The 72089-nt window shown below is 44.5% G+C and overlaps 2 pseudogenes; one reads left to right on the plus strand and one right to left on the minus strand.

The window, feature by feature from the left end:
* Positions 1 to 13510: 13510 nt before the first annotated feature.
* LOC125092719 (uncharacterized) lies at positions 13511 to 15437 on the plus strand (annotated as a pseudogene).
* A 7593-nt stretch (positions 15438 to 23030) lies between these two features.
* Positions 23031 to 30133, minus strand: LOC125092720 (uncharacterized; annotated as a pseudogene).
* Positions 30134 to 72089: the final 41956 nt, after the last annotated feature.

Below are 72089 nucleotides of genomic sequence, written 5' to 3' on the forward strand. Positions count from 1 at the left end.
TATGCCAGGGCCCCAAACACAGATGAGTGAGGACTGAGTCTGTTCTCAGGGCACAGACATCTCCTGCAGGGCACTTGCTCTCCCCTACAGAAACACTGGCACAATGGGATTTGAGATTTTAAGGGCAGCTCTTGGTTCAGGGGTTCAGGACATTTTTTGAGGGGCAGTGAGTTTGTGTCAGGGGCTCGGGGATCTCCATCCACAGGGAAACAATGACATTTCTGTCCCAGATCCATCACACATCAGGGTGGCAACTCTGGATGCTTCCTCCACCCTACATTTCAGTGCCCACCACTGGCAAATGGGGCTTCCAGCCTGTTTCCACTCCCATCGTTACTGCTGTCGGTAGGACAGGAGAAACGGGCAAGGATTCTATGCTGGCTGTAATGTGTTGTTCTCATATGAAGGATAAAAAGGGTGCTTCCATCCTCCCATGCAGTGGAGCCATCCCAAGTCCCATGTCCGGATTCAAACACAGCCAGCCGTCTAGCTGATTCCATAGGCAGTCCATTCCTCAACACCTACAGAGCAACTGGGAAGCATCCAGTCCTTTCCTATGTCCCAGGGGATCCTTGTATTCAATCACTTGGGACACCATGATGGCACACTAACGTCTAGGCTAGAGGGCATGGAAACGGGGCACAGAGGGTTCTCAAGAACACTCTCGGGTAGGTGTGGCTGCTCAGTGGGATGTGAACCCAGGCCATCAGACATGTTCACTGCACTCTGCTGCATTTCTGTAATGTCTCTGCTAAATACAAGCAGTTGCCCACAGAACCTGTGGGTCTGGGAGGGGGGAAGAATTCAGAGCACAAGACATGGCGACATCTTCCTAAGTCCCACCTGGAGGGAGCAATGCCTGCTGGGCAGCTGGTGAGTAGGGACAGGAGACGGTTGGACTAGAAGTAAAGAATGCCAAATCCCCCTATGTTCTTCTGACAACAAGATGCCAACACTGCTCTCTATTTCTATTTGACTCCCAGCAATCTGTGTGGAGCATCCCGCTGAGGATATGGAGCCACCCACAACCACGCCGACCCCTCCACAACCACCAAAGAAGAAAGTCCGGTTCTTCCTCCAGGATTGGGTATACCCCATCAGGGACACCAAGGAAGGTACCTTGGATATTGACTCATTACGTTAATTGGAGACGCATTCTCCCACTCAGTTACACAGACATCACCGAAGCTTTCAAAACTGCTGAGACACAATTTCCATCGATTTCACTGGTAGCAGTTTTCCTCTATGCCGTCCTTCACCATTAAGTCCGGAATTCAAGATGAAATTCTCATTCAAACTGGATCCAACAGGCACAGGAAAAAAAGTGTCTACTAGCTGAAGGCAGGGATCTTAGGTCTTTTTGGAACACAGGTCCATGTAGCTCTCTCCAGAAAACATGGTTCTTAGATGTGTAGGAAGGAAGAGACTACATTTTCCACCAGTAACGCTGAACAGAAAAATGGAACAGAATACGACAGGAGGTTTCACGATCTCCCCCCTCCAATTCCGCCCATTAGCCACATCTTACATGGGTGTGCTAGGTACCTTAAAAGGAACAAAATGAGCTCACAACATTTGGGGAACTAAAGTACCCAGTATATTCCACGTGTTTGCCATTCTACAAATTGGGCAAGTACATTCTGTGAAGTCTTCTCATTCTGGAAATAGATGGAAATCTGTGCACGAATGTCTAAGAAAGCTGGGTTCCCAATAGCCATAGACAGGCACAGCCCCCAAATCCATCATGGGAGGAAAGGACACATTAAATGGCATCCATATACATGATGGAGTGCTATTCAGGCATAAGAAGAAACAAAGGTTTCCAATACTTTAGGAAATTGATGGACCTTGGAAACCTAACACACATTTTGAGAGCAAACACACAAGGAAAAAGGTACATTACACGATCCCAGGCTTTGAGGAAATCAGGGTATGGACAACTGTAGACCCAGAAAGTGGAAAGTATGGTGCAGGGAAGAAAGGGGGAGTGCCGGTCATGTTGTCACTGGTACAGAGGTTACATGAGATAATATGGCAATGCTTTCCACATAGATGGCAGTGCTGTCTACAAAGCATCAGGAATGTGAGCAGTGTCACTGAACGTACACGTACTAACAAATACAACCGTAAATATTACTTAGATTCCATCACTGAAAAACCCACTACTCCAAGGCAATAGAGGACCGATAGGGTCACAACAGAGATGCAGGGAAGACAGCTGAACAGGCCCCATTACCAGGTGAACAAGTGACAAGCTGGCTTGGCTTCACAGTGGGCAGAAGGGCTCAGGGGACTGCGCCCTGAGACCCAGTGTGCCTTGAATATTTCCCAGATTGACGCTGATGGGTTCCCACTGATCACACTGCCCCCCGTGTTTGAAAGCCAAGCCCCCGTTTCCCTTTTCCATCCTGCTCCCCTCCTCGGTGTTTCTGTGTACACCAAGGACATTGGCCCAGCAGCAGGTCAGGCCTTGCTTGGTCACTCTTCACATCCATTCACTCTGGCCCTGCATCCACATCCAGCAGAATTAACTCCCCAAGTCATTCCTGAGTAGTGCAGCCAATGTCCTGACAGCTCCTCTGTGTTCTCCTAGACCCTGTGGAGTGCCAGTCGAATGACCTTCCAAGGCTCTGGACAGAGGAAGGCACCCCAACTCTCTCTGAGGTAAGCTCCCCTCTCTTTCTCACAGACTGAAATGTTCCTTCCTTGATTTCTTCCATCAATGGAGGATGAAAATCTGGCACTTTACCTCCCAGGGGAAGGGGGCAGCATTCTCCCCTTGTAGAGGTATGCTGGGTCCAACCTCTTATGGACAGTGGACCCAGAAAGAGTGATGATACAGGACACCCTCGGTTACAAACTCGATGCGATCAAACACCTTCTTCAGCAGAAAAGGTTTCTCCTTGAAAAAGAATGTTCTATCTGTTGATCAGAATGGACCTCTGGAGATCTGCCATGAAAAGCTCCAGCATCATTCAAAGTGTTCTCTTTAACTCGGGTCGGGGGACATGGACTCAACCATGGGACCTCATCCAATTAACTGCCTGAAGTCCTCCCCAAACCAAAGAGCTGGCCCAACAACGTACAGGATGCTGGGATCCTCACTGTGTTTTCTTTTCCCCAATCACAGGTAGACGCTGGGAGAAATTACAGCCATACGTATTTAAGAACATCAGGCTCTGGGAGGAAATCTAGAATACGAAGAAGCCTGTCCCCAATTCTGGGTTCCAACAAGGAATGGGGGTTGGGGGATACTGACTGAGACTGTCCAGGGAGGCATGGTCACCATGTTGTACAGGGCCTGGAAGAACTAGTACATATGGAAGGGGTGATTTGTGTGCATGTGGGATGAAGGCCCTGTGTGTGTGAGTGCATGGTTGTTTGTCTGTTTGACTGTGTCTATGTGTTATGCTTGTAAACATGAATGTGTGTCTTTCTCAGGAGATCTTTCTCACACTTTCATCACAATCAAAGTGTCACCCTTCCGAAACACTCTCATCACCCTAGCACACTTTACATACTTCTTCCCCTGCTCACCACAGATGTACCTGGAGGATGTTTTAGTTTGCTTTTCTGAGACGGGCATGGTGTAGAGATGAATGATCCAAACCCTTGACCACCTACTTGGAAAGTCAAAATTTGAGCTCAGGTTTTAATCTGAAAGATTCTCTGGCCCACACACCTGTGTTAGTCCCTCAGGAAGGGGGTCATGATGTACCATAGGTGCTAGCTAGCAAAGGGGCACCAGCATCTGTGCATATAGCAAAAAACCTAGGTTCCACAAAGGTCCCCAAAAAGACCCATCAAAACACAGTGGCCTCCAAGGTCACAGAAGCTGGGGCAAGGATAGAGGCCCATGTTAAAGATTACAGCCTGGTCCCTGGACTCAAGTGAAATGAGAAAAGCCACATCCTCGTGCTAAAGCCCATAATGCTGGAAAGGGTGTGAACCCATGGAGGACAGAACAGGGCAACATTGGTCATAGCCGGTTTCAATGTGTACACATGAAAAATGGCAGAAAAGCATAACAGAGGGAATTTAGTGTACTTGATAAGATTTCTGTAAGCTTCAGGAAGGTTCAAATTCTCTAAGCAAACACTCAGACACCACTGGTAAATAGGAAATCAAGGTCAAGCTTGGTTAGAAGTTTTGGACCCAACACTCCCGGGGCAAATCTCCTGCAAAGCAGGCCTACAGCATGTCATCACACATCCATGACTCCTCTGTGTAAGGAAATTCCCACTGATCACACCACCTGGCAGGGTTTTTACAGCCACTGTCTTCATGGGAAACACACACACACAGTACAGCTCAAGAATAGTGGAAGGAATCTATCAAACTAATCAACGGTGCCATCTCTTTACATAAGCTATGATGTCAGTGTTCTCAAGCATTGTACATGGGATTTTCTGAGGACAAATGAGTGAAGACAACTACTAGGCTTCTTTTCTGAGGGTTGAATTCAGCTCGGCAAGAAAGGCTGCTCTTTATGCCGTGCAAAATCTTACAGAGACATGATGCTGATAGTCATAGCATATGGGGGTCTTGGGCCCAGAACTCAGTTCCAAAGAAGCAGCATGTGACACCTTAGTGGCACGTCAGTCAGGAGAGGTTATGGGACTCAGTCCTCACACAGAAACCAGGTTAGGGTTCACAGGTATTGGATTGACTATTTGGCTTTCATCGGTCTCACTTTAGTTACAAAGACAAAAACCCTCTTCTTGTTTCCTTCCTACTCCTCCCGCATCCATTCCTCTCTACACCAAGAAAGCCCGGCAGCAGTGCGGTCCGTACTTCCTAAGCACCCACACGCACCGACTTGCCTCCTGCCGTCATCCATCCAAACTCCCTGCCTACTTCCTGCACAGCCACACCAGTGTCCTCACAGTGGTTCTGTATCCTCCTACCTCTCCACGAGGACCTGTTGGAAGAGCTACCCATTTTGAGGGCAGAGGAAGAAACTATGCCTCTCCCTCAGGTAAACTCATTTTTCTATAAGATTTTATTTATTTGAAAGAAAGAAAGACAGAGAGATAGAGAGATATACAGAGTGCACAAGCGCACAAGCAGGGGGAGTAGTTGAGGGAGAGGAAGAAGCAGGCTCCCCTTTTGAGCAGGATGCCCAAGGTGGGGCTCCATCCCAGGACCCTAGGTTCAGGTCCTGGACTGAAGGCAGAAGCTTCAATGTCAGAGCCACTCGGTACCCTTGGTAAAGTCATTTTGTGCTTCTGAGGGACAACTAGTGTTTGATTTCTCTTTCCATGAACATCTGAACATGTACATGCCAGAGGGTAGAGACAATTTCCTTGGTGCTGAGATCCTGCAGTGAGTTTATACCATTAACAACCCTATTTAGATGGGCACTGAGAAAACATCATCACCATTCCTTAGGCAATGGATGGTCATGAGCATTTTCCAGGAGATCATTCTGTCTATGAAAATAGCTTTGAAATGAGTTGCTGAAGAAAATGGACTGGGAGATTTGACATTCCAAACTGGAGCCATTTCTGGAGGTCATTTCCTCCTTCTTTGGATCATAAACTCAATGACTGCATCTCATCTAGCTTGCTTACGGCACCAAGGGCACAGAGATGTGTGCACATGGTGTGCACAGGGTGCTGAGATCCTCACTGGTTTTCCCTTTCTCCAACTACAGGAGGCGGCAACCAGAAATGGTCCATGTACATGTTGTCCCATCAGTCACTTTTGGGGGACAGATCTAGCTGAAGAACAAGATAGGGCCTTCTCTCCTCCTTTGTTCTGGGGAGCTTCGTCCATTCTGAGATCCTGCTGGGCACAATGGCTGGGGTGGACTGAACAAACAGAGTGTCTTGTAGAAAAGCAGGACCCTGGTCTACAGTGCCGTAAACCAGTAGGTCATTCACGTGGTGTGCTTGATGTGTCTGAGAGTTGGGGCTTGTTTTTGTGTGGGTCAATGTGACAGGACTAGGCATGTGGGTTTGATGAGTGCATTTGTTTCATCAGAAGACATCCCCCACTTAATGAGGTTCCGTGCACGGGTCAAAGTTTCAAAGCCAAACCTCCTTCATCCCCGCTATGCACACCCCCTAGAACACATTCCGTGCTGACCACAGCTACACCTGGTTGGTTGCTTAGGATTCCCTTTCCTCAGACAGGCATGGGGCGAAAGGAAGGGGTCCACATCTGTCCTAGCTGGGGATATTTCTAAGACAGGGTCAAAACACAAAAGAATCAGAAGCTTTTTTAGTCTACCAAAACATCATCATCTGCCTTACAAAAACGCTCACTTCTTGAATGCACAGAGGGAAGGCTCATTGGCAAATGGCAACTGCCAGGAAAGCATCATTAGCTTGGTGCCTGATAAAACTTCCTGACAACCTGCTACATGGCCAGGTTAGAGAGTGTCCTTCTCTCGCCTGGCCTCTGCTCTCTCATGAATTTGCCAGTTCCTGATTGGGGGCGGGGGGGCTCCTGGGAAACTCGGTCCTGCTGACTGGAAGGACACGCCCACATGCCATAGAAAAGGAAGACTGGGAAGACTCAGCACTTTGTGGATGGGGACTCAGTTGGAATGCACAGATGACAGTTCATAGAATTCCAGTGTCTTTGGTTCTCCAGACCATGCATGACTCAAGAACAAATAGAAACCTCTAGGATACTTGTGCTTACATTGAATGCAACCCTGCCACACCGTGTTCTTCTGAAGAAATATAATATCCTAAAAGAGGTCAGAGACAGGGAGGAGTGGCATAGGTTGGTCCTGGCAAAGAAATGATCTTGACAATGACCACAACATAGTCACTGATTGGAAGATCTTGCCTGTCAGTAAAATGTAGCGTGCATATTAGTGTTTACCCTCTTTCGGATTGAAGAGGTCACCCTGATTCAATTCCCTGTAGCTAAAGTTCAGAGTCAATGTTTCTTTCTCTGTTCCTGCTCCTTGCCCTGACCTTTCTTGATGTGGCAGCAGCTTGCTCAGTCCATACCCATTTAACCCAACATCTCCATACACTCCCGTGCATGCCTGCCCCAAGCTAAACTCCATGAGCTCTTCCTGCCGAGCCCCACCAGTGGACTGAGCATTCTGTGTCTCTCTCCCTAGCTTCACTGGATGGACAGGAGGGTGAACGTTCCACGGGAATGACAGAGGAAGACACCCCATTTTTCACCAGGGTGGTACATTGGCCTTTCTTTATGGGAAACACAAAATTCTTCTCGCATTTTTAATCAAGATCATATACAAAAATCTCAGCGTGCACAATTTACAGGGTAGGGAGAAGTTTGAGTGAGAATCCGTTACCAAATGCTACTGAATCCCAAAGACATTGCAGAGGGGCGGGACAGCCACAGAAAGATCATCTACCATCTGTAGGGCAGTGAGCTTTGGTACAGGTAGCAGCTATTCCTCCTTGCCAACTATTTTGTCTAATGGGACCTGGAATATGGGACCTGTAGGAAGACTGGGCGCATTTGGGCAGGACTCATTTTGCTCTCTTCATACTTTGGGGCTCAGGGGCCTCTAGCACATTTCCCCATCTGGTTTTCTCCCATCCCCCAGGGAACAAAAGAGCCATGCAAACAGGACAAAACTTGATTTGATGTTCATACTGTTTTCTTTTCTGAAATCACTGGTGTCCCAGCTGGAAGGGGATGGTGGTAATTATTCTGTACTCTAGAGTCATTCACTTGTTTGCAACAACGTGGGAAAGGGGAAAGGTGGGGCTTCCTCGCAGGCTCCATGATGAGAACCACCCTGATTCCTGGTCCTGCGGAACTGAGAATAGGGTCGGAGTAACAGAAAGCGATTTTCTGGGGAAAGACCTGTGGCCTCATGGCCCTGTCCCCGGAAACTACTCCGCTGCTCTTAGGTGGTGCAGGTTTGGGTGCAGGGAGTAGGTGTGCCTTGGAGATGGACTATTTCACATCTACATCAGGCCCTGTAGCTCCAATAGGAGGCAGAGATTCTCTTCACATCCCGCTCCTCTCTAGGACCTTTCAGCCTCCATCCAGAAAGGACCAACTGCAGCTCAGTCCATACTGATTAGGTCCTCACCTCCACACACTTGTCCACAAGTGCATGTCAAGCAAAGCTCCCTGAGCGATTCTCGAAGAGCCCCGTTGGTCCCGATGCTCTCTGTGTGTATCTACCTAGATCCCCTGGCTAGCCTGTGTGATGGCCTTGGCGTGGACAGCACAGAGGGAGAGGCCACATTTTTCATCAAGGTGGTAAGTTAGCTTTTCTTCAGATGACGTACAGCATCCCTTGTTCTCTTATACTCGAAATCAGATCCGAACACCTCAGTACGTACAATGTCCTTGGTGGGGAGATCATTTCGGAAGGGTCTGTTACCCATGGATACACGATTCCAAAGACTCTGCAGGAAACAGCAGGTTCGGTTACAGTCCACAGGGTAGTGAGCTTTTTCATGGGTGCTACTGACACCACGTTGCCACCTGTTTTGTCCAATGGACCCAGGGCATGCAACCTCTAGGTGGATTCCATATCACTGCCCATGACCCTGCCCATCACCAAGAGAACAAAAGAGCTGTGCACACAGGACAAGGCATGATTTGATGTCCATAATGTTTTCTTTTCTGAGATCGCAGGTGGCCCTGCTGGAAAGGGAGAATGGTAAGTATGCTGTACTCTAGAGTCACTCATTGGTTTGGAGCAACCTGGACAATCGGTAAGGTAGGGCTTCCTTACAGGCTCCATCTTGAGAGCCACCAGAATCCAGATCCTGCTACAAGGAGACTTAGGGTCATGTTCCGGAACGAGACCTGAGGCCTCAAGACCCTGCCCCCAGAAGCTACTGTGCTGGTCATAGGTGCTGTAGAGTTGGGTGTTGGGCAGGAGGTGTGTTTACATGGGAATGCATGTGCTGTGATTCTCAGGGTTGGTGTGTTTGTCCGTTGGGTGAATGGTATGTTCTCATACGTGTCTGTTCCCTTCCACGTGGCGATTAATGGTGTCCACTTTCTAAGGGAAGTTTCCCATCACCATCACGTCATGAACGTCCATGCATGTGAAAACTCTTCAACACCTACACTTTAAATAGGTGCTCTTTCCTTGCAAATACACATCAATTCCCCCTAGAAAACAGATCCTGTCGCTAACTAGGAAGGGGGAAACTGTGCCCCAAAGATCTTTTCCAATCCCTGTTTCTGTGTCTGTCAGTGTCCATGGGTCTCTCTCGTCATGGTACATCTCAGGCATGAATGGTCACAGTACCTCCCTCTTGCCACTTCACTCACATACATGTCTCTGCATCAGAAGCCCCATGATGCATCTTCCCAACCTCATTGGAAGTACTCAGTGTTGGGATACACTCCTTCCTTCTGCAGGCGGCTTTTGGGGCAGCCTCATGCAACAGCCCGTTCAGGAAGGACCCTGACAAAGGAGAAGTGGCCAGGAATAGATTTGGGCCAATCCACTCCGTGTTTCTCCGTGGAGATCTACCATTTCCCTGCAGATACTGTGTCTAAGAATTAAACTGGCCTTCTCCCAGGGGAAATCACACACCCACCACTGGTCCTAGCTGGGGCTCTCTGAGGTGGGCCCAAAAGGTGGCCTATCAAAGGAGAAATGAGGTCGTCTTCGGGGACTGAGCATCACTGTGTGGACCTGGGCACCCTCCATGCAGGAACGAAGCGTGCTCTGTGCATTGCAAAGTGGCGAAAGAGAACTCAAACCTCAACAGGCGTGACAGGCCAATCACTACACATTTCCCTGGCCATCTGTCCATGCAAGAAGGGCTTGTTTTATTCAGAAGGTTTGGGCCAAAAGACATGACAAGGGAGTTCATTGCCTGGGAAGGGAAACAGAGCCAAATCAAGGATTCAGGGTTCTTTGGCAGCAAACAAGACTTTCTCTCGTGAGAAACACATATTTGAACAGAAGCTGATTTCCATCATCTCTTTTCCTCAGTCGCATGTGTGGGATCCATGGGAGTACCTTTTGCTGCTCTCTGAGGGCACTCAAGCGGCTGTTCCTGGGTAGTTGAACCAGTCTGAATTCCACGAATTGCATACAAAGTCTCAAATCTTCTGCATCCTTCCAAAATGGGTTTTGGGCTTGAATTCCTGGTTTGGGTCCTCACTACCCTAGCAGACAATGGCACAGCTCAGCATCCTTTGGATTCACATTGCCTTCATGATGCCTTATGTTGAGCACCTTTTCATACATCCGTTTGGCCAGTCATTTGTTCCCTTTGAGCACAGTCTATTCAAGTCTTTTTCTCAATTCTTTCAATTGGTGAAATCCCATTCTTCTTTTCTTCTTCTTCTTTTTTTTTTGTTTGTTGTTTTGTTTTGTCAGTGAACACACATTTTCTGAAATATGGATTGCAATGGTGTCTTCAATCTGTGGGCTGCCTTTTTATTCTGTTCACTGCTTTAGAAGACGATGCTTTTTCTAGGCGGTCCTCTTGTCAAGCATCATGATGCCATCATGAGCGCATTTATTTGGGCACTTCTATTTCACTCCCACATGCCCCTGCCTATTTTTATCCCAGCACCATCCTGTTGACTCAGGGGAGTGATCCAAGGTATTGGAAGTTCAGCTTCTCGGGACCCACCACCTACTTCTTCATATACAGAAACGTTTTGACTCCTTGTGTTCTTTGTGGTTCCATATCTATTCTAGCAGTTTCTCTGTTTTGAGAACATGACATTGTGCTTTTGGTCAGTACGGTACTGAATCTCTTCCCCATTTATTCTAGGAACTGGGGGTTCACCTTAATCTCTTAGGGTCCAAAGTCCTCCAACAGTGCCTGGTGGGTGTGCATGAGCCCAAGAACGTCTTACATATCAACAGCCCTGTCAGGACAGCCAATAAGGCTAGAGAAATACACGGGAGAGCAGGGCTTGTCCCTCACTCCTGGTTGGTTTCTAATGCTGAGATAACCAGGAAAAAGTCTGTCCAGTATCCATTTTACAGAGTCGTTTATTATTTCAATGAACTATGGGGAAATCATCAAGGAAACGAAAACGTCCAGTTGCTCACTCTCACTAACCACATGTCAAGAGTCCCATAACGACTGGAGTTTTAGATGGTTGCACTGGGAGGGGACAGGGGTCATGGGCATGCAGAACTGACACTGAGGTGACTGCTGCAGCATCCTGGTCTCATGAGAAGGGATGAAACTCCAATCCCTGTCTCCTTGAAGGGCTTCGGCTCCACCAGCCCCGTGAACATTTGACAGCAGAGCAAAAGGGTCAGGCAGATGCTGCATGGCCCATAGACATCTCAACAGAACTGGCATGAATGGGTGAGGCAGTCTCTCTCATAACAGCATTGCTCCTGATTCAGTTCCTACAGATTTCCGTGTAGAGAACATCGATGACGCCAACAGTGAGGACAAAGTCTCTTCAGGTAGGGGACAGCACAGACGCAGGGAACAGTGGGACAGGGCTCCTGGGTACAGGAGGTTGCCACTGTCGCTCTGGAGAATGAAGATGGTGGATAAAAAAACCATCAAGGAAAGGGATGCATTGGCAACAAGCATGATTTGCTCATTTCATAGTTTCTGAATGAAAAGAACAGACATTGTGTCCATGGGCCTTTATGGTAGGCTGGGTTTGTCATCAGCCCTAGATTCCTTGGATGGCTCTTTTAAGGATCTTTCTCATCAAACCTGCTCTTGCCTCCCATTGCCACTGCCACATGTCAAAGCTTGGTCTCTTTGCTCATGGCCTCTCGGGAATGGTGCACAATAGATTCTGGGTCTTTATTGGCATGGGCCCAGACCTGGTCATACTCATGACTTGTGACCCCAACCACCCTCTCCTGTGCAAAAGAACCAGGACACTACGTTCTATTGGGATCCAGGATGTGGAAGACAGGCAAACTCTCTCCCTCATAGCATCCACTACCAAACCTTCCTGGTTCTGTCCAAGCTGATGTACCTTCAAGGTGACTCCCAGAGCTGGAGAAGGTAAAGAAAACTTCCCCTGGATTACTACACAGGCTCCCATGTCCCTTAGCTTCTCCCAGCCTTCACACCCCAGCCGAGTCTGACCTGTGGACATGTTCCCAAGGGAAGGACGCCCCCATACAGCTGCCCTGGAGATGCACTGTGGCAGGCCAGGGTCCCCTAAGCCTGTGTGAAGGGGCTTCAGGAGCTGCTTCACACATCCTGTGTCAGGTCTACTCTACATCTCACCAGCTGTCATCTAGCCATAGCACAGAGCTTCTTGGGAGATGGGCCAGGGAGTCACAGCTCCACGCACAAACCCAACTTTCCGTCACACAGTCCTGGCAATGCTCCCCACCCCCCAGTCATGCCCAAACTGCAAATGTTCCTCAGGCCTGCCCAGGGCCCTACACACATCCCTGCCCCATCCATTCACTGCCAGCCTGAGCAGGAGCTCTGGTAGGAATCCTGTGATTCAGTGACCACACCGCTGGACATTTTCCAGGGCTGCCCTGAACAGCTGAGGGTACCTGGAGAATTTCCTGTGCTCCCATCTCCATTCATCCTCTGTAACACTTATGGAAACAGAGGGTGCTGTATTAGCTTGAAACATGTCCCTAGGAAGGGCATCTCAGTCACTGGGCAGACATGGCTATGGGGAGGTGGAGAGCCATCTCTCCCTGCAATTCCCCAGCAATCCCAGAACCATGACAGCTGCTCCCAGCACAGAGGGATCAGGGGGTTGATTTCGTGGAACCAGGGTATCTCCTCTATTTCCTTGGTTGCCCCCTCTTGGACAACATTATGACTGGTGGACCTTGGCAAGAGGAAGGACATGGAGCAGCACTAGGGGAGGAGGCGGAGGAAAGGGAGCAGGGAGGGACAGGAAGAAGGACAGAGGAAGGCAAAGTCCTGCAGATGCAGTCTTAGGGACAGTGACAGCCTCGAAGGGAAAGGATCACGCAGATGGGCTTCTGGGTTTTGGAGAGAATCGGAGGTGGGAAGAGCAGGTGGGCAACCAGAGACCCACCTGCACCCTGTGGAGATCAAGTGACCAAGACCCCGGAGGACACAGAGCTGGGGCATCACCCAACTGAGGGCAGAGCCCATCATCCCCAGAGCAGCAGGCCCGAGTTCGTCAACTGCACTAACTCCCTTTTGTCCTCTCTCACAGCTACCCCAGCCTCCTTGCTGCTCTATGACCTGGAGGAGGATTCCACAGAGGAAGAGGATTCCAACAAAAGGAGCCACACCTCGCCTGTAATTCATTTCTACCTCCATCTCTTGGGCTTCCTCTCTCATCTGTCCATAAGTGCCTCCTCCCAGCTCTTCCCCTTTCCATGCTTTGATGACACCCACCTTGGAGGTCCTAATCTCCGGCAGGCACTCAGGATTTGCATCTGAACTGTCGCATGAAATCCCAGGGTATCCCTCCTCAGCCCTATCCTAACATCACCCTGACAGCTCACCACTGAGTCTGGGAAGCAGCCCTGGACAACAGAGCCAGGAGTAGGCCAGGGAGTCAACAAGGCACAGCTCACCCTGCTGGAGGGGCCTCAGGAAGGGAGGCTGGGCCTGGGTGTCCCCACTTGGTTCTGCACTGCCTGGGAGTCTGTGCTCATGCCCTGTTCTGCTCTTGCTTTCAGCTCTCAAGAAGCTTCCCTTCTGTGGACTTGGCAGAAACAACAAGGGAAGCAGAAGAAGAGAAGGACTTGGGAATAGGGTAAGTTGGGCAGGAAAAGGGGCAGGCGAACATGGACACATACTCTCCTTCATTGCCCTGACTTTGTTGTGGGCATCTTGGGAAACAACACAAAACCCAGGGTGCTGCTCTGACCTCTAGCCACAAAGAGGCGAGGAGAGGAAGGTCACAGTTCCCGCAGGCACTAGGAAGCCTGACAACATCCCATGGGGAACCTGCACCTGATCCGTGCACCTCCCTGTGGTGGTTGGGCGCTGTCGTCCAGGAGCTGCTGCTCTTGGAGGAAGGGGGTTGGCTGTCTGGAGGGACTGGACCCCAGGCAACCCATGCACTGTGCTCCTCTGGAAAAGGGCCCCACACCCCATTGACCCCTCACTCTGCACGACCCAAGCCTTTCCCTCCCACCCTGCGAAAGTCAGGAGATGGCTTGCTTCTGAACAACACTAGTCAGGAAGATAGAGTGGTGGGGTGGCCCCATCTCCCACTTCAGGCACCTGAGAAATGAGCAAACAAGACAGGCCCTGAGGTTCATAGGAGCAGGACACTTCACCCCTCCAAGCACTGCATCCTTTGGGGCACAGAGTAGGCCCCATTCTCTCGCTGAGTAATGTACATTGGCCACTCCCGTAGGACCTGACCAACACCTCCAGTCCCCTGAGCCTCCAAGACGACTCGTGGGAGGTAGCGGGTGCCCTCATGGCACCATTTAACTATGTGAGTTTGATATTCTACAGACTATCCTCAATCCCTCAATCTGCAGGGAAGATCGATCAGGGAAAGCCCTCCCTGCCTGTTTCCACCTTGCCCACCACCTGCCCACAGTGTGGGACCCATGCAAACCCACTTCCCATGAGAGTCAGGAGCACACCTTCTCTGTCACAGTACCTGCAACACTCGTGTGGGCAAAGGCTCCCCCCACAGAGAAGGACATGTTGAGGGCTCTCATAGAGCCTGGGGAAGGGACAGTCCAACAGGAGGAGGACCGGGCAGTAATGGAGCAAGAAGCTCAGTGAAGGGGCCTGAGCGACCCTGGGAGTGTAGCCTTCATTCAGCCCCAGGGGGCCCATGGGAAACTTCCCTTTCTTCATGTCATACATGGGTCCTGCAGGGAATCCTCTACCTCAACACCTCAGAAGACACGTTCCACAAAACCCCATAGGCCTCTCGTAAGACCTGCCCCGAGCCACATGCCACTCACTATCTCATACAACTCCACATGCTGTCTCCACAGCTACACCACAGGACAGTCTGCCCATGACCCCAAGAAACCAGAGTCTCCTGGGGTGCTCAGACAAAGGGAACCAGGAGGGCCCTGTGGCCCCACTTGCAGTTTCGATTTGGGCCCGGAGGAAGATTCAGCATGAAAACACAAGGAAACACACCTGCAGGAATGGCTCTCTTACAACTGACCTCTGTAGGCCAAAGAGAAGACTTCTGGGCAGCCCACCAGAAGACGACGAGGCAAGACAAGAGGACCCTCTTAGTCGGCCGCCACACCCAGAGTTGGCTGCCCAAGTCCTGCTGATGACCGACACTTGGAGCAGAAGGCAACAATCTGGGCCTACAATAGTCCATTGTTTGGTGAGACTGGGCCTTCCTGGGACTGAGGGTCACAGAAGCCTTCCAGTCTTTTCCCCTCTCTGCTTCAGGGGCTGCTCTTCCTCCCGCTGTCCCTCCAGTCCCCAGCAACAATGCAGAGCATGACCGGTGCAGAAAAAAAGCAGGACTGCCAGGGCTCCTTGGCCACCCTGGAATCGACTCGAGGGACAGCAGCCACCCCAGCTGTATTACCCGAGTGTGCCACCCATGAACCACCCCTGTCGCTCCCATGCACCTGACCATGACCAACACTGGACTCAGCACTGGTAGTGGCCCCATAGAGTGGGCCCCACTCAGTCTGTGTGTTTTGCAGTAGCAATAGGTGTAGGGAGGATAGGCTATCCCTAATCTGACCTCAACTTATGGAGAACACAGACACCATGGCAGAGGAACTAGGGCACCAAGTACACCAATGCACCTCGGGGAAAACATGGGCCTCAAGCACGGCAATTGACACCTAGGCAATTAAAAACCTAGGGCATACAGAAATGGGATCCAACATTCCTTTGGTGGGAATGCAAGTTGGTGCAGCCAATTTGGAGAACACTGTGCGGATTCCTTAAGAAATTAAAAATAGAGCTTCCTTATGACCCTACAATTGCACTACTGGGCATTTGCCCCAAAGATACAGATGTAGTGAAAATAAGGGCCATCTGTACCTCAATGTTCAGAGCAGCAATGGCCAACATTCCTTTGGAAGCACATTAAAGCATTGCACGTTTTGCATTACCTGAGCCTTCCAAGTCCAAAGCTCTCAGGAAACATTTCATCTCAAAAGGCAACCCTAATCTATCTCCCTATGTTCAAGAAGAATCTCTTCTCCTTGTAACGAGGCATAATTCCAAACCTCGGTGGTTTGACCAAGGCTCGAACGGGACTGTCCTATGGGGAGAGCTAGGCAGAGACTCAGATGGGACTAAAGGGCTTTAAGGAACTAAGGCTGACTTTCAGAAAACCTGCAGCCATCAAGTCCCTTGGGAATATTTGCCTGACCCCTTGCTTCCAGACTTCCCCACCACCTCACCAGGAGCATTAAGAATGTCACTCTCTGGCAGGTGTAGGAACCTCTGATATATCGGGCACCTCAGGAAGAGGAAGGTGCCCAAATCCATAGGTATTGCAGGCATGTCTGATGGCAAGTCCTTCCCTTGGCTTCTGGCCTAGAGAGACAACAATTAGAGATTCCTCAAAAAAGTCCCAGTGATGCAGACTCTAAGCAATCAACATGATTGATCACTAGGCTTGCGATTCTAAGCGATCACCATGATTGATCACTAGGCTTGCTGAGCTTAATTCAATAATTGGGTCACGTGGATTAAAGTGGGACTTGCTTTCCAAGGACATGAGCCCCAGATTGGCTGTCTCTGGAAAGGAGCATTCTTTTGAAGAGGAAAATTAGGGTTCAGGAAACCACCTTTGTAGACGTTCAAATCTAACACTGGTGACCTTGCCATATGTGTTGTTTACCTAAGCGAGACAACTTGAGGTTATCTTCAGAAACATTTCCATGTTAGTTCATGGATAGGCAATCTGCTTGCTTCTTTTTTTTTTTTTTTTTACCTGATATACATGTTTTATTCTATTGTTTTTAAATTTTTTTTTATTTTTTCAGCATAACAGTATTCATTATTTTTGCACCACACCCAGTGCTCCATGCAATCTGTGCCCTCTACAATACCCACCACCTGGTGCCACCAACTTCCCACCCCCCACCCCTTCAAAATTTTCAGATCGTTTTTCAGAGTCCATAGTCTCTCATGGTTCACCTCCCCTTCCAATTTCCCTCAACTCCCTTCTCCTCTCCATCTCCCCTTGTCCTCCATGCTATTTGTTATGCTCCACAAATAAGTGAAACCATATGATAATTGACTCTCTCTGCTTGACTTATTTCACTCAGCATAATCTCTTCCAGTACCCCCATGTTGCTACAAAACTTGGGTATTCATCCTTTCTTTCTTTCTTTCTTTTTTTTTTTTTTTTACAGCTTTATAAACATATATTTTTATCCCCAGGGGTACAGGTCTGCGAATCGCCAGGTTTACACACTTCACAACACTCACCATAGCACATACCCTCCCCAATATCCATAACCCCACCCCCTCTCCCAACACCCTCCCCCCATCAACCCTCAGTTTGTTTTGTGAGATTAAGAGTCACTTATGGTTTGTCTCCCTCCCAATCCCATCTTGTTTCATTTACTCTTCTCCTACCCCCTCAACCCCCCATGTTGCATCTCCTCTCCCTCATATCAGGGAGATCATATGATAGTTGTCCTTCTCCAATTGACTTATTTCGCTAAGCATGATACCCTCTAGTTCCACCCATGTCGTCGCAAATGGCAAGATTTCATTTCTTTTGATGGCTGCATAATATTCCATTGTGTATATATACCACATCTTCTTGATCCATTCGTCTGTAGATGGACATCTAGGTTCTTTCCATAGTTTGGCTATTGTAGACATTGCTGCTATAAACATTCGGGTGCATGTGCCCCTTCGGATCACTACGTTTGTATCTTTAGGGTAAATACCCAGCAGCTTTTGGGATTTTATCAAGATCAAAAGCTTTTGCACAGCAAAGGAAACAGTGAACAAAACCAAAAGACAACTGACAGAATGGGAGAAGATATTTGCAAAGGACATAACAGATAAAGGGATAGTGTCCAAAATCTATAAAGAACTTAGCCAACTCAACACCCAAAGGACAAATAATCCAATCAAGAAATGGGCAGAGGACATGAACAGACATTTCTGCAAAGAAGACATCCAGATGGCCAACAGACACATGAAAAAGTGCTCCATATCACTCGGCATCAGGGAAATACAAATCAAAACCACCATGAGATATCACCTCACACCAGTCAGAATGGCTAAAATGAACAAGTCAGGAAATGACAGATGCTGGCGAGGATGCGGAGAAAGGGGAACCCTCCTACACTGTTGGTGGGAATGCAAGCTTGTGCAACCACGCTGGAAAACAGCATGGAGGTTCCTCAAAATGTTGAAAATAGAACTACCCTATGATCCTGCAATCTGCTTGCTTCTTATTGCGTGGGGATAAGAGCAGGACAGCATGGGTTCAAGGTTAATTCAACAACTGGAACATGCGATTAATTCCTCCATGACTGTAGAACTCATCTAGCACCTTGACCAATTGGATGGGGCTGGTATGTGGAACTCATTCCCTCAAAGCCAGAGAACATACACTACTCCACAGTGTTCTCTGGGGACCTATGGAGACAATGAAGGACCCCACTCTCTCTGTAACTGGGGCGGAGGGTGCACTTGGGAAGGCTATTATTTCCCGGACAAGCAACTTACCAGCGACTCCTATTAATGAGGATATTCAGGTGAGATCTCAAATAAAAAGGCCTCCTTGGAATGGTTTCTTCCATCACAGTCCTACTGATCCAAGGAGCCACACCATTCAGGTAAAATGGCAACCAAAGTGTTTAGCTAAGCATCCAACTGCCCTCCTGGGAAAAGGAACGTCACAATTCATACGGGATCGCACCTGACTCTAAGGACGTGGCATCAGTTCCAGAGCGTCACAGAGAACAAAGGCCACCAAATGATGCTGGGAGGCCAATTTATCAAGTACCAGCTTATGCTTCGAGATATGCCCAAACTAACACCTGAAACCAGCCCAACTTTAAACGCAGTGACCCTTGGACCTGGACCTGACCACTCTACGCCCATGGCTCATAACTGTTGAAAAGTTCTTAAGTCAACCAGACTTAAGATGCCACTACGAAAATGCAAGGACAGATGGTTTAGCAATGGCAACAGTGTCAAGGAAAAGGGGTAAGAAAAACCAGGTGTGTTGTCATTAGTCAAACTCAGACTGCTGAGGACAAAGCCTGACAGCAAACATGTCTGCCCTCAATGCAGAGATCTTAGTGCCCACCTGTTGGCTGTAATTCGCAAAAACCTTACAAGTATTTATCCTGACTCCAACAGGCCTTCCTTGTCCTCTATACCCATGAAACAATTTAGAGAAAAGGTTCTTCTCCCCAAACCATTACCCACCAACCCAACATGGGCCGGAAATGATTTCCCATTCCAAGAATGGCCCTCCAAACCCAAGTAGACCTTGAAAGCCTGACTGCAGTTCAAAAAGACTCAGGATGAGATAAGTGTCCCTAGCTGGGACACCATGGCCATGAAGCTCTAACCTGTGCCCAAGCTCCAGAGGCCACCGGACACTGAGGGTGGGCCTAGATGCATGGGTGCATTATTAAAACCATCACCAACCCAGCCGACCTTCCCCATTTCAAGCAATGGTGCACGTGTGCTCTATTTCATTGACATGGCCACCTAGCATCCATCTTTGTCCCACTTTGGGACTGGAGGATGTCTTGTGGTATGGGGAAGTCCTTGCTGAGTACACAGGCAAGGTCCTACATGTCACCCCGAACAGGATTTCTCAATGAAATATGGGAATGATCCCAATGCATAAAGCAGTTCTACAAAACGCAAAGGCTTTAGATGTTGTAACTGCTTCACAAGGTGGAGCTTGTGCCAAGCTAAAGACAGAATGCTGTGGGTACGTTCCCCACTATCACAAAGAGATTTCTGCTTTCCTAACAGACACCACTGCTCAAATCCACACTTCCAAGGATCCCTCTCTTTAAGGACTGGCTCAACTCTTGGCCTGGGGGAGGGTTCTCACCTACTATCAAAGGACTCTTCATGGGGATTCTCCTTCTCTTTCTTCTTCTAACCCTGTTGTGTTGTTTCCCCCCACCCCCACCCCATCTCTGCAGATGGTGCCAGGAACCCTTCACTGCACTCACTTTCAGAGGACAGATGGTCCTTTCCACTCAGGAAGATCCATTCACACGCTCTCCCCTGCACTCAGCAGCTTCTTCATTTCACAACTCTGACATAGAGAGGTCCCCCAGCTGACCAGCTATGACCCACAGGTAGGATAGCTTTATACCTCTATTCAGCAGGAAGAAGTTACAGAAGATGAGATCATCCTCCTTCAAAAACCTTAACAACAGAAGGGTATAAACTGCTCAGGGGCACATGAGGAGGGAGGAGAAGGCTAGCCGAGCACAAAGCAGGAGCTGACACACCACACCGCCCCCCAACATGTGATATGGGTGACATTCCTCAGGCACTCTGAGTGCCCTAAAACCAAGGGAAGGAAAAAACAGATACCCCACAAATAGAGATAAAATCCCTGCAAGACCGGAGTCTCCCTCAGTTTATAAAAGTCCTCGTGATGGATTGCATGGAGCACTGGGTGTGGTGCAAAAATAATGAATACTGTTATGCTGAAAAAATAAAAAAATTAAAAAAAAAAGTCCTCGTGATTCTCCAGGAAGAGGCTTGCTTAACAAGAGGCTAGCTAACTTCCAGAGACTAGTAACTCCGTTCCCTGAAACCCTTACATCACCACTCCCCTTCATAACACTCAGGGAGGCTGAGGCCAAAGGAAATGTCAATAAAACGGAATTTCTACTAAAACCTGCAGTCCCTTGAGAAGGACTTGTGAGAAGAGGAAGGTAACATTCTTCCAGGAAGCTTCCAACCATCTTTCTATTAATGCCATCCTAGAAAAACCACCTTCACCTGACAAGGGCAAAGCCTCCTGTACCCTGTGTGTCCTCTGTCCTACTGCAACATTCTTGCAAAACCTCCCTTTTGCCTGACCTCCCCCAATGCCATCCTAGAGAGTCAGCCTCCTCTCACGAACCCAGCATAGCAACCCTTTCTACCCAAGGGTCGTATCCCTGTGCTTTAATAAAAAATCACCTTTTTCCAACAAAGCTATCTCAAGTCTTCTTTCTTGACCATCCATCCGCTTTGAACTCTAACGTCTTTCCTACATCAGTCCTGTCTCTTGTAAGGCTCCTGTGGAAATAACCCTGCAACATGGTCCCATTTCTGTCAGCTCTTCTGTCTCCATCCACCTAACCCACTGCACATTCTGTGTCCTCAGAGGACAGGACACTTCTGTGATTCTTGGACTGAAACTATCACGTGGTACCTCTTTCTCTCCTCAACTTTGTTGAGTTTGCCCATCTTAATCTCCCCAGCAGTCCATCCTCACTTTCTTTTCCTCACCTGTTTATCTGGTCAATAGGTTCGAATCACCAATATCTATAACAGGTTTCTGCTCCTTAGTAGATGACTCCATTTCTTTCCTTTGTCATCAAGCTCAAATCTTAACTCTCAGATGTTTGTCTCACATCTTTCAAAATTTTGCTTTCCCCTAATGCCGCTCTACCAGTTTCTCTTCTCCCTTTTTTCAAACCCTCCCTCCCTTGCTTCCTTCCTTCCTTCCCTTCTTTATCTTTTTGTTCTTTGTATTCCTTCCTCCCTCCCCCTCTTTCTTTCTTTGGTTATGTTATGTTAGTCCCCATACAGTACTTCAGTACTTTTTCATATACTGTTTCATGTCCCATTCTCTGTGTAGAACCCCCAAGAGCTCAAGGCAATACATTCCCTATTATAAAGGATGAAGTGATACCCATACGGGTGCATCTCAAAGGTCTGTTATTCTGCAAGTCAAGGGGAAGCTTCATGGTAATGGACCCTGGCCTTCCACACTACAGCTGGACATGGAATACGCTAAGCATTCACCACAAACTCCTGTCTTCCAAGACATTGAGCATACGGGCTGTCCCCACAGAAATTTGTATAGTTTCATTTATCAGCTGAAAGCTGCCTCAAGTCAAGCCATGGCTTGAGTGTCTGTAAAAGTCACTGGCTTCAACACGACTCACCAGTATAGCCTTTGAAAATTAAACATCCAAAATTTAATCAGCAGGTGACGTGGCTGTCAGGCTACCATGTAAAAAGATCATCTGAATTCCAGAAAGTAACACTGCACCCGACTACTAGTGGCATGAAGAGGTTGACACAGAGATGATTCCTGAAGGTAGGGGCTGGAATTCGTAGGTTGCATCAGGAAGGGAGGAACATGAGTGAGCAATCCTTCCGCAGCCCCTCCTGTTCCGGCCATTATCAGAGAGGTCACACTGCATAGGAACCCGGCCAATGCTGGGGCACAGGAGGAAGATTTGTCATGTACCTCACCTCACTCCATCTGTGTTATGTCCTGGAAAGAGGAACCTTGTATTTACAGACAATGTGGAAGAACCTTCAGCCATGTGTCCCTGCTGCAAGTGACATCAGAGCTCATTCATCCTGGATCGCACCACACACATCTGCCCAGTGTGGGAGACCCTTTGGTCAGGGCTCTAACCTCGGGAGACATGACAGAACTCACCCTTCTGAGGAAAGTAGACATGATAAGCATGGGGGAAACAATTCTAGGGCATTGCTCTCCTCTGTAGACAGAAAACCACTGGAGTGGCACCGTAGGGATGGAAGAAAGGTCGAAGACCCTTCATTCAGAGGGTTCTGCTCTTATTCACTCCCAGGACCTCACACCGGGTAGAGGCCATGTGGTGGGATTGCTGTGCAAAAGCTCGCAGCAACATGCATCTCCTTGAGGCCATGAGCACGTTCCCACAGACAGAAAGTGGTCGGATGCCATCTTCAAGGGAAAGCATTTACTAGAGTCACACCATTAGCCAACATCCGAGGATCCCCACCGGAAGGAACTCCAACAAATGCAGTCAATGTGGAAGAGCCGTTAGAAACAGCTCTCATATTTGGAGATACCAGACAACTCAGAGCAGAGAAACCTGTGTCTGTCATCACTGGGGCCCCGTCTTTACTCAGAGCGCCCACCTTTCTCACCACCACAGAAATCACACAGTGATCACAAACCCTGTGTCTCCGATCACTGAGGCAGAGCCTACTGCCGGAAGTGGTCCCTTTCTCAACACCAGAGAACTCACACGGGGAGAACCACTAGTGCTCTATATTGGTGGGAGAAGCTTCAGCTGGGGCTCTGGGCTGACCTCCCACGACCATCTCAGAGTGTGCGTCATCCCTCACCTCGGAGCGAAGGTGCAGGGACCTCCTGGGACCCTCCGCATCATCACTGCTGCTGAATGCCAATGAAATCCATGTGGGAATCCCATTACTCATGGAGCCAACATGTGAAGAACCTGGGAGGATTCCCACAGAAGAAAATCCTCCCAGTGTGATGAGGAAATGAATGTGCTCAGTTATCTCTTCTTCTGTAGCTAGCAACGACACCCTCACAGTGAGGAAACACTGATCCTCACCACAATGGGGTGAACTTCTTCCCCTGATACTCACAACAGAGGATCACTGGACAAATACCTCCCAAGGAATTTCTTAGGGTGAAATTGAGATACAAACTCAGACACTGACAATTTTTCACTGTAAGCACATAAAATTGCATCACTTTCTGAGGGATGCTGAATGCAGTATTTCAGTAACCAATAGCTAGAAATAAAGCAAATATGCTCCCATCCATCAGTACTTGCATAAAGGCCAGTATCACAGAACAGGCGGTGTCTCACAACCGTGCACACTGTGCCAAGTTAAGAACAGGGGACTTCCCTTTACTAGCTCTCACAATTGACACAGGTACTGTCTCTTGGTAGGAAGTTTGACATATAAATACACTGCCTGTGATCCATGAGAATATCAATTGGAGGGTTAACTCAGAATCTTAGAACACAATGTGATTGACATATGTTCACGAAAACATTAATCTATTGATGAATGTAGATTGCAAGGATGAATTGCAACAAGACTCAACAAACACATGGTTTGTGATCTACCTCTCATGCGTCCTTCATTCTACTAATATTGTCCTCATAATTTGGAAAGGATTTACAAATTAATTAGATGCTTAGAAATATATCTATTTTCTTTACTTTTTTGAGAGCAAGAGAGCTAGAGAGGGAGCAAGAACAGTCGGTTGGGCAGCAGGGAAGAGGGAGAGGAAGCAGGCTTCACATTGAGAAGGGTATCCAATGCAGGGCTTGATCCCCGAGGATCCAGGGATCCTGGCCTCAGCCAAGGGCAGATGCTTACCCAACTGCGCCACCCAGGGGCTGGCAAATTAATTTCATCTTTTACAAAGGTACTCTTCTGGAAGACATGTCAGTACCAGGGCAGGAAAACTTCTACAGTTCAGCATCAGGCAGTGAGGGCTTTCTCCCCATCTATGAGAACTTGGGAACCAAGTGGTTTTCTCCACCACCAAGAACAGCTATGTAGCTCTGGGACTGAGATGGTGTAAGACCACTGCAGACACGGAAATACTCCCTGATATGGAAGATATTAGAACAGTATGGGGTATTTACTCCCCCTTGTCTGAAGACAAAGCATGTCCAGGAATGTCTGCATGGTTCTTTCAGTTAAGGGACCAATTCTTGTTTTGGCTCAGGTTATGATGTCAGGGTTATGGGACTGAGCCACATGTCATGCTATGCAAGGCATGTGGAACCTGCTTAAGGGTCTCTCTTACCCTCTGCAACTCCAACTGCCCCCCCCAAAAAAAGAAAGGAGAGAGAGAGAGAAAAAAAAAAACGTGCATGGAAGTCCACTCAGTCATCCATTTGTAAAGATGCCCAATATTCTTTGCTCTAGATGAATGGACTAATAAAGCAAGTGTGGACAGAAAGTCGATCGTAGAGAGAAGGTCTATTTATAAGGTAAACCTGAAATACTCAGGATTCTGCTACCAGAGGCAACCTGTAATTCAGAAGTTTTGTGTGGGGCAGGGACTTGCAGAACCGTCTCCATATGTGCCATTAAGTAATTTTCCCCAAGCAACAAACTCTAGATATTCAGGTTAAGGGTTCATCTCGAATTTGATCAACAAGAAGAGGATATATTTTCCTCTGGAAGGAAGACAGAAGCCAGCACATAAGACACCCAAGTCAAGGCCTGAACCTCAACCCAGGCAGAAGGTTCAGAACCAAGACTACTTACTACTGTGATGCACAAGCAGCAGGGAGATGACAGGGGTCATACTCCTGTACATCTTGCGCTTGAATCTGCACTGAAGAGACAGAGGCCAGACTTATTGGTTGCTGCCAATGAGGCCAAGTCACCTGAGCCTCGAAGCACCACCTGTAAAAACAGGGAGAGCATTTCGTTGAGGTCTCAGGGCCCAAACTTGGGAAGACACAATGTCACACGAAACTGAAAGCATGCTCCTCCCTTCCAGGAGAGAGCACGAGCTCAAAGAAGCAAAAACCACTGGATCCCAAAATTTGTGAAAGACTTATCATTGCTGCTGGCAGACCTTCAAATAATACATACATGGTCAATTGGCTACCAGGAGTTCCATGACATCTATGCCATACCTAACCAGGAGGATGTGGGCCAGGAGGTGGCCCTTAGGTCAATCGCCATTTGCAACTAGTGACGAGAGTCTAAATAAAGTTCCTGCTCATCCCAGAATCAAAACAGAAAATCTGCAGAAACCTTATTTTAACTGCATTTTGCATGACCATCCTAGGAATGCTTACTTCTCCTTGAATCATCTTTCACCTTTGACATGGTTCTCATTCATCTACCCCATAATTTCAATGACACGGAACTCCCATAGGAGATGTGCATATACTCTACCTCCTCAATGTCTTTTCTACTCTACGTGATTGACTCTGTTAGTCTTGCTTCCTTTCTTTTTTCACAGCTCTATTTGGCTGAAATGAGCATCCGGTCTTTCCTTTCTAAGACATGCCTCTCATGGATCCTGGAACTCAAAAAAAGAAATAAAAAAACCAACAACTAATCACCACCAATACGAATATAACCTATACCTTGGAGACTGAAGTTGTTTCATTCCTAACTGGAGAATATGCTACTGACCCAAAGGGCAAGCCCTCCAAAAATCAGCTTCTAGAGGATCCTGGGATGATTTGGGGTATAGTTCTTATAGGATTTTCCCAATCAGGAAACACTGCCAGCCTCCAAAGTGAGGTCCCCAAACCTGATTGCAAACTAAATAGATTCAGAACTTCACGGGACCCATTGTGAGGTACAGAAACGCTTGGCGGTGGTGGCAGCAGGTGCCAGTCCACATGGGTGATGGATTTCAGTTCAACGGATTTGGGATGGTTTCTTACATGCAAGAAGGCAGCCGCAATCTCACTTGGTTTCTTAGCATCTATTCTAACTAAGCCTGGCAGGCATTGTGACAGACCGTTCCATACAGATTTTGAAACCCTGCTGTGCTGGAACTTTTCATGAGAAATCTCTAGAGTGAACTTTCAGTAGTGTGTCCAGGCCAAAGCCAAGCGCAGTACTAAATCAGACTTGACAGCAATACCTGTCAATTTGGGTGGATTCCTCTTCTCGAGGTCCCCCAAAGAACCTGAGTTTCATATACCTGCCAACAAATAACATTCCCTACTTATCTGGCAAGGCTCCTGGGCACTGTGTCATCAAGGTGTCAAGACGCTATGGCCAAGGGGCTCCACAAAATCGCCCTTAATTCCTGAAAATTGTCTGGTCATTATCTGAGTCTATACACATTACTCTCAAATTCGGCATTTCACTCAACCCCTGGGTTCCCAACTGTGTCCTGTTACAAGAAAAAGGCACTTGTGCTGAACTTACACGAATAATCCTTAGTACCTTGGAAGAACAAATTCTCCCTGAGAGTTTCTGAGTGATGGGGGGTTCAGGGAGGGAGAGAAGTTAAATGCTCCCATTTGTTCACACAGAAATATTTCATCACATTTCTGTAGATCATGGATATTTTCAGATAGAGTTTCCCTCAATCTGGAAGAAGAAACATTAAAGAACAAGCAATGATTCAAACAAGAGTCACAAAGGTAGACTCATGTTCCTCAACTCACTCAGTCCCCACTTATTAATTCTTGTTTGGCATCAATGCAACTTTTCCATGAGTTCTGCAAATCCATACCCAGTTGAGTTTGAGGATTTTCATGATTGGACACTAAGACCCCATGAGACACATCACTGTGTACAGTCACAGGCATTTAATGGCAGAGTAGGGATGAAAAACCTGTAGACACATGCTTAATGAGATATATTTTCACCAAACATAGAAGGCAAAATGTCAACATGGAAGCAGAGAGTCCACAAGACCTGCATCCTGGTCCCTAGGGCATGGGGGGTCCATGAGTTTCTGTATCTCCAAGCCAAAGATGCTCATGTATTCTGAGCTAAGGTTTCTGCTTCTAGAATTTTCTCCCAAGGAGAAAACCAGAGGTCTTGTAAAGGACTTGCAACAGTGTTTATAGAGGCTTCCTGGATGATGGCGAAGCCCCACAGCTCACCACCTTGCCCAAGGCCCACAAACCTGTTCAGTGCCCCCTTTGCATCCACCATGGTCATGCAGGTCTAGCCCTTTCTCCCTCGGTTGCACAGCACACCCTCTCCTGGTGTCCAACAGGCCACTCGGCCTCTGTGTGCCATTTTCTCGATGGATTTCTTTGGAAGAAGGTAACCCGCAAAGGGGTGGAAGGAGCAAATATACTCCTTCCCACCCTATCTCCCTCCTTGCATCCATCCAAGGTTTGTGCAGGGGGAGCACAGCTGCAGGGACATGCAGATGGGGTCCTTCTTCTGTGGTGCTTCCACGAATCCCCCTGCACAGAGCCTGAAACTTAGTGCTTAGCAGGCTCTTTTGGTCTCTACCCCCACTGTCCATCCCAGCCACGGGGCAGCATTCCAACTGCCAGCCTCCTCAGAAAGAAGTCCTGCACCCTAGATAGCTGCCCTCTGTCCAACACCCAGGTGCTGACCTAGGCATTTGAAAGGAGACTGGATGAGGAGACACGCCCACGACACCCAGGTTCCAGAGTGTGCTCCACACCACACCACCATCTACTTCAGGGTTGTGGTGATGGCAGACTTCACGCTGTGTGCTTTTTGCCCTCAGACATGCCAACCCTCCAATGCGACACAGAGCACAGAACCGGGCTTCAGCCCCCTGGCGACCTGGCTGGCTGATTCAGTTGCCTGGGCCTGCCTGCCTCCCTTCCTTCTCCAATACTTTCCTATGAGCATCTGACTGGGCCTTGTGACTCTAGATCTGCTCCAGAGCCCTGGGCCCTGGGTGCAGGCCATCAACAGGTAGTTGGGGAGCCACAGACTCCAGCTGGCCGGCCCTGTACTCCCCTCAACCCAAACACCATGGTGACCAATGTGGGCCCAGGTGCCAAATAGGACTGTAGCCCCCGCCTTCCTGCTCAACCTCACGGGGCACCTCTGAAGCAAGGCATGTCAGCCCCAAATACCTGTCCCCCAAACCCCTCCCCACTGGCTGAAGAACCCCTAGGGATAGATGTAGAGAGAGGCCAACACAATCTACACTCCAGGCATTGCATTTCCCTCAGCCTCTCATGGTACACAGGTGGGTCAGAGGAGGATTCAGCACAACAGCACAAATAACACTTAAGTAGTGATTAAATGTGTTTCTCCCAAGGTGGCATCATTTCCAGATACCTGGCAGCAGGTCTGGTTGTCAGCCTACCTGTTCTCCAGAAAGATCCCTGTTCTGACATTGATAAGCAAGCCACAGACCAAGAGTAACTCTGCAGGTAAATGGGCCCAATGTATGCTGGATCCTTTTATTTTGTTGCTTTGATTTTGCGCTAAAGTCCAGGGAGATACCTTTGGGGCATGGATGGGGCTCTCTGTTCAAGAGCACAGGAGGTAAATGAGCCATATGTTCCCCTCAACACCACTTCTAGGATAGGCCGCGTCAAGCTACTACCCATGTGCTACCCTGTGACCTCAGCAGGGCCAAAGCACAGCCTGCTCCATGGATGTGGATAGAACAGGGATGCTGTCCCTGAGCCACATATTCTGAAGCCAGAACTCTAAGGGAACTATGCATGTGGGCTGGTTCTAGCACAGAAACTGGCAAACACCATGCAGCACTGAAAGTCACCCAGGTTCCTGGAAGCCTCAGAGTGGGGGTTCAGTGGCTGTTCTGCTTTCCAGATTGCCCCTGTTCTGTCCTGACTCAGACCTAAGCTGGAAACCCTGTGGTCCCTCCAAGGTCGGGTGGCATAAAAAGGGCCTAGAGGAGTTGGGGTGGCCCTGGGAAGGCAGCCCACTGAGGCAGATCCGAGGAGGAGGCTGGAGGGCATATGGGGCTCACTGAGATGGGAACCCAGGCAGATTGCTGTGGAAACAGGGAGCCCAGTGTCTGTGGAGGGTGAACATATCACTGCCTCAACAGCTGTTTCCCTGGAAAATGAGTGAATCTGTCCGTGCCCCATGTCTTCTGTAGAACGGGGCCTCACACACTTTGTCCCCCAGGATTTGGTGAGGAGAAACCAAGACAATGAACAATAAGCACCTCACCAGTGCTTGGAACAGAAGCGGCATCCATGAAGACACATCTCCCTAGGACTGCTTGGTAGGAAACGTGTTTTGGCTCAGCTGGACATGTGGTTTTGAATATCAGGAAAAAAGCACCTGTCTTCAGGGAGCCTCCCTCCAATGTGGTGACTCAGAGACACCCTGATCCAGTTACACAACCTCCTCTCAAGGGACATTCCTGCCTGTCTGGTAAATATAGGGCTCTGTTGACACACTATCTTGCAAGCCCTGCCCCAGGAAGCTGTGAACCAGCAAGTTTGTGGCTCCCAGTTGGGCCCAGCTGTCCTCCCCGTGTCACCAGGACAGTGTCCATGGGCCTCTGCCCTTACCTCAGTTCTCAGTGGTGATGACAGTGGCCTCTAGGGGCTCCTCCAGCCCTGCCTCCTCTTGGTCATCAGCCTGAAGATGTATGCTGAATCTGGGGCCAGCTCAGTGGCCATGAATTGCCTCACCATGGCACCCATCTCCACTGTGGTGGACGTGCTGGAGTTGCTGTTGGCCAGGCAGTAGGCGGTCTGATACCCTGTGGGTGGGACAGGAGGCCCACGCATCAGTCTCATCACCCCACTCGGACCCCACATTCCCGCCACCCCACCACCACCACTCTGCCCTGTTTCCACCACGTCCTTCATCATCTACCAGCATCTGAGAGAAATGGCACAGCCCCAGTGGCAGATGGAGCCTCTGAGTGCTGGGCCCCCATAACTCTAATTCCCCTTCATCCATCCCACCACCAAGACATGGAAACAATTTCATCTTTAGTGATTCAATACTTACATAAAACACCAGTACTCATCATATCAGCAATTTACAACCTCCCAAAAAACCAAGTTCCAGAACAAGATGCCTTTTGTGGTACTTTCTACCATTCAGAGAAGGATTCATAACAGTCATTTGCCCACGTTTCCAAAAAACAGAAGAGAAAGCTTCTAAACTCTTTTGCTGAGGCCAAAATTACACTAATACAAGAATAAAGGAGGACACCCCAAGAAAGAATCTTATAGTCCAATATTCCTGATGACCATAGATGCAAAAATGTTTAACAAAATACTAGCAACCCAAGTTCTCCAATATGCTGAGAGGATCATATACTATGATCAAGTGGGATCTTGCAGGAATGCAATGATGGCTTACAGGCGCACATCGATCAAAGTGATACAGCACATTATCAAAATAAAGAATACAAATGATGTGATCATCTTGAGATGCATGGGAGCATTTGACAAACTTTAATATCAGTTTGCAATCAAAATTCTCAACAGAGTGCATAGACCAGGAACATACATCAACACCAAGAAGGCCATATATGGGGCACCTGGGTGGCTCAGTGGGTTAAAGCCTCTGCCTTAAACTCAGGTCATTATCCCAGGGTCCTGGGATTGAGCCTCGCATTGGGCTCTCTGTTCAGAAGGGAGCCTGCTTCCCCCTCTCTCTGCCTACTTGTGATCTCTCTCTCTGTAAAATACATTTAAAATGTCTTAAGAAAAAAAGGATATGACAACCACACAGATTATTTCACATCCCATAGTGAAGTTTTAGCTGTTACTATTTCCCCTAAGATCGCATAGGTTAGGAACATTGCCAATCTTTCCTTGCCACTTTTGCTGAACACAATATTGAAAATCCAAGGAAGAACAATTACGCAAGAAGATAATCAGAAGGCATCAAAACTGGAAAGAAAGAAGTAAAACGGTCACTATTTGCAGATGATATCGAATATAAGGAAAACCTCATAAAAGCCAGTGAAAAATTGCTCAAAGTGTGACTAAATTCAGTAAAGGGACAGGATACAATATCACTACCCCAAAACCTGTGCATTTCTATACGCTAATAACGAATCGTCAGGATAAAATTAGGAAGATCATCTTACCTGAAGTTGCATCAAAAAGAATAAAATACCCAGGAATAAACTTCACCAAGAGGTAAAATCTTGTATAATGAAAACTACAAGATGGAAAGGAAATAAACTTGAGGCAACACACAGAAACTGAAAGACACTGTATATTCTTGGGTGAGAAGAATTAATAGTGGTAAAATGTCCATACTTCCCTAAACCATCTACAGTTTCATTGCAATTCCTACAAAATTTCTAAGGACATTTTTCACAGAAAGAGAACAAAGGATCTAAAAATTTGTATGATGTCACAAAAGACTCTGAATACCAGAACAATCTAGAGAAAGAAGAACCACACTAAAGGCATCGTGCTTGCTCATTTCAGACTAATGACAAAGCTAGAGTAATCAAAACAATCTAGCATTGTCATAACAACAGACACACACATCACCAGAAAACAGGAGAGAGTCCAGAAGTAAACACACACATCTATGGTCCGGGACCTTATGATAAAGAAGCCAAGAATATAGAAGGGGGAAAAACAGTCTTTTTCATCAGTGGTGTTGGGAACACTGGAGAGCCACATGCTAAAGAACAAAACTGCACCATTCTCTTACACCATACACAAAAATTAACTCAAAATGGGTCGAAAAATTGAATATAAGTCCTGGAACTATAAAACTTGTAGCAGAAAACACAGGGTTTGGAAAGGTCCTTGACATAGGTCTTGGTAGTGGTGCTTTTAAGCTGATAACAAAGTAAAAACAAAGAAGCAAAGTGTGAGCCTGCATCAAACTATAAAATGTCCAAAAAAGGGAAACCAGCAACAAAATAAAATGGTAACCTAAGGTAAAATATTTGTAAATTATATATCCAGTAAGGGGTTAATATTCAAAATACAAAGAACTCACGCAACTCAACAGCAAACCAAACCAAAACAAAACAAAACTCATAAAAGCACCAAAACCAACAAAAACTCCACAAGTAATCTAATGTAACAGGAGCAGATCCAAATAGACATTTTCCTAAAGAAGATATACAGATGGTCTACATGAACATGAAAAGAGGCTCAACATCACTAATCATCAGGGAAATGCAAATCAAACCAGAATGAGGCACCAATTCACAACTTTCAGAAGGGTCATTATCAAAAACACAAGTAATAGCAAATTTTTGTGAAGATGTGGAGTAGAGGAAAACTCTAGGGCACCATTACTGGGAGTATAAATGCGTGCAGCCACTATAGAAAACAGTACAGAAGATCCTCAAAAAAAGGAGAAATAGAGCAACAAAAAGAGCCAGCAATTCCCTTTGTGAGTATTTTTCTGAAGGGAATGAAAACACTAACTCACAAAGATATATTCACCTGTGTAAACTGCAGGACTATTTACAGCATTGAAAAAATTAAAATAAAAAAAAAAAAACAACCTAAATGCCATCAGTGGATGAATGAGTAAAGAAATTGTGGTCCATAAACACAGTGGAATCCTACCCAGCCATAATAAAGGATGAAATCTTTCGATTTACACCATGGTGGCCCTTGAAGCATTATGCTAGGTAAAACAGGTCAGACAGAAAGAAAAATACTAGAAATCACTTACATGTAGAACCTTAAAACAAAGAAAATGAAAAAAAAATACGAGCTCACAGACAGAACAGATGGTGGGTGGCAGAAGTTTGGGGTTGGAGGTGGGAGAAATGGGTGAAGGGGTCAAAAGGAAAAAAGAAAACAAGCATAACTATAACATCTTTTTTTTTCCCAATTAAGTAATCTGTACCCCCAACACGGCTCAAACTCATAACCCGGAGATCAAAGGTCACACACTCCACTGACCAAGGCAGCCAAGGTCCTGGAATTGTAGCATCTTCCTATACGCAATGTATGGAGAAAGGTGAAACTAATTTAATCTATGGTATTTTGAGGTCCATGTTTTTTTGGTAAATGTAAAAATGAAAGAACACATTCTTCAGGGTCACACACACAAGACTGTATCTAGTTCTAATATTTATTATGACACTGAGCAAGTAACTTACCTTTTTAATTTAATTATTTATTTGAGAGACAGAGAAAGGGGGTACATAAGCAGGGGGAAGGACATAGGGAGAGAGAGAAGAAGACTCCCAACTAAGCAGGGAGCCTGGCCTGGGGTTCGATCCCAGGAACCTGGGATTATGTCCTGAGCCAAAGGCAGATGCTTCAATGACGGAACCACCCTGGTACCCCTATTTAGCCTCTTTTCTGCCTTTTTCCCCACCTTGGAGGATATTATGAGCATTTGCTTTTAGAATAGCTTCGATATTTAAGAGTAGTTTTTAGAATTGAATGAAAGAGAGGTCACTTAGAATAATACCTATGAGAATAAGCTCTCAAAAAATGTTTTAAAAAAATCTTATTCTGGGGTTCCTGGGTGGCACAGTCAGTTAAGCACCTGACTCTTGACTTTGGCTCAAATCAAGATCTCAAGCTCCTGGGAGAGAGCCCCACACCAGACTCCACACTCAGTGGAGACACTGCTGGAGGATTCCCTCCCTCCTTCTGACCCTCCCCTCTCTAGCATATGCTTGTGCATGCACTCACTTTCAGTCTCTACAATTAATAAATATGTCTTAAAAATCTTATCCTGGACATTTGGTGGTTGCATAACCATTTTCATAATTGGGCAGTATCTCCTAGGTTACAAAGCACTTTTATACACATTCTCTTATTGCAGTCAGGATATGGTCCTGGAAGAAGAACTTATTGTGTTTATTTATAGAGGGGAAAAAGAGGAAAACCAGAGCTAACAGACGATATTCTGATTTTCAGTCCAATGGAGGAAAAAAAGAAAAATTCCAAATCCAGTCCAAAAAATCCATAACAAAAGCCAATGAAGGGCACTAAAAACTGATAATGGAATCAATGAAGTAAGACGATGCAACATTTATAAATATTTACCCACACAACAGTGGAGGAACTAAATATGTAGAGCATATATGCACAAACATAAGAGAAGCAATCAGCACCATTACCACAGGGAAAATTATTACCTCACACTTCTCTCAATGATACACCATCCAGATAGAAGATCACAAAGGAAACATCAGCATCAGAGACCTTACTTAGATGGACTTGACAGATACACACAGAACCCTCCATCCAAAAGCACCACATGGAATACATTCCTCTCAAGTGCACCTAGAATATTCTCCACCATAGGTCATATGTGAGGCCACAAGACAAGTCAATAAACTCCAGAAGCCTAGAATTTCCCCAAATGATGAGTGAAATCAAATCGACAATCTTTTCAACCACAGTGGTATAGAACTAGAAATCAATTACAGGAAGAAAACTGGAAATTCATAGACACAGAGACTAAACAACATGCTACTGAACAACCAATTGGGTTCATGGGCAAACAGAAATAGGAATACAGAAATACATTGAGGCAAATGAAAAAAATAATACAATCAAACAAAAGTCATGGAATGCAGTAAAACGGGTTCTAAAATGGGGAACCTGATTAGTCAGTGGAGCGCTGTGACTCTTGATCTTGCGATTTTGAGTTTCAACCCCACGCTGAGCATAGAGATCACGTTAATTTTTTGAAGATGTCATTTATTTATTTGACACAGAGGGAGAGAGAGAAAGAGACTGAGCAAAGTGGAAGGAGCAGCAGGCAGTAGAAGAGGGAAAAATGGTTCCCCGTGCTGACCAGAGAGCTGACGCAGCATTCAATTCCAGGACCCTAAATTCATGACATGAGCCAAAGTCCAATGCCTAACAGAATGAGTCACACAGGCACCCCTTAGAGCTAACTTTAAAAAAAAAAAAAAGTGGTTTTAAGAAAGATGTTTATAGTGATACAGGCCTAACTCAAGAAACAAGAAACATCTCAAGTAAACAACCAAACTTGATACCTCAAAGAGACATAAAAAAAAAAAAAAATGAAGTCGAAAGTTAGTAGAACAAAGGGAGGAACACATCAGAACTTAAATAAGTGAAATACAGACTAAAAAGATAACAGAAGTTAAAAAAAAAAAAAAACATAGGAGAGAAGTCAAGATGGCGGAGAAGTAGCAGGCTGAGACTACTTCGGGTAGCGGGAGATCAGCTAAATAGCTTATCTAAAGATTGCAAACACCTACAAATCCAATGGGAGATTGAAGAGAAGAAGAACAGCAATTCCAGAAACAGAAAATCAACCACTTTCTGCAAGTTTATCTAATATATATATTATTTTCCTCTTTTTATATTTTTTCTTTATCGGCTTTCTTTTTTTTAATAGTTTCTTTTTTTTTCTTTCTTTCTGAACTCATTTTATCCCCTTTCTCCCCCCTCACAATTCGGGATCTCTTCTGCTTTGGCTAAAGCATATTTTCCTGGGGTTGTTGCCACCCTTTTAGTATTTTACTTGCTCCTTCATAAACTCTTATCGGGACAAAATGACAAGGCGGAAAAATTCACAACAAAAAAAAGAACAAGAGGCAGTACCAAAGGCTAGGGACCTAATCAATACAGACATTGGTAATATGTCAGATATAGAGTTTAGAATGATGATTCTCAAGGTTCTAGCCGGGCTTGAAAAAGGCATGGAAGATATTAAAGCAACCCTCTCGGGAGATATAAAAGCCCTTTCTGGAGAAATAAAAGAACTAAAATCGAACCAAGTTGAAATCAAAAAAGCTATTAATGAGGTGCAATCAAGAATGGAGGCTCTCACTGCTAGGATAAATGAGGCAGAAGAAAGAATTAGCGATATAGAAGACCAAATGACAGAGAATAAGAAGCTGAGCAAAAGAGGGACAAACAGCTACTGGACCACGAGGGGAGAATTCGAGAGATAAGTGACACCATAAGACGAAACAACATTAGAATAATTGGGATTCCAGAAGAAGAGGAAACAGAGAGGGGAGCAGAAGGTATACTGGAGAGAATTATTGGAGAGAATTTCCCCAATATGGCAAAGGGAACAAGCATCAAAATCCAGGAGGTTCAGAGAACCCCCCTCAAAATCAATAAGAATAGGTACACACCCCGTCATCTAATAGTAAAATTGACAAGTCTTAGTGACAAAGAAAAGATTCTGAAAGCAGCCCGGGAAAAGAAGTCTGTAACGTACAATGGTAAAAATATTAGATTGGCAGCAGACTTATCTACAGAGACCTGGCAGGCCAGAAAGAGCTGGCATGATATATTCAGAGTACTAAATGAGAAAAACATGCAGCCAAGAATACTATATACAGCTAGGCTATCATTGAAAATAGAAGGAGAGATTAAAAGCTTCCAGGACAAACAAAAACTGAAAGAATTTGCAAACACCAAACAAGCTCTACAGGAAATATTGAAAGGGGTCCTCTAAACAAAGAGAGACCCTAAAAGTAGTAGATCAGAAAGAAACAGAGACAATATACAATAACAGTCACCTTACAGGCAATACAATGGCACTAAATTCATATCTCTCAATACTTACCCTGAATGTTAATGGGCTAAATGCCCCAATCAAAAGACACAGGGTATCAGAATGGATCAAAAAACAAAAACCATCTATATGTTGCCTACAAGAAACTCATCTTAAACCCGAAGAGCCTCCAGGTTTAAAGTGAGGGGTGGAAAAGAATTTACCATGCTAATGGACATCAGAAGAAAGCAGGAGTGGCAATCCTTATATCAGATCAATTAGATTTTAAGCCAAAGACTATAATAAGAGATGAGGAATGACACTATATCATACTCAAAGGAACTGTCCAACAAGAAGATCTAACAATTTTAAATATCTATGCCCCTCACGTGGGAGCAGCCAACTATATAAACCAATTAATAACAAAATCAAAGAAACACATCGACAAGAATAAAATAATAGTAGGGGATTTTAACACTCCCCTCACTGAAATGGACAGATCATCCAAGCAAAAGATCAACAAGGAAATCAAGGCCTTAAATGACACACTGGACCAGATGGACATCACAGATATATTCAGAACATTTCATCCCAAAGCAACAGAATACACATTCTTCTCTAGTGCACATGGAACATTCTCCAGAATAGATCACATTCTTGGTGTAAATCAAGTCTCAACCGGTATCAAAAGATTGGGATCATTCCCTGCATAGTTTCAGACCACAATGCTCTGAAGCTAGAACTCAATAACAAGAGGAAATTTGGAAAGAACCCAAATACATGGAGACTAAACAGCATCCTTCTAAAGAATGAATGGGTCAACCAGGAAATTAAAGAAGAATTGAAAAAATTTATGGAAACAAATGATAATGAAAACACAACGGTTCAGAATTTGTGGGACACAACAAAGGCAGTCCTGAGAGGAAAATATATAGCGGTACAAGCCTTTCTCAAGAAACAAGAAAGATCTCAGGTACACAACCTAACCCTACACCTAAAGGAGCTGGAGAAAGAACAAGAAAGAAACCCTAAACCCAGCAGGAGAAGAGAAATCATAAAGATCAGTGCAGAAATCAATGAAATAGAAACCAAAAAAAAAACAATAGAACAGATCAACGAAACTAGGAGCTGGTTCTTTGAAAGAATTAATAAGATTGATAAACCCCTGGCCAGACTTATCAAAAAGAAAAGAGAAAGGACCCAAATAAATAAAATCATGAATGAAAGAGGAGAGATCACAACGAACACCAAAGAAATATAGACAATTATAAGAACATACTATGAGCAACTCTACGCCAACAAATTTGACAATCTGGAAGAAATGGATGCATTCCTAGAGACATATAAACTACCACAACTGAACCAGGAAGAATAGAAAGCCTGAACAGACCCATAACCAGTAAGGAGATTGAAACAGTCATCAAAAATCTCCAAACAAACAAAAGCCCAGGGCCAGACGGCTTCCCGGGGGAATTCTACCAAACATTTAAAGAAGAACTAATTCCTATTCTCCTGAAACTGTTCCAAAAAATAGAAACAGAAGGAAAACTTCCAAACTCATTTTATGAGGCCAGCATCACCTTGATCCCAAAACCAGACAAGGATCCCAACAAAAAAGAGAACTACAGACCAATATCCTTGATGAACACAGATGCAAAAATTCTCGCCAAAATACTAGCCAATACGATTCAACAGTACATTAAAAGGATTATTCACCATGACCAAGTAGGATTTATTCCAGGGCTGCAAGGTTGGTTCAACATCCGCAAATCAATCAATGTGATACAACACATTAATAAAAGAAAGAACAAGCACCATATGATACTCTCCATAGATGCTGAAAAAGCATTGACAAAGTACAGCATCCCTTCCTGAACAAAACCCTTCAAAGTGTAGGGATAGAGGGCACATACCTCAATATTATCAAAGCCATCTATGAAAAACCCACCGCAAATATCATTCTCAATGGAGAAAAACTGAAAGCTTTTCCGCTAAGGTCAGGAACACGGCAGGGATGTCCGTTATCACCACTGCTATTCAACATAGTACTAGAAGTCCTAGCCTCAGCAATCAGACAACAAAAGGAAATTAAAGGCATCCAAATCGGCAAAGAAGAAGTCAAACTCTCACTCTTCGCAGATGATATGATACTCTATGTGGAAAACCCAAAAGACTCCACTCCAAAACTGCTAGAACTTGTACAGGAATTCAGTAAAGTGTCAGGATATAAAATCAATGCACAGAAATCAGTTGCATTTCTCTACACCAACAACACAAGACAGAAGAAAGAGAAATTAAGGAGTCCATCCCATTTACAATTGCACCCAAAACTATAAGATACCTAGGAATAAACCTAACCACAGAGACTAAGAATCTATACTCAGAAACTCTAAGTACTCATGAAAGAAATTGAGGAAGACACAAAGAAATGGAAAAATGTTCCATGCTCCTGGATTGGATGCATAAATATGGTGAAAATGTCTATGCTACCTAAAGCAATCTACACATTTAATGCAATTCCTATCAAAGTACCATCCATTTTTTTCAAAGAAATGGAATAAATAATCCTAAAATTTATATGGAACCAGAAAAGACCTCGAATAGCCAAAGGAATATTGAAAAAGAAAGCTAAAGTTGGTGGCATCACAATCCGGACTTCAAGCTCTATTACAAAGCTGTCATCATCAATGACAGCATGGTACTGGCACAAAAACAGACACATAGATCAATGGAACAGAATAGAGAGCCCAGAAATGGACCCTCAACTCTATGGTCAACTCATCTTCGACAAAGCAGGAAAGAATGTCCAATGGAAAAAAAGACAGCCTCTTCAGTAAATGGTGTTGGGAAAATTGGACAGCCACATGCAGAAAAATGAAATTGTATCATTTCCTTACACCACACACGAAAATAGACTCAAAATGGATGAAGGATCTCAATGTGAGAAGGAATCCATCAAAATCCTTGAGGAGGAACACAGGCAGCAACCTCTTCGACCTCAGCCCGCAGCAACATCTTCCTAGGAACATCACCAAAGGCAAGGGAAGCAAGGGCAAAAATGAACTTTTGGGATTTTATCAAGATCAAAAGCTTTTGCACAGCAAAGGAAACAGTGAACAAACCAAAAGACAACTGACAGAATGGGAGAAGATATTTGCAAATGACATATCAGATAAAGGGCTAGTGTCCAAAATCTATAAAGAACTTAGCAAACTCAACACCCAAAGAACAAATAATCCAATCAAGAAATGGGCAGAGGACATGAACAGACATTTCTGCAAAGAAGACATCCAGATGGCCAACAGACACATGAAAAAGTGCTCCATATCACTCGGCATCAGGGAAATACAAATCAAAACCACCACGAGATATCACCTCACACCAGTCAGAATGGCTAAATTAACAAGTCAGGAAATGACAGATGCTGGCGAGGATGCGGAGAAAGGGGAACCCTCCTACACTGTTGGTGGGAATGCAAGCTGGTGCAACCACTCTGGAAAACAGCATGGAGGTTCCTCAAAATGTTGAAAATAGAACTACCCTATGACCCTGCATTGCACTGCTGGGTATTTACCCTAAAGATATAAACGTAGTGATCCGAAGGGGTACGTGCACCCGAATGTTTATAGCAGCAATGTCTACAATAGCCAAACTATGGAAAGAACCTAGATGTCCATCTACAGACGAATGGATAAAGAAGATGTGGTATATATACACAATGGAATACTATGCAGCCATCAAAAGAAATGAAATCTTGCCATTTGCGACGACGTGGATGGAACTAGAGGGTATCATGCTTGGCGAAATAAGTCACTCGGAGAAAGACAACTATCATATGATCTCCCTGATATGAGGGAGAGGAGATGCAACATGGGGGGTGAGGGGGTAGGAGAAGAGTAAATGAAACAAGATGGGATTGGGAGGAGACAAACCATAAGTGACTCTTAATCTCACAAAACAAACTGAGGGTTGATGGGGGGAGGGGGTTGGGAGAGGGGGTGGGGTTATGGATATTGGGGAGGGTATGTGCTATGGTGAATGTTGTGAAGTGTGTAAACCTGGCGATTCGCAGACCTGTACCCCTGGGGATAAAAATATGTTTATAAAGCTGTAAAAAAAAAAAAAAAAAAAAAAAAAAAAAAAAGAGAAAGGATGAATACCCAAGTTTTGTAGCAACATGGACGGGACTGGAAGAGATGATGCTGAGTGAAATAAGTCAAGCAGAGAGATTCAATTATCATATGGTTTCACTTATTTGTGGAGCATAACAAATAGCATGGAGGACAAGGGGAGATGGAGAAGAGAAGGGAGTTGAGGGAAATTGGAAGGGGAGGTGAACCATGAGAGACTATGGACTCTGAAAAACGATCTGAGAATTTTGAAGGGGTGAGGGGTGGGAGGTTGGGGGCACCAGGTGGTGGGTATTGTGGAGGCACAGATTGCATGGAGCACTGGGTGTGGTGCAAAAATAATGAATACTGTTATGCTGAAAAATAAAAAAATTAAAAAAAAAACAAACATAAAAAACAAGAACAACAACAGATCAACAAAGCGCTGTTTCTTTGAAAAGAATAAAGCTGACAGAGTCTCAGCCAGACTCAAGCTAACAAAAAAGTAAGAGAACTCATCATCAGAAATTAAAGAGATGTTCCCTGATACCATAGATATCCAAAGGCTCATAAGAAAGTCCTATGAACAGTTACACCCCAAGAAGCTGGATAATCCAAAGAAAAGGATACATTCCCAGAAACATACAACCTGCCAAGACTGAATCCTGAAGAAACAGAAATTCTGAACAGAACAATGACCAGTAGGGAGATTAAATAAGAAATCAAAAACTTCCAACAAGCAAAAGTCCAGGACCCCATGGTTTCACTGGGGAATTCTATGAATCATCCACAGAAAAAAAATGAATACCAATCCTTCTCAAACTGCCAGAAAAACAAGAGGAAGGAATGCTCCCCACCTCATTTTCTGAGGCCAGCGTGGCCCTTATCGAAACCTCCCAATGTGCCCCAATAAAATGACAGACTAGTATCTGTGATGAACATAGACATAAAAATCGTCACACAAATCAAACTAATGTGCTGCATTCACAAAACGAAGGATCAGCCTCATAGAACCAACTCAACATATGCAGAAAAAGCATTTGATAGCGCTGCTACCAAATCACTGCCCCCCCCCCACATGTGCTTTTGCTGCCTGGCTGGACCCCACACCCCGTACCATGGCCACCCCCTGTGCCATCCCCCCACTGCTACCCTGCTGCGCCCCACACACCCGCCACTGCCCCTTCCACCCCCCATTGCTGACAGGCCACTGCCACCAGTGCTGCCACCCTCCACCCTGCTACTCCACAGCAGTGCCCCTTTGTGCCACAACAGCTAACCCTCCCCATAGCTGCCCTGCTGCCCTGCATGTAGCAACTGATGCCCTGCTCTTTCACCCTCAGTGCCCCTAACACTCCCTTGTGCACCCCCAGAACTCTGCCACCCTGTTGCGCCACTCTCCAGTGCTTCAGCTGGCCCTGGTGCCTGTGTTTCCAACAGCACCACCACTGCTACCATGGTCATCCTGCTGCTTCTGCCCATCTCCACCGCCCCACCCTGCCCCCAAGCCATGCCATGCCATTGCCAGACAGCTGCTGCCCCGCTGGTCCCTCCCAACCACATCCAGGCCAATCTTTCCCCGCTTTGCCTCCAGTCTGCTGCCATCTAACTGCACTTCCTTAAGTCACTGACTTCCTCAAGTCACTAATGTCTCACTGTCCTCCACTGCATTTCTTCACGGCATACTGTCCCCCTTGCTACCTAAGCTGTACAGAGCCCTGCCCTGCCCACACAGTTATTAACCTGATGCTCTTGCCCTGCTGGTCCCACCAAACACCCCCGAAATGCTACCACCTGTCTTCCCTCATCCCTGTACCAGTGCCTCCAGATCCCTACTCGTTGACCTGCTGCTGCTGCCCCACTCATCCCAGCCTTCTCCCAATGTGGCTAATTCCTGGGTGACCCCGCCTTGTGACACTGCCGTCCCACAGCACACCCCTCATACTGTCCACCTTACCACCCACTGCTGTAGCTAAGTTTCAGCCCTGTGCCCCAGGCCCACAGCCGACCTTCACTGTCCAGCCCCCACTGACATGCCATTAAGCCCTACCCCGCCCTTCATGCCCTTCCTGTGCAGGTGCTGTGCCGCTGCCTCCCAATTGGTTCCGTCCCCCCTTCTCCCTACTCCATCACCCGCCTGCCACCCCACATGCACCTGTGCAGCCATGCTGTACCACCCCGCCCACCACCATGCTCATTACTGTCCTGCTGCCCCACCGCATTGCTGCAACCATTCCCTCTGTGCTCTCCCTGCACCTCTAGCCTGCCGCATGCCACCACACCACCACTACCAATCCCCTGCCCTCACTGTCATTGCCCCCCTTACTGCTACGCTGCTTCTGATCTGCTGCCGCCTTGTGTCCCACTCTTGCCCTATGTCATGCTGCTGCCCTGTGTCCCATTGCTACTAGTCTTCATAGCCCAGCCCTATGCAGCTCTGCCCTGTTGACTTGCATGCCTGCCCCACCTTCCATGCTGCCCCCGTGCTTTTCCAGGCCCCACCCGCAGTTACCACCTAGTGCTACCCCTGTCCCCACTCTGGAGCCTTCCTGATTCCCTACCCCTGTTGCCGTGCTGCTGCCACCCCACGAGTCCTACTCCACCTTCCCCGCACTGGTACAACCAGGCTGCCCCCACAACATGAGCCGCTCCCACCACGCTGCACCCCCGTCCAAAGCACCCCCACTTACAAGCACAATTGCCTCTCTGCTGCTACCCTGGGTCCCCGCTGCTTCTGCTATCAGTGTCCCGCCCTGTAGACATGCACCAAGTCCAGCAAAGCCAGGCCCTTGCTTCGCTGCCTGACCCACTATGCCATGACATTGACATCCCGCTTATACCCAGCTAGTCCTGCCCAGGCCCAAGCGACACGACCGCCTATTTACTCCCCTCCCCCCACTCTGATGCCTCCTGTCTGCCAAGCATGTGACTGCCCAGAACGTCCACCACACTCCGTGCTGCTCCCAGCTTACTGCCCCCAGAAAATGCACCCCTGCCACACTGCCCCCTTACTGCTGTGCCACCTCTGTCCTGTGCCCACGGCCTCTGCTGTCTTCACTGCCCAACCTTGTTGGCATGCACTATAAGCAGGCCCAGTAAGCCAGCCAAGCTGGTGCTGTGCTGCTGGCTCAGGGCTGGTTCCACACTCACTACGCTGCCCTGCCGCCTATATTCCACCCCCCACAGATGCCACACGGCTGCTCCACTCGGGTGTCACGTAACTTCCCCTTACCACAGGAAGCTCCCATACCTGTACCAGTGCTGCCTGGTGACACCCTCACTCTTTCGTGTGCTGGCCCCACCCCCTGAGTGTTCTAACCTCTCTGCCACCTCCTCGCCCCCATGGAGCTTGGCAGCATTGCCAGCCACACCATGACACTGATGCCCCACTCATGCCAGGCTGGTTCTTCCCATCCACCCGCCATGACTGAGTAGCTGCTTCCCCCTCCCCCTGCTTCGTTGCCTCACCGCGGTCACGCGCATTACTGCTTTGCACGCCCGCCCCTCTGGACCCCTCATGCTGCCACCATCTTGCTGCCCCCCACATGAACCCTTACCACCCTGCTGTACCCCCCCCCCACACAACCTCCTTTACCACTGCTGCCACCGCTCCATTGTAGCCCTGTTTCCCAGCCTCTACTGTGCTTTGGTGCCTACCCCCTTGACGTGCACAAAGGGCCCGCCCTCCATGCCCGCACCACTGATGCTACCCTGCCCCCATGACATGCACTAGTTGTCCGCCCTCCACACCTGCCCCACTGATGCTGCGCATTCCCTTGATATGTATGATGGACCCACACACCCCGCCCTCATAACTACTGCTACCCCGACCAATTGAAGTGCATGATGGGCGCGCCCACCATGGGCTCCTAACAGTTGCTGCCCTGTCCCCATGAACTGCACGATGGGCCCGCCCACCACCTCCTTCTAACTTTGATTCCCCGCCCCCTTGATGTGCATGATGGGCCCGCCCACCATGCCCTCCTAACTGTTGCCACCCCACCCTCTTGTCCTGCATGATGGGCCCGCCCACTACACAATCCTAACTGTTGCTGCACTGCTGCCTGGGGCTGCTCTGACCCTCTCACCCCCTCTGCTGCCGCCGAGATTCCACCCATCCTCCACAGGTGCCACACAGCTCACACTCCTCCCAGTGCCACTACTGCCTGCCCCAAATCCCTGCCTTTGATGACCCCTGCTCCCTCCCCTGTGATCCCATCCTCCTTCCTCAGTGTTATCTCCTGGCTGCTAACTCCTCAGGCCCATGCAGCCCCGCCCACCGTGCCATGACATTGAAGCCCGGCTGATCCCCCCCCCCCCCCCCCCCCCCCGCTCCATTGCCTCCCCGCTGCCAGGTGCATTACCACACTACTTCCACCCTGAATATCTGCCCCCTCCCCACAGAGCTCACATTGCTAAGGCCACATGCACCCCTGCCACCCTGCTGTGCCCCTCACACAGCCCGCCTTACCTCAGCTGCTGCGCTCTGTGGCTGCCCTGTGCCCCTGGCCTCTGCCCTGCTTTAGCACCCGGCCTCCTTGACGTGCACAATGGGCCTGCCACCACGGTCGCCTAACTGTTGCTGCCCGCCCCCATACGTGCAAATTGGGCCCGCCCACCACGCCCTATTAACCGGTGCTGCCCCACCCCTTTGATGTGCACTGTGGGCCCACCCACTACACCCTCCTAACTGCTGTTGCCCTGCCCCAGTGACTTGCACTCTGGGCCCGACCACCACTCCGCCGGGCTGCTACTGCTGCAGAGCCGCTGCCTCCAGGCTGGTCTCACCCCCACTCCCGGTTGCTGCTGCCTAGATTCCACCCACCCCTCACAGTCGCTGCAGGGCTGCCCCACTTGGCTGTCACACAGCTCCCCCACCAAGGGCCCTCCCCTGCTCCCTGTGCCACTACCACCTGGCTGTACCCTCAGCTGCCTCTGGTGACCCCTGCTCCTCCCCCATGGGTCCCGCCCCCCTACCATAGGGTCATCACCTGGCTGCCACCTCCTACCACTTGGGTAGCCCCACGGGCCCACCTACTACCACATGCCTTAATGGCCCCATTGACTCACTGAGTTGCCCTTAATTCCTGCTGCCACACCCCGCCACCCTCAGCTACTGCACACTAGGGTCTTGCTGTCCTGCTGCACATCCCCCCATTGCCACTGCAGCTCTCCCCAGCTACTCTCCATATCGCCCCTTCTTGCCACCCTGACCCCGCCCCCCCTCCCCACCCCACCAACCACTGACCTGGTGCTGCTGCCAGTGATTACAAGGCCACTGGCCCTTCCTTGGTTGCCCTGCTGCTGCTGCCTTGCCCCACTACCATGAGACCACCGCCCTGCTGGTCCTGCCCACCCCCCACCATTAACCCCCACTCCAGTACTGTCTTGCTTCACCCCCCCACTCTGCTGCTGACCCACTGTGCTCTGCCAACACCACTGCCACCCCACTGCACCACCCCAATGCCGCTGTGACTATGACCCAGTGACATTGCTTCCCCGCTGCTCCCCCCATTGCCCCTGATGCCTCACTGTGCAACTCTGGTATCTGCCTCCCCTCCCCACTGCTGCTTCCCACCCCACCACTGTCACGTCACCCATGCAGGCCCTCCATACCAACCTATTGCTGCCCAGGGGCTCCCTGCCTATTCCGACGTCACTGGTGTGCCCTGGAAATCATCAGTGAGAGACCTGCCCTAAGAGAATTTCTGCATAGGGACTGGCAGCAGGTGTCTTCTGGAAGTGGGTTGGGGGTATAGGCATGGGTATAAATCCCAAGAAGGAAAATGTTAGCATAATTATGGTAAGTGTTAAAATAGCCTAAAGAGCTTAATTTAAAGTGATTTAATGTCTCCTTCTTTTCCATACAGTGACTTTATTCATCATATTGTGCACCTGAAAATAATATAATCTTAAGTTAACTAAATGGAATGAAAATTAAAACTGTAAAAAAAGATAAAAATCTTTTAACATCATGCATCGATTGATATGCAGACATTAAGGCAACAGTTTGCATAATAAAATGTGTATATGTGTCTAGGTGCTCTTTCTCAACAAAGGCTGGTCAAAATCATGGAAAAGATGAGTTTTATTTCTCCTCAGAATCACTCACTGCTCTGGGCTTTCATGTATAGTGTACATACATATGAACAAGCTTTTCTCAAAAACGAAAAGAAAAAAAAAAAAAAAAGGCTCCCAAGAACGAGGACTAAAGATGTCCAATGTAAAATTGTACGAACAGAAATGCCTTCATAAGCATTGTTGTATGAGAAGACCTTGGGAGATACTCATTAGTGAAATAAGTGTCAAGTGAAATACATCATAAACAAGAACTTTTCCTTACCATAATCCTCACTGGGGAACTTAACACTCCATTTTATTTTTCTCTGATCACCAGAAAAATCAAAACTTAACAGCACACATAGCCCAGTGGTTGTATTAAATTTATGCTTTGCTCTCTGTTAGTGGTAGAACTGAATTCCTGGGGCTGACTCTGTGATCATACATGTGTTACTTTTAGGATAAGATGTATATTAATTTAAGTATATGAATAAATTCATCCTCATTATGTTTTCCACAGCAAGCATTTTCACTGACATAATTTCATGGGATCTTCATCACAGTCCAGGTGAAAGTAAAGGTAAATGTTTATGGTATATAAAAGGTAAGCAAAGGTAAATGCACAAAATAAGAATCTGTGAAATGAGACAAATGCAGCCCAGTAAGTTTTAAGACCTAATAGGCAGTATTAATTGATCTAGTAATGACTTGGATAGTATCCTATCCAGGCGATAGAGGTGCACTCCAAATGGCCACAAGAAAGAAAAGACTTCCAAGATAGCCTGTGAGATGGAGTACATGGGTGGTGCAGTGAGTTAAGTGTCACACTCTTGGCTTTGGCTCAGGTCTTGATCTCAGGGACTTGGGATCCAGCCCTTCACAGGGATCTGTGCTGAGCACAGAGCCTGTTTGTGTTTTGCTCTCCCTCTCTCTCTGACCCCCACCCCACAAATAAATAAATCTTAAAAATAAGACATCAAGGGAGAAAACAAAACATAATCAGCTAAGAATCCAATGTTTTAAGCAAGATCACCCTCCTAAGGGAAACATAGGGGCCAATCAGTAGACTTCCTAGCTCTGACCAGGAAATTCCCAGCTGGGCTGGCTAAAGGTTATATAGTTCTGGATGTTGCATCCGCAATTGGGTCCTTATTAAGTCTTGGCTAACCAACTTAGGGCCTTAAGCCATTTGAGGGCATTTTGTGCCTGTGGTTTTCCTTTTGAACAGCCGCACCTTTTGTTCAGACTCTCAATTTAACTGAGACATGGGCTCTAAATTGAAGGCTTTAACACCACTCTCAGCAACTGCTCTGAAGTGCTCACAGTACTTGTTGTTCCTCAGTGTAGTATTCAGAGTTATTGACCTTTCTGATTAATCTTTGTGATGTTCACAGGTCACCACTGCAGTCTTACAATTTTTGAGCTGGTCATGATCTTCCTTTTGTTTGTTTGTTTTTCTGATGTTCCAGTCTTAGAAAGATCATTAGTGTGCATGTTAGTGTCTCTTTATTTGTATTTAGAGCTTTTTTTTTTTAATTTTTTTTTCAGCATAACAGTATTCATTATTTTTGCACCACACCCAGTGCTCCATGCAATCCGTGCCCTCTACAATACCCACCACCTGGTGCCCCCAACCTCCCACCTCCCACCCCTTCAAAATTCTCAGATCGTTTTTCAGAGTCCATAGTCTCTCATGGTTCACCTCCCCTTCCAATTTCCCTCAACTCCCTTCTCCTCTCCATCTCCCCTTGTCCTCCATGCTATTTGTTATGCTCCACAAATAAGTGAAACCATATGATAATTGACTCTCTCTGCTTGACTTATTTCAATCAGCATAATCTCTTCCAGTCCCGTCCATGTTGCTACAAAACTTGGGGATTCATCCTTTCTTTCTTTCTTTTTTTTTTTTTTTTTACAGCTTTATAAACATATATTTTTATCCCCAGGGGTACAGGTCTGCGAATCGCCAGGTTTGCACACTTCACAACACTCACCATAGCACATACCCTCCCCAATATCCATAACCCCACCCCCTCTCCCAACACCCTCCCCCCATCAACCCTCAGTTTGTTTTGTGAGATTAAGAGTCACTTATGGTTTGTCTCCCTCCCAATCCCATCTTGTTTCATTTACTCTTCTCCTACCCCCTCAACCACCCATGTTGCATCTCCTCTCCCTCATATCAGGGAGATCATATGATAGTTGTCTTTCTCCGATTGACTTATTTCGCTAAGCATGATACCCTCTAGTTCCATCCACGTCGTCGCAAATGGCAAGATTTCATTTCTTTTGATGGCTGCATAGTATTCCATTGTGTATATATACCACATCTTCTTTATCCATTCGTCTGTAGATGGACATCTAGGTTCTTTCCATAGTTTGGCTATTGTAGACATTGCTGCTATAAACATTCGGGTGCATGTGCCCCTTCGGATCACTATGTTTGTATCTTTAGGGTAAATACCCAGCAGTGCAATTGCAGGGTCATAGGGTAGTTCTATTTTCAACATTTTGAGGAACCTCCATGCTGTTTTCCAGAGTGGTTGCACCAGCTTGCATTCCCACCAACAGTGTAGGAGGGTTCCCCTTTCTCCGCATCCTCGCCAGCATCTGTCATTTCCTGACTGGTTAATTTTAGCCATTCTGACTGGTGTGAGGTGATATCTCATGGTGGTTTTGATTTGTAGTTCCCTGATGCCGAGTGATATGGAGCACTTTTTCATGTGTCTGTTGGCCATCTGGATGTCTTCTTTGCAGAAATGTCTGTTCATGTCCTCTGCCCATTTCTTGATTGGATTATTTGTTCTTTGGGTGTTGAGTTGGCTAAGTTCTTTATAGATTTTGGACACTAGCCCTTTATCTGATATGTCATTTGCAAATATCTTCCCCCATTCTGTCAGTAGAGCTTTTGATAAAACATAATGCAACATACAGATTACGTTGATTACAATAAACAAGATAATTCCCAATGTTTGGAGTGCAATTGGAGGCTATGTACTCCAAGACTCAAAGCAATTAAAAACAAATGAGTAAGAAAGACCCTGCTGAAGGAGTCACTCTTTTAAGCCACGTGGCTTCCTCAGTAACCTGATGTTATTGGGCTTCAGCTTACCCCAGAACTGTTCATTGGGGTTTAGCACATGCTGTTGTCTACAGCACAGACCCAGCCTTGCTTAGCTAAGAGATAAATAAGGGCTATCTTTTTTTCAAGAACTCCTTTGGACAGAGTGTAAGGATTCTTGTTGGGCATACATTGCTTTGGCAAGGGGTTCTGCAAAATTTTCAAGAATGAACGAAAGGTCTTGATCATACTCCCTCTACATTTATCCCTAACCTGTGAAGTTAGGCCAGCAAAAGGCATGAATCTTGGAACACAATTTTTCCTGGTAGTTCCCTTCTAACTCAGAACATGAATGTAGGGAAGTTAACCAATGAGATGTCTTATTTAGCTTGAGTAATTTTCAGACCAGGGTTGAATTTTCTGGTAGCCTGAAATAAAAGGTTGCTCTAAATTCCAGAGGATACTGCTGTTGTAATAAATTGGACAATACAGTGTTGAATCACTATACTGTGCACATGGAACTAATATAATATGGTGTGTTCAGTAGCTGGAATTAAAATAAAATTTAAATATAAAATAAAATTTAATTAAAATAAAAACTTAAAAACATTTAGGAAACATAAAAGCTTGTTATTCTTCCAAGCTATTTTTTAACATTTTGAATAGAGATCACATCTACTTATTTTATTAAAACAAGGCATGTGGCAGTTTTATTTTTAGTGCTGATAACTAAAGCCAAGTCTATTTGCCCAGATCATATGAATTTGAAACATATTTAGGTTAGTTTTTATCTTTCTACACTTTTAGAATGCCAAATCCTTACAAGTACTTGTACCCCATCCGAGGAGATAAGGCACTCTACAAATTAATTTGGGCAATATCCATCCAGTGAGAAAGTATCTCACATTGACAACATATATTTGTAGACACAAAGACCACTGCATGGAGCCTAGAGTCACTAACATATATGGAGAAAACGTTAAGATCAATATGTGTCCCTGGAATATTAAGGAGACTATGCTAGAATTTAGGCACAGGAGCCCTTTAGTAGTTTGTATTTTATATTTATGTATTATTAGCAGTTTCTTTTTTCAAAGGGCATCTTTCCTTTTTTTCCCTCAGTCTCGGGCATCTGTAGGTTGGTTTTATATTTCAAAGATACGATAATATGTATAACTTTAAGGAGAAAGAAAGCCAATCTTTTATAAGCCCCCTTTGATCAGCAGGAGAAGTAGGGAGATTGGGAAAAGGAATAGGGGAACTTTGAATTGCTGAAAGAGTTGCATTTACAGTTCTGTTCAGATTTGTGAGGACAGTTGCTCTCAATGACTCACAGACTTGTATTTACATGAAATGACATGCTATGTTGATCCAACCTATACAGCATAAGAGTTTCAACCTTCTTCCTTCTCTCTGGGTGCATAATTTGAATTATAAGTATTTTTGGCAGTATGGAATGACCCCACTTGGGTATAAGATGGGTTCCCAAAGGGGGTGCAAAGATACTCTCCCCCAAGATCCAGAGTCACTCACAGTGAGAGCCAAAGGAAGGATCCAACCAGCGGCAGGTCCCCAGCAGGCAGGGGGCTAAGAACAGTTATGCAGGATGCCACCAGCAAGAAGGCAATAGCCTATCTCTGTGAGAGAAGGGATCCATAGGAATGGGTCTGCACTTAGAAGAAGGAGAAAACGTGAAATTTTATTATCCTCTCTGGATCAAGCACTGCAGACAGAGAGATTTGGAAGGAGCTAATTCTGCTAATGGTTTGTAACCATTACTCTACAGTGCCAGTTTTTGCAGGACCCCTTCTGCAGGCCTCGGACTTGACTAGAATTTCCACTTGGCTGTTTGAGGGTATAGTACTATACCTATATAGTAGCTTTCCAGAAATCATCCAGTTTCATCAGCTCTGGGAGGAGCTCATTTAGGGGCCCTCTCACGAAGTTAGATACTGGGGGGTGTCGAAGGCCATGACTGTGGCAACATCTGTTAATGGCTGTGTAGTCTGCACAGTGGAAAAAACAATTCAGACTAGAATGCATGCTCAAAGAAGCAAAAATGGGAGCATGAGGAGTTCTATCAGTCTTCAATAGGTTTTTCTATTTTAGGTACTTCTCCAACAATTAATTTTTCTTTAAACTTTTACAATGAATGTTTGAATAACTTTGGAATTTTGAAACATTTTATAGACTTCGCTTCCCAATTAACAGAGGTGTCTTAGTCTGCTTAACTGGAGGATGCTTGCTCTAATGCATTTATTAAGTGCTGCTATCTAATTGGGAATTTCCCCATTTTGGACATTGTATTTTTAGGTTCTAAGTGTCCTGAGGGCTGGCAGCAGAATGAAAACTAGCCACTAATGGAATTTTCATCCCTTTCTGCCCAGCTATATATCAACAAATAAGTTGTAGTTCACACTTCTGTCAGGCCTTATTTTTGGATCTCCAACCTGACAGTTACCAAGCCAGTTCCTTGGGACCCAAAACAAGCTTAGTAGGATCTTGCCACTTTTGCTAGATATCTGTAATATTTGGGACGATAGTTGTTCATTGTACAATAGGCAGGTGTAGTAGAAGGTGGTGAGCTTGACTCATCATAATTTAAGGATCCTAGGAGCTAAGACTTCACTGAGCAGAGCTAACACCTTGCAGGAATGTGTCCTGGCATTGGGGATTGTGTGTGTGTGTTACAGTGTTAGCTCTAGTACACGAGTTTTCTTGAGGATAATAGCTGAACTATTGTCCTGCCTACCCGCTCCCTGAACAACTTATATTAGCAAGGGGGTGTTCTTGGGGTGGAAAGGTCTCTAATAGCTTTTGAAAGCTTGAGCAATGCCATCCAATTTTTGCAGATTATTCTGCCTCTGAGATCCCTGTTAGGAGTAGTGTTTATCTACAAACAAAACAGGACAAACAATAACGTACACCTTGGTGTATGGTCAGTAAAGATACTACTGAGTTCTGGACAAGGAAGACTCTGTGTGCATCAACAATTCTCCCTGGAACCATGCTTGGATTATACCCAGGCAACTGGGATCTGAAAGCTTAGGGGCTTGGCTCAGGGCAGACGTTTCTGCCAGTTCAATTGGACTCTGGGAAAATATGCAAGCTCAATAGAGCTCTAGACAAACACGTCAGCTCAGCTGGGCTCTGGGCATAACCCTTGGCCAGCCCATGTTGACCTGAAAGCCAATTAGATCAGGAGCCTGAATAGAAGGATAGGGGAGCTCAGAACCAAGAGGAACTCACCCATAGGCCTTGAAAATAGCAGGGAAGACAGGGAACACAAATGACTCAGGGCTCCGACACCTATTTCTCCTTGTGTCTGAATGTCTGTGGAAGTCCAATTCTGATCCCGTTGCTGCCACCAAATTGATTAAATAACAAAAATTCAACCAAGTAAATGTTAAAGATACAAAGGCTGTATTAATCAATCAATTCATGAGTGAGGCATCATCCCACCTTGCGAGTATAGGTGAGCTCCAAAGGATTACAGCAAAGGAAAAGGAGAAAAAAAGAGAAATCATTAACAAAACGTCCATTGTGGGATGTCTGCGTGGCTCAGTGGGTTAAGCCTCTGCCGTTGGCACTGGTCATGATCTCAAGGTCCTGGCATGGAGCCCCACATTGGGCTCAATGTTCAGCAGGGACCCTGTTCCCCTCCTGCCATCTGCCTCTCTGCCTACTTGCGGTCTCTGCTGTCAAATAAATGGGTAGAATATTTTTTTTAAAATCCATTGTATTAGATATTATTTCCCTCCTAAGAGGAATGGGAGGGATCAATCAGGAATCTTCCTTGGGCTGAACAGGAAACTCCGATATTTACTGCTTTAAGTTCTCTTCTGGGGGTTGAAATTGTTCTTGAGTTAAGTAGTAAGTTTTCTTTTAGTGACCTGGGCCTTAAGTTAAAGGTTGCCATTTTGGGTCTGTAGGTTTTTTTTTTTTTTTTTCTTTTTATGATTTTATTTGTTTTTCTATTTGTCAGAGAGAGAGAGAGAGAGAGAGAGAGAGAGACAGAGAGAGAGAGAATCCATGCAAGGGGAGCAGCAGGCAGAGGGAGAAGATCAGGGATCCTTAAGTGGATCCCAGAACACTCAGATCATGACCTGAGCATAAGGCAGACACTTAACCAATGGAGACACCCAGGCATCTCTATGGCTTCCTTTTTAACAGACTCAAGAAGATGAAGACTGACTTTAAAATTTTAGACTTCTATATAGAAAGTTCTTCACAGGTATTGTTATGTGCTTTCCACCCACCGCTGAAAAATTTCTCTTTAAGAACAGGGAAAAGTACAATCAAACATTCCTCCCCATGGGCTCTCTGGAGCCTTAATCCGTGATGTGAATGTTCAGGAGTTGATTTCTGAATCGGGTGAGTTACTGATCCACTGCCTGGCCAGGGAACATTCAGCCATCTGCACACACTTTCTAAATATGACCAGAGACTGCAACAATGACGTCAATTTGGGATCCATGCCTGAATCACAAATAACCTTCAGTGGTTAGGAAAAGTGTATTGTCCTTACTGTAGTGATCCTCTTTGGGACAGTAGTTTATCCTGCATCTCTCCCACACCTGGCACATACTAGAACTGCAATAATTTGCTGAGCAGAATTACCAATGGTAAGGAATACTTTCCTTGTGTACAATGGTAAAGTAGACACGTTAGGACTCACCCAATCTTCGCTTGAAAGTTCACCTTACAGTGATATATATAAAATCTAAATTTGAGAAACCCAAGACCCTATTAAAACTTCAGCAGCCAAATTATTATTTTCTGTAGAGCTTGCAATGTGGATCCAAGAAATAAACTACATTTTGTTGCCTTGATTCTTATTGTTATGATTTATACTTTGGGTAGAGCAAGATTGAAATGAGAGGGAATTTGAATGCTGACTAAAACATTCCTGAAAGATGTCTAATTGTTCTTATTTCCTGATCAAGTGAGATTATCAAAACTGGCTCTCTTTTGTGAATTTATTGTGTGTGACATTGCTAGGTGCTTTCATGTGTATTGTTTCATTTGATGCATATGATGACCCTAAATAAATCACTGTGACCTTAATATTTTGGATGACAAAACTAAGGGGAGATAGGGCAAGTGATTTTGTCTTTTTCATTTTCTCTGTATGTTCCAAAGCCTCTACTATTTTGACTCCAATGGGATTTATAGCAGGATATTTATGCTACTGTTAAAAGCATCAACATGAAAGAAAGACTGTCTAGTCCTTTTTTTTTCCATTAATACTGACAGAAAGTTACAGTATTCCCTTTGGAGGGAAAAAATAGTTCTAGGAGGTTTTATCTTTTCTATAGCACATACCTTTGTTTATTGTAGGAGAATCTCTTGATCAATACTTCCATTATTACACTCATGTTTGATGATATATTTTTGTTATTTATCCATTGACACTCCAATCACAGTCAGCCAGCTGAATTTCATGTATGTGTTATTTGTTTTCATGGTGTCTACTAGCTGGGATTTCAAAATTGGTTTGCTATTCTATTCTTTCCAATACATCTTCATAAAATCAGGGGGAAAGTCCTCAAGAAGACAAAGATATGCTCCAGCCCTATGGAGTGCTCTTCAGCAATTGAAGGAAGAAGTATCGTGTGCTTGGGGAAATATCTTCATTGAAACGTTTATCTGTGGGGGAAAATGGAATAGTGGATAAAAATACTATTAGAGAAACACAGACATTACGTGGTTTGGAAACACTCAGCACATAGCAAGAGTAAGGAAAAGTCTTTACCATGGCCTTTCATCCACAATGGGTTATGAGGTACTTATTGTTTTTAGTTTCCATAGGAAAAGAGGTTCAAGACATTATGTAACTTGCCCAAAGTCACAGCTATTAAATGGCAGAGCCTGGTTGAAACATGGAAATTTACTAAACAACACATTGTCAATTGTTAGAATACGAATCCATTTCCATAGGTGCTTGATAATTTATCAGGTTGAACTTTTAGCCTCAAATATGGATCCCATGTCCACTTCTAATACTGAAGAACTTCTCTTGGAATTCTGATTTTATAGAACATCTTCTTCTCACAAGAGAATGAGTCCAGGATTTTGATTAGGGCAATGCTTAAAGTGGTACTCTCAAAGTGTTTGCATTACCTTAAATTTAGAAGTAATATGCCAATATCTATAAATCATCTATTTGCAGCATTTATGATTTTCAAAAGTATTTTTATACTAGCCTTATGAAATGCTGCACTGATCAGAATTTGTTTTGCTTTAGCAAATCTTCACTAAAAACACACCTTAACCAATGGGGTACAGATAACCCTTCTCTTCACTACATCTGTATCTTTGGGGTTAATACCCAGTAGTGCAATTGCAGTATCAGAGGGAAGCTCTATTTTTAATTTCTTGAGGAATCTCCACAATGTTCTCCAAAGTGGCTGCACCAACTTGCATTCTCACCAACAGTGGAAAAGGGTTCCCCTTTCTCCACATCCTCTCCAAAACATGTTGTTTCCTGTCTTGCTAATTTTGGCAATTCTAACTGGTGTAAGGTGATATCTCAATGCGGTTTTAATTTGAATCTCCATGATGGCTAGTGATGATGAACATTTTTTCATGTGTCTGATAGCCATTTGTATGTCTTCATTGGAGAAGTGTCTGTCATAGCTTCTGCCCATTTTTTGATATGATTATCTGTTTTGTGTGTGTTGAGCTTGAGGAGTTCTTTATAGATCCTGGATATCAACCTTTTGTCTATACTGTCATTTGCAAATATCTTCTCCCATTCCGTGGGTTGCCTCTTTGTTTTTTTTCACTTTTTCCTTTTCTGTGCAGAAGCTTTTGATTTTGATGAAGTTCCAAAATTTTATTTTCGCTTCTGTTTCCTTTGCCTTTGGAGACATATCTTGAAAGAAGTTGCTGTGGCTGATATCGAGGAGATTTTGCCTATGTTCTTCTCTACGATTCTGATGGATTCCTGTCTCACGTTGAGGTCTTTTATCCATTTTGAGTTTATCTTTGTGTACGGTGTAAGAGAATGGTCGAGGTTTCTTTCTTTATACATATAGCTGTCCAGTTTTCCCAGGACCATTTATTGAAGAGACTGTCTTTTTCTACTATATATTTTTTCCTGTTTTGTCGAAGATTATTTGACCATAGAGTTGAGGGTCCATATGTGGGATCTCTACTCTGTTCCACTGGTCTATGTGTCTGTTTTTATGCCAGAACAATGCTGTCTTGGTGATCACAGCTTTGTAGTAAAGCTTGAAATCAGGTAACGTGATGTCCCCAGTATTATTTTTGTTTTTCAACATTTCCTTAGCGATTCAGGGTCTCTTCTGATTCCATACAAATTTTAGGGTTATTTGCTCCAGCTCTTTGAAAAATACCGGTGGAATTTTGATCTGTACCCCAATGTTTACAGCTGCAATGGCCACAGTTGCGAAACTGTGAAAAGAACCAAGATGCCCTTCAACGGACGAATGGATAAGGAAGAGGTGGTCCATATACACTATGGAGTATTATGCCCCCATCAGAAAGGATGAATACCCAACTTTTGTACCAACATGGATGGGACTGGCAGTAATTATGCTGAGGGAAATAAGTCAAGCAGAGAGAGTCAATTATCATATGGTTGCACTTATTTTTGGAGCAAAGCAAATAGCATGAGGGACAAGGGGAGTTTGAGAGGGGAAGGGAGTTGGGGGAAATTGGAGGGGGAGGTGAACCGTGAGAGACTATGGACTCTGAAAACAATCTGAGGGGTTTGAAACAGCGGGGGGGTGGGAAGTTAGGGGAACCAGGTTGTGGGTATTAGAGAGGGCACATATTGCATGGAGCACTGGGTGTGGTGCAAAAATAATGAATACTGTTATGCTGAAAATAAAATAAAAACACATCTTAAAGATTTCACTTAGTTTTTTTTTTTTTTTGAAAGAGAGAATGAGTAGGGGCAGGGGCAGGGTAGAGGGAGAAAGCAGACTCTACTCGAAGTAGGGAGGCTGACAAGTCACTTGGCTCTAGCCCAGGCATCCAGGATCATGACTTGAGCCAAAGACAAATGTTTAACAAACCGAGCCATGCAGGTGCCCCTAAGCACGTTTATATTCAAGTTTTATCTGAAGTTAAATCATGACTAAAAAGACACCATTTTTTTACTCTAAACATTTTCTTTCCATCCCAAATTAATCTGCCCTACAAGCATCCTGACTTTCTCATTGACGTCACCTGTTGAATAAGTTATATACAACTTGTGTAGTATTAACAGTTATGGTTCCAGAGTTTTTTGCAGACCCAATGTCAGGGAAACATCATGAGTTTCAAGGGCATGTTATTTGAATGTTGGAATGTTATCAGATTATACATTTATTGTTAATTTAGTGATTATAATTATAAATAGTAGAACCCTTTCCAATTTCATTCCCAACTGAAACATAAATGCTTTACTTATTTTCTCTTTGGGCTACTTTAGAATTAGAATTTCATGGGAAACTTCTTAAGAAAAAGAAGCATTGTACTTCCTCCTTCAGAGGAAAGAAAAAAAAATATTGACAATTTCTGCCTCTGCAACAAATTTCCTGTTTTTTATAAAATTTCAGTTAAAATACAATGATGAGTGTTTTCTCATGCTGTAAATAAAATTGGATCAAATATACTTGTTTAACTTTGTACTTCTTACTTGTAGTGCAAATAGTACATTTTATTATAAAAATAAGACTCTGTATATTTTCCCAAAAATATATCTTGTTTTTAACCTAAAAAGCATGTTATATAAAGCAAGATTTAATTTTCAAAGTAACGATATTTATGTATATTTTTGCCTCTAGGCAATGCAGTAAAGGATCTAGTCGTCATAGTAGAAACTTTGGCTTCTTATGGGAACACTTCTGATTCATCATAGAAAAGAACTTGAAAACAAAATTATGAACTTGAATAATTTCCAGGTGGTCAAAAATGATGCTTACTTCCTATGTAATATGTGAATATGTGACTTCCTATGTAAAATGTGATAATGAACTGAGCATTAAGTAGTGTTCTTGGGAAGGTGGGGAAGATGGCAGAGAAGTAGGAGACCCTGTTTCAACCAGTCCCCTAATTTGAGCTACATATCTACCAGAACACTCTGAACATCTAGGAAATCAGTCTGAGATGTAAGATTATACACTTCTAGATCTCTATGAGAGCAGAAGACATCAGTTGAGAGGTAAAGCAGAGTGGGGATGCTCAGACTGATATCAGAGCATAAACAGAAGGGGGAGGGAGCCACCAGAAGGAACCCCATTGGAAAATAATACCCCAATACAAAAGTGCCCTGTGGTAGGGGACCAGCATTAACTTGGAGTCTGGTTAAAAGAACTCAAAAAGAGCAAAAAATCTTAAAGGGCAACTGAGGGAATCAAGCAGTCACAAACATGGCCTAATCCCAGAGACCCAGGATGGCCACTACCAACGATGATCCATGCCAGAGAGAGTGAGGCAGAGCCTCCTGTCCACGGTCCATGAGACCAAATCTTTCTGCTATGTTCAACACCGCTTGGCTCAGTGGACTGTTCCCGCACGTGAGAGTCTGGCGTGGGCTCCTGCTTGTGCTCTCTAGGACTACAGACTTCCATGCTCTTCATGCCTGCATGGACCATGGGGTTTGTGTGCACTATTGCCCATGTGTGAGAGAGTCTGGTGCGGGCTCCAGCTGGTGCTCTATAGGACTGTGGTTTTCTGTCCCTGGCCAAACGATCTGAATGATTCCAGGCCATGTCTGAGAGAAGGCTGCATGATCTCTGGTCAGGATCCCTCAATGGCAGCCTCCCACAAACTGCGTGACCTTGGGGTCTTAACGCACCCTGCCTTGGATTCTGGCAAAGGCAGCCCCCAGAAGGGGGCTCCCTGGACCAATATCACTCACAGTTTTAGTGGCAAGGGGGGTGAAGAGACAAGCAGGCACCTCTGGTGACCACTGAGATAGTGGCTGGGGGAGCACACTGATTGTGGGAAGTTGTGCTGTTCAGCGAAGTTTGCAGCTTGGGGGGGGGGGTCTATGTGTTCTGGAGCACAGAGGGGAGCAGACTGAGGCTTCTCTCTAAGGCAGAGGTCTGGGTGCAGTTTGCTGCCCAAAAAGCCACCAAAAAGCCACCAAAGGAAAAAGACGTCCAGATAACAAAACCCTGAAAAACCAATTTCCACAGATCCCAGCCCCTTGAGGGGTGTCAGGGAGACTCAGCCCAAGCAAGACTGACTGAAAAACAATGCGGCAGGCTCCTCCTCCATAAGGCAAGCCAAAAGAATGAGAAAAAAATCACCACAGGGTCCCCCAAAACTATAAAACTCCAACATCAGGGGGAAAACAGTATATTAGCTAAAGGTATTTCCCTAAAACCCGTAACTTTCATAGATACAACTTTTATTTAAAATTCATTCTCAGGATTCTTGTTTTTTAACAAAATTTGAACACACTTACCATTACAACTAGAGGTTTAATACAACATATTGCATGATAACCTTTTAACTTGAATTTTTTTTCATACTTGTACATGTGTTTTTCTTTTTCCTTTCTTTTTTTTTCTCTTCTTTAAATATACATATAGATATTAGCATCAAGGTATTTCTCTTTCCCTATTCAATAATATCTATGTATAAACCAGTTTTAATCTCCCTGTGTCTCTGGAAAGTTGAGTCCTTTAACAAAGATATCAAGATACTCCCAGGAAGAACCAAAATAACACCTCTCACCCACACTGAGGGTTTATAACCACCTTCCAACTTTTTCTTCTGTCAGTGTTTCTGCATATCTTTTTTTTTTGCATATATATATATTTTTTTTTTCGTTCACGTATTATATAAATCTTATTCTTGGAGTTTATTTTGACTGGGTTCTTTTTTTTTTTTTTTCAATAGACTTTCGTGAGTCTTTTTGTTTGTTCATTGCTGTTCATATACATTATAAATCTTACTTTGGGGGTTCTTTTTGGCTGGGCCTTCCCTTTTTTCTCTCTCCTTCTCTTTCTCTCTCCCTTTCTTTTCTTTTCTTTTTCTTTCTTTTTGGTGGTGACTTCCAATACTCTGCAATGTTACAAATTGCACCTTTCCTGGATCGTGGTTGATATATTCAGCTGTACATCTCCTCACCCACCTCTCAACAAAATTACTAGGAGGAGGAACACCTAACAGAGAAGAAATTCAGAGACTGTTACATCTGGTACAGAACTATTGGATATCAACATAAACAAGGTGTTGTAAGTGGAAATCAGGGTAACAATTATCCAGGCACTATCTAGGTTTTCAAAGACCATTAGTGACAACATAGAATCTCTAAGGGCTGAAGTGAGAGCAAATCTGGCAAAAGTTAAAAATGCTATCAATGAGATCCAATCTAGTCTAAAAACTCTAACAGCTAAGGTAAAAAAGACAGAAGATTAAATTAATGATCTAGAAAATAATGGATAGAAAAGAAGAATAAGGAGGAGGCCTGGAACAAATAGCTTAGAAGCCATGACAACAGACTTAGGCTAATAAAGGATGCCATCATATGTTCCAGTGTCAAAATTATTGGTAAAAATAAGGGAGAGGAGAAAGAGAGAACACTAGAAGATATAGTTGAATAAATCCTGGATGAAAATTTTCCTAATCTGGAGAATGGACCATGTCCTAGAGGCAGAGAGGACACCACCCAAGAACAATGAGGCTAGAAAGACCTCCAGACACATAATTGTGAAATTCCAGATTTATAAAATCAGAATATGTCTTCAGGGCAGCTAGCGGGAAGTGACCCCTTCATACAGAGGGAGGATCATCAGAATAACATCACACCTGTCCACAGGAACCTGGCAAGCCAGGGTAATAAATGAGAAGAACATGCAGCCAAGAATACTTTATCCAGCCAGTCTGACATTCAAAATGGATGGAGAGATAAAGAGCTTCCAAGACTGGCAAGGTTTAAAAGTGTACATGACCACAAAGCTGGCACTACAAGAAATAATAAGCGGGGAGGGTTCTACAAAAGGACAAAGAACCCCAGAATGACAAAGAACAGAAATTTACAGAGACAATCTATGGAAAGAAGAACTTCATAGGCAACATGATATCAATAAAAATGTATATTTTAATAATAACTCTGAATGTGAATGGCCTAAATGCTCCCATAAAATGGCACAGGGCTGTAGATTGGATAAATTGACAGGACCTGTACATACGCTGTCTAAAAGAGACCCTTTTGGAACCTAAAGATAGATCCAGACCGAAAATGAAGGGATGGAGAACCATCTTTCATGGCAACAGGCCTCAAAAGAAAGCTGGTGTAGCAATTCTCATATCAGATAAATTAGATTTTAAACTAAAGACATTATTCAGACCTACAGAAGGACACGACATCATTCTAATAAGAGCTTTGATTGACACATTGGACCAGATGGACCTCATAGATATATACAGCACATTCCACTCAAGCGCACATGGAACGTTCTTCAGAATAGACCACATACTGAGTCACAAATCAGGGCTCAACCACTACCAAAAGATTGAGATTATTGCCTGCCCATTCTCAGACCACAATGCTTTAAAAATGGAGCTCAACCACAAGAAAAATTTGGAAGGGATTCAAACACTTGAAAGCTAAGGATAACCCTGCTTAAGAATGTTTGGATAAACTATGAAGTTTGAGATGAGAATGAAGTCACATCAGTCCAAAACCTATGGGATATGGCAAAGGTGGTCCTAAGGGGGAAAGAGATAGCCATCCAAGCCTCACTCAAAAAAGAAAATTGATAAATCCCAAATACACTAGTTCTCTTTACACCTTAAAGAACTGGAAAATCAACAACAAATTAAGCCAACCCCATGCACAAGACGGGAAATGATCAAGATTAGAGCAGTGGTCAGTGAGATAGAATCTAGAGATACAGTGGAACACATCAAAAAATCAAGAAGATGGTTCTTTGAAAGAATCAATAAGATCAATAAAGCAAAGGCCAAACTAATCCAAAAGAAAAGAGAGAGGACCCAAATTAATAAACTTGTGAATGAAAGGAGAGAGATCACGACTAAAACAAAGGAAATAGAAACAATCATCAGAAATTATCAACAGTTTTATGCCAATAAGTTAAGCAATCTAAAAGTACTGGATACATTCCTGGAAACAAATAAACGTCCAAGACTGAAATAGGAAGAAACTGACAACCTGAATAGAATAATATCTAGTAACGAGACTGAAGCAGTGATCAAAAATCTCCCAAAAAGACATGAGCACAGGACCCAACGGATTCCCTGGGGATTCTACCAACTGTTCAGAGAAGAAATAATGCCTATTTTCTTGATTATTCTTTTTTCAGATTCTCTTGAAAATTCATTAAAGAAACAGAAGGAAAACTTCCAGACCATTCTATGAAGCCAGCATTACCCTTATCCTCCAAACCAGCCAAAGATCCCATCAAAAAGCAGAATTTCAGACCAATATCCCTGATGAATATGGATGCCAAGGTTCTCAACAAGATCCTAGCTATTAGGATCGAACAGTACATTAAAAAGATTATCCACCATGACCAGGTGGTGTTTATCCCTGGGAAACAGGGGTGGTTCAGCACTTGCAAATGACTGTGATACAACGAATCAATAAGAAGAGAGAAAAAACACATGGTCCTCTCAATTGATGTAGAAATAGCATTTGACAAAACGCAGCATCCTGTTTAAACAGCATTCCTGTTTAAAACCATTCAGAGTATAAGGATAGAAGGAACATTCCTCAACTTCATCAAATCTATCTATGGAAAACCCACAGCGAATATTATTCTCAATGGGGATAAGCTGACAGCCTTTCCTTTGAGATCAGGAACAGGACAAGGATACTAAGTCTCGCCACCCTTGTTCAACATAGTGTTAAAAGTTCTAGCAACAGCACTCAGACAACAAAGAGAAATAAAAAAAAAATATTCAAATTGGCAATGAAGGAGTCAAACACTCTTTCTTCACAGATGAGATGATACTTCATATGGAAAACCCAAAAGACTCCACCTGCAAACTCCTAGAACTCATAGAGCAATTCAGCAATGTGCAGGATACAAAATCAATGTACAGAAATCAGTTGGTTTCCTATACGTTAACAATGAAAATATAGACAGGGAAACTAGAGAATCAATTACATTTACTCTGTCGCCAAAAACCATAAGATACCTGGGTAGTGTTACCCCAAGTGCCTCACCAACAGACCGGTAAGGTACAAATAAGCTCCATTACCAAGAGTCTCTCAGTAAAATATGTAGCAAAGGGAAGTTTCTCAGGTGGGAGCCATTTTCTCAAGCCATGAAGCCACCATCATGAAGAACTTGATCATATCATTGCTACCACATGCTTTGTTGAAGCCAGGCTTTGCAAGCTTGTGATGCTTTTGTTTTGAACACTTGCTCTACCAAACAACAAAAGCAAAATCCCCCTGCAGTAAAATAAACTCACATTATGTTGGCTTCAAACAACATAGCCGCTAAGATTCCCTGCATTCTTCTCATTAAGGACCTGAACCTGCACAGTGGCAAGTCTTTGCAGAATTCCTGCTACGTGTGGCAGTGGGGGGAGAGTCTTCAAGTGCCCCTAGGAATGAACCTGACTCTGCCATTCACATTTTATTGGCCAAAGTAAAGAACAAGGGTATTGCCACTTTCACTTGTTCCTAGAAGACAAAGATTTGGGAATATTTTAATAAACAGCACCAAGGTATGTCACAATTGCAGCTGAAAAATAAAAATTTATCTTAAAAAGACTTCATTCTGATGGAGCCTAGCTGTACTAACCATTTCTCAAACACATTTCCAAATAATATTCTGTACAAAATACAAGGAAAAGATTTGTATTAGCATTTTCTTTCTATTACTTTTGCTTGTATTTGCCATAATTTGTCTTGTTCACTGTCTGACATTTAAACCACTTGCCATAGGAAGATCCATCAAAGATCCTGTATTAGGGTCCCCCATTATGGGAGGTGGTGGTTTTTCTTCACAAGAAATATGTAAAAATTTTCATAGGCCCTGTGAGTTCAATAAAAATGAATAGATAATTATTATCATAGGAAATATGATAAGTTATTTCATTTTTTAAAAATATGTGAAATCTGGATGTTTCCTGGCTGTTGGCAGAACATAAAACCTCTCAGTCATCCAAACTAGTTCTTATCCTGTAAACTAGTCATAATCCGTATACAGAAAACCACTCACAAAAATTAATTAATTAATTAAAAAAGAGAGCTACTCATTCACAAGTTGCATTATAACAGTGGGCTGGAAAACCATTTGGAGCTCTTTTGCTGATGATCCTCGTTCTAAATTAATCTCTGTTCATGCTTGCCTTGACCTTTACACAGAAAGGCTATGGCCTTGTTCTGCATAACCAAGGCGACCATAATAGATGTCCAGAGGTGAGGGTTAGCCTACCTGAGCACTGGCAGATTATGCCTAGCCTGGAGAAAGCTTCAGGATTTCTCCTTCTTACTCCTGGTTGTAGCTCTGGAGTGAGAGCAATTGCAATGTTCCTCCACACTGTAGAATTCCAAGAGGCACTGCTTCCTCTTCAGATTATCCCCATGCTTTTTTTACCCTAGGGAATGCAGTGGCTTCCAGGAGTAGCTCATCTCTGGGTTCTCAGACCCATGCTTGCTCCCCTTCAATAAATTCTACTCATTGGAATGATTCCAGGGAATCAAATTCTTTACTGGACCATGATGGATACCACTGTGCAAATCGAGGAATCATCACCTTCTCCATGTGTGTACTCATTTACTGAAAAATGGGTCAAATCAGGAATACAGTCACCCAAAGATCAAACTGCTTCTGCTTTAATCAGAAAATATCTGAGCTCTGAAAATGTAAAGGCATTTACTGAATTCTACTATCTTTCTCAACTTCTGGAAGCCAAGTCCTCAAACTTTATATTTCACAATAATTTCCCAAGATTTCCTCCTCTTGTGAAGGTCTATTGAGCTCTTGTTGTTATTGTTATTGTTATTGTTATAAGTTTGGCATAGGGTGAGGAGATTTTATATCACATTTTGCTAATTCCAATTAGCTTGTTAATGGCCAAATAACCCTGGACTTTCATCAATGATCTTCTACTGTGTATAGACTCCCATCTAAGCAATAAATGATCTGTTGACTTTAATAAAATATGGGGGGTGCCTTTTTTTTCCCATTGAAGTGATATATTCTCTACCAAATATTATGCTGTTGTCTTAAGCTTCACCCCACACTTCTCTTTTTGGGATTTGTGGGTCATCTCAGATACCCACATTCCCCCTTGAGCTTCCAACTCCATCTTGGGGCAGCTCAAAGTGAGCCCCAGAGAGATATATCTTGGTGAGAGGAGTGGTACAGGATGGCTCCTGCCCATTTCTGCACTCCCTCCAGTTACACCAGCAATGACTCCATGATCTGAGGTCAAGATGACAGCACTGTGATCCCTCTGAGCCGCAGAAGGACTTACACGAATTGTACAGCTCTTTCTATTTCAAGCTCAGGTCTAGTCACATAAGCCAGGCATCAGCCCCTCTGCAAGCATCTATGGTTTAACAATTATAATCTCTTTCTTTTGTTTCCTGACCTCTGAGGGTAGCAGCTGCTTCGTACAGTTCCTATTCCATAATGGCTTTGTGCTTTCTTTTTGATACTCCAATTCTTAAATACGTGGTTAACAATTTCATACAGCAAATGTATCTGTTTAAATAATTGGCGTGTTCTCTTTTTCTCTGGACTGGTCTCTGACTAATATGTATGCAAAATACATAAAATTTATGCAATATATTTTCAAAAACTGTAGATCAATGTACCACCCAAGAGCTCTTATTAAGATGTTTACCTCTTTCTCACAACATTTTCATGAATTAAATTAATAATCTGTTAATCAAATTATCTTAAATTTTATTTGCGACTGTCATTTGTTTATAGGATTGCAAGAATAAGACTACACATTTTTTCTGTTTTATCATAAAATCTTCGGCATATACTGATCAAATTAGAGTGGTATATACAGGATATATATTGATATCTTTGCTTATGTGCTTTACTCAAAATTTTAATGAGAAACCCAAGAAGGCCACCCACAGGTACAACCAACTGTACTTCAAGGCACCCAATACTAAGGTTTCTGGAGAATCAGTGAGATTCTAGTTGGGATGCCATGCTGGGAGCAGGGGAGCAAAGAGAACCAAAAGCAAGAACTACCATGGTAAATAAATGCTCCGAGTTCTTGGCTATTTTTTTTTTTTTCACCATAAAGATGCTGCTCACTTGATTCCTACTAAGCAGTATTTTCTGGCTTGAGTATCAGGCAGGACTGAATCACTGACTGACGTTTCATGACCTGATAGTCAGGATGTGGGCAAGATGTGTGTCAAATGCTCAGACTTGGAAGCTATTTGTCACCCGTAGTATCACCTAGGACCTCTGGGTGCAGATGGCAGACAGGACGAGTTTGGTGGGGCTACTCTCTCTAAAGGATGTATTACCAGGGAGTGGGAGGAGGTGGAGACACCTTTGTGCTATGATGCAGAGTGACATCTGGGCCAAGAGAAAGGAATGACAAAGGGCTTTGTAAGGGGCACCTTTAACTCATGCAGTTGCAAGGAAACTCCAGTCAGGATGATGGGGAGTTTTGAGCAAGTAAAATTTTAAAAGTCAATAAACACATGACACCTGGCATATGACCCACACCCAATCAGTATGGATGAAATTCTACACAAGCCACCGGATGAGGACAGTTCTTTTAATGAAAACAATATATTTCCTAGCTATCAGCACATGTGTTTTATGAAAGATTAGATTATATACAATTTGAAATGAAGAAACAGAAAACAACAAATGGCAGTTAACACTTTGGTGCATTGTATGTACTTTGGTGCATTGTATGGAGAGCTCCGGCACTTGTCCCTCTTGACTTTTGCACAAGGTACAAACACATCACTGGTCTCTGTTCCTCTCACTTCAGCATCTCTGTGGCTGTGTTTGTGCTGAATACATAATTCAGCATATTCTCTCATTCACACTCTGGAAACATTCATGTTGAAATATGCAAAACTTATGGATTTCACTGAGGAGATGAATGCAATTGTTTATATCACACATCCCACAATTAAAAAAAAAACATAAAAATTCCCATTACAATTTATTTTCTCCTACAAGAACAGTATCAATTCCGATCACAGAGCTATCTACATTTTCTTCCCCTACTTCCTTCACCAATATCTGGCCTCTTCTTAACAGATATCACTCAGATATCTATTTTGTTACTCACAATGATTTGGTTGGTTCTTCCTGAGCTGACACCTCATCATCAATATGCCCAAACCCATCTTGATGAACTAAATGCCTGTGTTCATAATCTCTGCCCTCTTTTGAAGACAAGCAGCTGCTACATGAGTATGGCCCTCATGGCTCTATACCACTCTAAATGATTTTTTTCTCAAATATACACGAAGCTCTGTCCCAGGGGACTATCAATAGATAAAATTTCCTCATCTTATAAAAACATCCACTTTGGCATTATAATGTTCATATTTTCACTCCTTTTCCACATAAAATACCTGTGGATATTATTCCAAGTTAGTTAATGGATAATGACGGATGACCTCTCTTTTTGGCTAGATACTTTTGTGCTAGATACTCCCTTTAAAGTGTCTAGTCAGAAATAACGTGATGCACACACACACACACACACACACACACACACACACACACTCAAACAATGGGTTTAGAGGAACAAACACTCTCCACAGCCAGACATCTGTGTATGACTGTTGGCCTCCCAAACACTGACTACTCATAACTTACTGTTGGCTGGAAGCCTTATTGACATCATAAATAGTCAACAGCACATATTTTTGTATGGTATATATATTATAAACTGTATTCGTACAATAAAACCTGTTTATTTTTTTTTCAGTAAGACATGTGGTTTGTTTGTGAGTTGTTTGAATTTCACAAATCTTAAAAACTTTTCCAATATATTTATTGAATAAATCCACATTATGAATGGACTCAGGTAGTTCCAAACTGTGTAGGTCAAGGGTCAACTGTATAGACAATTGCATCTTTATGTCTTAAATAATTGTCTTAAATAATATGTTGGCTTAAAATATATTATTGTCTTAGAATGTGTCATATATGTAATATAAACTTTATATATTATAAGTAATAATATATAATTTAATATAATAATAGATATAATTGCCTTGAAATCTGTAAAGAATTGTTTTTATGAACTGGTATGCATATGTGTTGGTAGGATGCTTTATTTGCCATCTTACTTTTATGTTCGGCTAAATGGTTGGATTTAGAATTTCTAGATATCTTTCCTCAATTTATATTCTCACCAAGAAAATGAAAGTGAACTATCCCTTTTCACTCTCAAATCAAGGGGGCTAGTCTTCATACTCTAACCTCACACATAAATATTAAAATGTTATTTTCAAGAGCCAAAAATAATATGCTCATATATTTGTTTATTTTTTATCATCTTTCAAAGTAACATATAATGTGTTATTAACCCCAGGGCTACAGGTGTGTGAATCGTCAGTCTTACACACTTCACAGCACTCACCATAGCACATATCCTCCCCAATGTCCTTAACCTAACGACCCTCTCCCTACCCGCCTTCCCAGACAACCATCAGTTTGCTTTGTGAGATTAAGAGTCTCTTATGGCTTGTCTCCCTCGCATCTTGTTTCAATTTTTCCTTCCCTACCCACAAAACCCAACAATTTGTCTCCCAAATTCCTCTTATCAGGGAGATCATATGATAATTGTCTTTCTCTGATTGACTTATTTTTTAATTTTATTTTTTATAAACATATTTATATCCCCAGGGGTACAGGTCTGCGAATTGACAGGTTTACACACTTCACATCACTCCCCATAGCACATACCCTCCCCAATATCCATAACGCCACCCCCCCTCTCCCAACCCCCCTCCCCCCATCAACCCACCGTTTGTTTTGTGAGATTAAGAGTCTCTTATGGTTTGTCTCCCTCCCAATCCCATCTTGTTTCATTTACTCTTCTCCTACCCCCTTAATCCGCATGTTGCATCTCCTCTCCCTCATATCAGGGAGATCATATGATAGTTGTCTTTCTCCGATTGACTTATTTCGCTAACCATGATACCCTCTAGTTCCATCCACGTCGTCGCAAATGGTAAGATTTCATTTCTTTTGATGGCTGCATAGTATTCCATTGTGTATATATACCACATCTTCTTTTTTTTTTAAAGATTTTATTTATTTATTTGACAGAGAGAGATCACAAGCAGGCAGAGGCAGGCAGAGAGAGAGGAGGAAGCAGGCTCCCTGCTGAGCAGAGAGCCCGATGCGGGGCTAATCCCAGGACCCTGAGATCATGACCTGAACCATGAAGGCAGCAGCTTAACCCACTGAGCCACCCAGGCGCCCCTATACCACATCTTCTTTATCCATTCGTCTGCTGATGGACATCTAGGTTCTTTCCATAGTTTGGCCATTGTAGACATTGATGCTATAAACATTTGGGTGCACGTGCCCCTTCGGATCACTACGTTTGTATCTTTAGGGTAAATACCCAGCAGTGCAATTGCTGGGTCATAGCTTAGTTCTATTTTCAACATTTTGAGGAACATCCATGCTGTTTTCCAGAGCGGTTGCACCAGCTTGCATTCCCACCAACAGTGTAGGAGGGTTCCCCTTTCTCCGCATCCTCGCCAGCATCTGTCATTTCCTGACTTGTTAATTTTAGCCATTCTGACTGGTGTGAGGTGATATCTCATGGTGGTTTTGTTTTGTATTTCCCTGATGCCGAGTGATATGGAGAACTTTTTCATGTGTCTGTTGGCGATCTGGTTGTCTTCTTTGCAGAAATGTCTGTTCATGTCCTCTGCCCATTTCTTGATTGGATTATATGTTCTTTGGGTGTTGAGTTTGCTAAGTTCTTTATAGATTTTGGACACTAGCCCTTTATCTGATATGTCATTTGCAAATATCTTCTCCCATTCTGTCAGTTGTCTTTTGGTTTTGTTCACTGATTCCTTTGCTGTGCAAAAGCTTTTGACCTTGATAAAATCCCAAAAGTTCATTTTTGCCCTTGCTTCCCTTGCCTTTGGTGATGTTTCTAGGAAGATGTTGCTGCGGCTGAGGTCGAAGACGTTGCTGCCTGTGTTCTCCTCGAGGATTTTGATGGATTCCTTTCTCACATTGAGATCCTTCATCCATTTTGAGTCTATTTTCGTGTGTGGTGTAAGGAAATGATCCAATTTCATTTTTCTGCATGTGGCTGTCCAATTTTCCCAACACCATTTATTGAAGAGGCTGTCTTTTTTCCATTGGACATTCTTTCCTGCTTTGTCGAAGATGAGTTGACCATAGAGTTGAGGGTCTATTTCTGGGCTCTCTATTCTGTTCCATTGATCTATGTGTCTGTTTTTGTGCCAGTACCATGCTGTCTTGATGATGACAGCTTTGTAATAGAGCTTGAAGTCCGGAATTGTGATGCCACCAACGTTGGCTTTCTTTTTCAATATTCCTTTGGCTATTCGAGGTCTTTTCTGGTTCCATATAAATTTTAGGATTATTTGTTCCATTTCTTTGAAAAAAATGGATGGTACTTTGATAGGAATTGCATTAAATGTGTAGATTGCTTTAGGTAGCATAGACATTTTCACAATATTTATTCTTCCAATCCAGGAGCATGGAACATTTTTCCATTTCTTTGTGTCTTCCTCAATTTCTTTCATGAGTACTTTATAGTTTTCTGTGAATAGATTCTTAGTCTCTTTGGTTAGCTTTATTCCTAGGTATCTTATAGTTTGGGGTGCAATTGTAAATGGGATGGACTCCTTAATTTCTCTTTCTTCTGTCTTGTTGTTGGTGTAGAGAAATGCAACTGATTTCTGTGCATTGATTTTTATATCCTGACACTTTACTGAATTCCTGTACAAGTTCTAGCAGTTTTCGAGTGGAGTCTTTTGGGTTTTCCACATATAGTATCATATCATCTGCAAAGAGTGATAGTTTGACTTCTTCTTTGCCGATTTGGATGCCTTTAATTTCCTTTTGTTGTCTGATTGCTGAGGCTAGGACTTCTAGTACTATGTTGAATAGCAGTGGTGATAACGGACATCCCTGCAGTGTTCCTGACCTTAGTGGAAAAGCTTTCAGTTTTTCTCCATTGAGAATGATGTTTGCGATGGGTTTGTGATAGATGTCTTTGATAATATTGAGGTATGTGCCCTCTATCCCTACACTTTGAAGAATTTTGATCAGGAAGGGATGC

Source organism: Lutra lutra, unplaced genomic scaffold, assembly GCF_902655055.1.
Source record: "Lutra lutra unplaced genomic scaffold, mLutLut1.2, whole genome shotgun sequence".
NCBI lineage: Eukaryota > Metazoa > Chordata > Mammalia > Carnivora > Mustelidae > Lutra > Lutra lutra.